General features: G+C 35.6%; 1 protein-coding gene and 1 pseudogene across 4 annotated transcripts; both read right to left on the minus strand.

Annotated features, from left to right (window-relative positions):
- Positions 1-14,142: 14,142 nt before the first annotated feature.
- LOC106879480 (protein bicaudal D) lies at positions 14,143-50,351 on the minus strand. Of its 4 annotated transcripts, none has more exons than XR_008265220.2 (4): positions 49,896-50,351; positions 39,042-41,329; positions 24,971-25,038; positions 14,143-15,823 (listed from the first exon to the last, which is right to left on the minus strand). XR_008265220.2 is itself a non-coding variant. In XM_052971809.2 (4 exons), exons 1-3 carry the CDS (start codon positions 50,151-50,153, stop codon positions 24,982-24,984), a joined length of 2,511 nt encoding a protein of 836 aa, XP_052827769.1. In that variant the 5' UTR covers positions 50,154-50,351; the 3' UTR covers positions 14,143-15,823; positions 24,971-24,981. The 4 variants fall into 4 exon arrangements, 3 of the variants coding, with proteins under 3 accessions (XP_052827769.1, XP_052827770.1, XP_052827767.1); XM_052971809.2 differs by having other exon boundaries at positions 39,134-41,329; XM_052971810.2 differs by lacking the exon at positions 24,971-25,038 and having other exon boundaries at positions 39,134-41,329.
- An 11,092-nt stretch (positions 50,352-61,443) lies between these two features.
- LOC149133343 (uncharacterized) lies at positions 61,444-62,099 on the minus strand (annotated as a pseudogene).
- Positions 62,100-72,089: the final 9,990 nt, after the last annotated feature.

The following is a 72,089-nucleotide window of genomic DNA, read 5'->3' on the forward strand; positions in this document are numbered from 1 at the left end:
ATTTACTTTATCCTGATTACCAAAACAAAAAGAAACTAGTTTAACAGCTATAAAAAAAATGTTAGAGAACGAATATGAAAACTAAAATATGAGTAAACGAACAATGGTGGGGGTGGGGAGAGGACTTTCGGACTTTTCTCTCATAACTTTCCCTCTCAACACATGGCTATGATGTGCCACCACTGCTTCTGCTTGTGATCAGAGATGCACATACTGTCAGCCACCAAAAGACATGCTCAACTGGTTAAGGTCAAGCAAATGAGAAGCAAAGCTGCAGTATTGAACAGAAGATTTGCTGTAGTCCATGTTTTACACTATAACAAAACATGTAATATGTGTGTGTGTATGTATTTGTGCATATATATATATATAGATAGATATACACACACACACACACATATATATATACATCTATATATGATGATATATATGTGTGTGTATCTATCTATCTATCTATCTATCTATCTATCTATCTATCTATCTATCTATATATATATATGTATATATATATATATATATATACATACATACATACAAACAAACATATTCATCAGGAAACGTCAGTTTTCCATGCTGGTATGCATTGGATAGTTCGACAGAAGCTTGTAAGGCTGGAGGAGGGGGCTCACCAATCTCCATTGTCTTGTCTGACATGGTTTCTATGGCTGGATGCTTTTCCTACTGCTAACCATTTTACAAAGTGTACTGGGTGTTTTTTATGTAGCACCAGCACTGGTATCAATTCTGGTGTGATGGATGAGTCCTTTGTCATCTCCCTTCTAAGGCTCAGTGCCTTGAGATTAGCCTTTAATACTTCATCCCATCCCTTCTTGACTCTCCATCTTCCACAAGTTCCATCCACTTTAACTGATTGGCATTTCTGTATGCAACAGTCTACATCCATCTGCATCGCATGACCAAACCAGCACCATCTTCTCTCTTGCACATTGCTTCTAATTTCTCTTAAGTCTACCTTTTCTCTCAATACACCAGCGTTCATGCTTATATATATATATATATATAATGTACAGTATCATAGATCCATTACAGCTGACCTTACTAATTGGTTTCACGCAGGTAATTGAGTATTTAACTGATTCCTTAACACAATGCTTGTCAGAGTGACTTGTATAGGAAAAATGGTGATGGCTCTCTGCTACTGGAGGTCAGCAAGTGTCACATCTGATTTGTGGAAGCTGTAAAAACAATGGGAAGAACCTGTGGGAGACAAGCAGAAGGGTATTCCATCAAGAGTTATCTCCTTTGTTCACCTAAACTCTGAGTGGTAACTACCTGCAAAGTGTGGCTTGAGTGAAGGTAGTGTGGGATTGACATATGTATAGGGAAGTTTTGGAGGGAGATCAGGCAGGTGCCTAAACCTTAAACCTTGCTCTTGCAGTTTAGGTAGGTGTCCAGGTGAAGAGAGTACTTTGGTATAGTTCTTCTCTCACCCACGCATAGCCTGCACCTCCAGTTAAAGTAAGGTTTTCACTTCTTTTTTTGATGTAATCCATGGTGGCTTCCTTCAATGACCATACACACCTAGTAAGGGCTGTGACATTACAGCTCTCCTGAATATTAAAGGAAGACTTATGGTTGTTAAATCTAATTTTGAAAGAACCTTCTGTCATACCTGCAGACTTTGATATTACCTCTGTCTCACTTATGATGATCTCTGTGTTGTACTGGCTGTTAGAGAGACATGTGGTGCTGCCTCTGTCCCGTGTGTGGGGGCCTACCTACTAATACCTTCTTTACACTAAAAGAAACTCCCAAAGTGTATTTATTAAATATTTTACAGTAAATATTCATACAAAGTTTTTACATTTAGAGAGAAGTGATATATGAACCCCAAAACCTTCTAGTGACATTTTCTCTTGCTGATGTTAGAATCAGGCATGTAACTAATCCTATTCTTAAAACTGCCAGCAGCTAGGGCCTTGTTGTAATATGGGGTTGCAGTATCGAAAATCTCTTTACTTGAAGACAGGCTGAAGATTTTTCTGCTGACCTCCTTCATCAGGTTTCTGAATACAGCTTTCTGTCATCCAGCCCACTATGGCTGGATGACAGGAAGTTGTATTAATGTATGTTATCAAATTGGATATATAAGAGGAATTTAATTGTAATGTTCAAGAGAAATAATGATATAGACATGTGAAGTGGATGACAACTGCATATACAAATGCCACGTGCTGAAAATGAATAGTACCTGTTTCTCTCTTAGTTCATTTATACTTTGTTGTTTTCAAGCATTAACATGACACAAGAAGTGAAACATGCTTCTCTCATTTCTTTTTAGTCTTTGCAGGTTCTCATTCAAGGCCCAAATCTTGCTCCCATGCAGCAGCATGTTTGCACACAAGCATCAAACAATCTGTCCTTCCCCTCAAGGGAGGGAGAAGGCTTTTGTTGTACATAAATGTAACAAGTTCCTTGAATCTTCTTCAAATTGTTCTTATTTTGGTTACCACACTTTAGGAACACCTAACCCACTGCTAATTTGTAACAAAAGCTATTGATTCTTGCTAGGGAGCCTTCTGGTTATTTGAGAGATCACTTTTCAACACCTCATCTGATCAAGATGACAGAAGACTATGTCAACTGATGTATGGTTTTGCAGAAGACCAAACTTCCTGTACAAACTTGAAATACTGGGAAAGTGCATGCACCTCTATTACCCTAACATCTCTCCAGCAGCTTTTCTCCTACCAACTATTCTATGTATTTTGTAGCTTTTCATGTCCCCATCATAGAGAGGAAAGCACTTAAACAATCTCCCTTACCTCCTCCATCCATTTCTTGTTACCCAGTCTTTCCATAGAACTTCTGAATCAGGTTGAGTCAGGAGGAGTTCTACAACTTTTACCCACCTTCTCTGATTCTTCTATCACCATTCTCTGTAGGAAGATGTTAACTCTGAGGATACACTCGGTTTTTCATCTTATCTCTCTTTCATGCACCTCTCTCCCCATTCACATGTATATATATAACATGGAGTACGCTGCAGTTTCACCTACTCACATCCCTACCTCTGCCCTTATCACACTTTGACTCTCTCTCTCTCTCTCTCATTAATCCCTTGACACTATGTCCCTTCTGTAATACCAACAGGGTCTCTGTCAGTCTCTCCTCTACTGTTCTCTCTCAACAAATAACTCTCAATAAGAACCAACTTGAAAAGTGGATGTAAAATGATTACTTTATTATGTAGGAGAGCACTGGGTCCTCCCTCCTCACCCAATGCCCACCATCCTTACCACTTTGTTCTACCCCACTCTCTTTCACATTACCCTCCAATACTGTTCTTTCTATTACTCTCTCCACCACCATCCTCTCACAACAGTAAATGTTTCTTCAATCACATGACTTTCCATGGGGGCTCTCTTTTGCCTTGTTAGCTTCATGGCAACCCCAGTTGTGCTGCTGCTGCTATGAAGCACTTGGTACAAACTGTAATAGGTTCGTAAATTAAATCAATTAGTGACATTGCAATGCTTGAGATGGCTCTTTAGTCATGCCCAGGGCAGTTCAACTATTTTATACACACATTATCGCACTGAACACTGTGGTTGGATGACAGGAAGCTGTATCAATGTATGTTAACAAACTGAATATATATATATATATATATATATATATATATATACCGGAGTAAGCACATGGAATGTGCAACAAGGTGGAAAAAAGAGTACTCAAATACCAGAGGTAGAGTAATATGCTTTATTTAAAAGCAGCAGAAATATAACAAAAAAAAACGTTACTCTGAGTTTCACGTTCCCGTTCATCGGACAAAACTGTCCGATGAACGGGAACGTGAAACTCAGAGTAACGGTTTTTTTGTTATATTTCTGCTGCTTTTAAATAAAGTATATATATATATATATACACTAGTATTATAACCCGATTTCATTCGGGTCTACTCGGGCCACATTTTAAAGACAAGGAATTTTGCCCTAGTGGTCACACCTTTCAATTGAGCAAACTCAAAGTTGCCATGCAAACTCCCCAGCACTTTTAACATAGGTGTGCAAATTTTCAGGTCAATCCGACCATATTTACTAACGCTTTTGCCTGCACAACTGCTTGTGAGACAACGTCTGCCCTTTTCACAAATATATAGTAGATAGATAATATATATCATCACCATTATTTTAATGTTTTTCCATACCAGCATGGGTTGGACTTGAGAGTATTTAACAGGTTAGAGGACAACATCTTATTGTAAATCTGTTTTAGTATGGTTTGTATAACAATAACAAGGATGTACTCATTTACTTGTTTCAGTCATTTGACTACAGCCATGCTAGAGCACCGCCTTTATTTGAACAAATCAATCCCAGGACTTGTTCTTTGTAAACCTAGTACTTATTCTATCGGTCTCTCTTGCTGAACCACTAAGCTATGGGGGCATAAACACACCAACAATGGCTGTCAAGTGATGGTGGGGGAACAAACACAGACACACACAAACATATATATATATATATACGACGGGCTTCTTTCAGTTTCTGTCTACCAAATCTACTTACAAGGCTTTGGTTGGCCTGAGGCTATAGTAGAAGACACTTGCCCAAGGTGCCATGCAGTGGGACTGAACCCGGAACCATGTGGTTGATAAGCAAGCTACTTACCACACAGCCACTCCTGTGCCTACATATTAAAAAAATCCTGAAATAATAAACATCTCATTAGATGATGATTTCAGTTTAATGTCTGTTTTCCATGATGGCATGGTTTAGACAGTTTGATGGGAGCTGGTAAGGCTGGGGCCCACACCAGGCTTGATTCTCTGTTGTGGCATGATTTCTCTGGCTGGGTGTCCTTCCTAATGCCAACCACTTTATAGAGTGCACTGGGTGCCATTTATGTGGCATCTGCACCAGTGCTTTTTGTGTGGCACTGGCACAGGTGTCATCTTTTCTTATGAAAAAAGCGAGACTTTACAATTTGATAACCAATAATTTTAGTTTTAATCTACCGTAATTAACCGAATTTATAATATAAACACTGCTATTTCACTGGTCTTGAAGTCAGTGTAGTGTTTTTGACAAAGCCTTAAGATCCAATTTTTTTCTGCTGGTGTTGTTTGATTAAATTAGACGCGTGACATCTGTTATATACAAATGCAAGATTTATCTTAACTTATCCCAAGTGAATTTCACCTGGTTTCCAACAAGAATTTAAAATCAGTTCTTCCTTACCTTTCCACAAACATTCTATAAAACAAATATCTACATACCGGGCAGGTATTTGGTGCAGTTAAACCTCACCAAAGACATTTGCTAAATTCTATTTTGTGAACATGTTCCATTGTAAATGGTAAAAGTAGTAATTTACTTGAGAATGTGCTTGTAATTACAGTTTTCACTATTTGAACAGAAATAAAGAGTTAAATGCAATATAATGGAGACAGAAAGAGAGATAATGTTATCTCATTTTAGTAGCACTTATAGTAGCAGTCTAGTTGAGTAAATTTAATTTACTTAAAGAAAATGATATGAAGAAACGTTTTTATTTTTCATTTAGTCTGAATGGATTATGGTTTAAGTCGTTGCAGTGCTCTACTGGTGTGGAGGCGCAATGGCCCAGTGGTTAGGGCAGCGAACTCGTGGTCGTAGGATTGTGGTTTCGATTGTGAGTGTTTATTGAGTGAAAACACCTAAAGCTCCATGAGGCTCCAGCAGGGGGTAGTGGCAAACCCTGCTGTACTATTTCACCACAACTTTCTCTCACTCTTTCTTCCGGTTTCTGTTGTACCTGTATTTCAAAAGGGCCAGCCTTGTCACACTGTGTTACACTGAATCTCTGAGAACTACATTAAGGGTACATGTGTCTGGAGTGCTCAGCCAACTTGTATGTTAATTTCAAAAGCAGGCTGTTCCGTTGATCGGATCAACTGGAACCTTCGTCATCATAACTGACAGTGCCATGACTCTACTGGTAACTCTATACTGTTGCTTAGCTTGCTAGAAATAGCAGCCAAATCTCCTTCATATAACAGAAAACTTACTTAAAAATTAAAACAATGGATAGTGCAGTCTGGGACATATTACTGTTGAAAAAGAGGAAAAAAAAAAGAGGTAATAATTTAATGCCCTTTGCTCACTCATAAGTCTGCTCAGTTAAATTTGGAAATAAAAATTTTATCAAAATTTGTGTCTATTCTTTTCTACTCTAGGAACAAGGACCGAAATTTTTGGGGAGTGGGGCCAGTCAATGAGATTAACCCCAGTATGCAACTGATACTTAGTTTATTGACCCCAAAAGGATGAAAGGCAAAGTCGACCTCGGTGGAATTTGAACTCAGAACGTAAAGACAGACGGAATACCGCTAAGTATTTTGCTCAGTGTACTAACGTTTCTGCCAGCTCACTGACTTTTGTTTTTTTCATTGTTATTCTAAAGTTTTCATTAATTTCATAGTTGGAGGCAGCATTTTACTGTAATTTTGTTCCATTATTAGTTATAGATTACTGCTAACAATTTTACTTCTTACTAACTGCAACCAGAAAAAAAGCATTCATTTTAAATTATTTATATTTGTTTTGCTGTTCTATATATGCAACGCTTGCATAAATCAATATCCAAGAGTTGTAACAGTAAACAAACACCAGAATGGCTTCTGAAGGTCATATTCACTTGAAACCTGCTGTGTCACATCCCTGGGTCCGTTTATGAAAGCAATGTTGCTCTCAACCATATCTGACAAATTTCCCCTTGAATCTGTCCTCTTATAGGGATTCCTCTGACTAATCGTTAGGACTAATAGCTTCCTATCAGATTACATTACTACAATGTAGTGACGTTACTCTCTCTCGATTCTGGCATGCCAAAGTCTGGTTTTGTCTCCCAACTGTTTTCCTTCTACTCATAAGTAAACCAAGTTGCTGCCAAATAACTCACTTATATGTAAATAATAAGCCTCTTCGTTTTCTCCTAATCTTCCTCAACAAACCATTATCTGTATGCTACCTAGAAGCAATACACCACACCTGCACCCACTTCCTCAAATGGGGGACACACCAACAGCCAGGAGGTGGAGAATTAAAACCAAACAAACAAAAGAAGCACAATACTTTATTTCACATTGCTCCAGTCCACTTATCAACATTTAACATCAGTTTCCCATGCTGGCACGGGTTGGATAGCTTGACAGCAACTGGCAAGGCCAGGGGCTGGCACCAGGTTTTATCAAGAATGAGTTGTACCTGTATTTCAAAGGGACAGCCTTGTCACATTGTGTCATGCTGAATCTCCATGAGGACTACATTAAAATTATGCAACTGTGGAGTACTTAGCCACTTGCACATTAAATTTCATGAGCAGAATGTTTCGTTGATAAGATCAACTGGAACTCATAACTGGAGTGCCAGTTAAGACCTAGTAAGTAGGGGAAAGAGGTAAACAATGTTGCTCTCACTAGTCACAGTCTGCATAAGTCACGATCCCTTCCTTCAGACCAAACCAAAACTGAGAATAGTTCTTCCGATATGCTTAACTAGATTAAAAAATAAATAAGTTGCTGGTTCAGATAAGAAAAGGACCGAAGTTGTAAACCAGTCACATCAGTTATGAATTTTTTAGCATTTATACTGGTCCAAATATTTTGTTTTATGGTCAAGCCAGTCAGATCCAGCGTCTCACACCTACCCAGTAATGTCATTCTAAAAATAATTGCATCATTGAAATATCAGAGCTATGAGATAATGCATGGTGAATTCAAAACAGAATAAATAAGCATTACATTTGACAGAGTAACCTGAATGCTAAAGGGTTAACTGAACCATAACTTTATATAAAAGTAATTCTAAGTAGACAAGCAAGCTCACTTGCTATGCTGGGAAAACTTTATAAGACTGGATTTGCTTCTGGCAAGATGTTGTAGAACATGATTGATGATAGCATTTTCAAAACAATTAAGGATTGAGGTTAATCAAAATTCTATATATATTTGAGAGGGTTAATAAAGTTTGTTGATTAGCCAACTTAAATCATAAAATATATAACCATGCAACAAACTTCTACTCCTTAAAATAACTGGCCATTATTACTATTGTTAAGGCAGTGAGCTGGTAGAATCATTAGCACACCAGGCAAAATGCTTAGTGGCATTTCGTCTGTCTAAGTTCTGAGGTCAACTTCGTCTTTTATTCTTTCGTAGTTGATAAAATAAGTATCAGCTGTGCACTGAAGTTGATGTAATCGACTTATCCCATCCTCTGAAATTGCTGGTCTTGTGCTAGAACCTGAAACCATTATTATTACTATTATTAAGGCAGTGGGCAGCAGAATCACCAGTGTCAGACAAAAATACTCAGCAGTATTTCTGCTGGCTCTTTATGATCAGAGTTCAAATACCTCTGAGGTCAACTTTGCCCTTCATTTTTTTTTTTGAGCGGGGGTGGGGGGTGTCAATAAAATAAGTACCAGTTAAGCACTGAAGTTGATGGAATTGACTAACCCCTCCCGTCAAAATTTTAGGCCTTGTACCTATAGTAGAAAGAATTATCTTAATTTGTGATATCACTATCAGGTCTGCAAGGGTGGTGCAGATGGTTATGTGCTGAGCGATAATTAATTTTGTTAATAATTGAATTCAAATCCTGCCAGTCAGCTTTGACATTGCATTTTATTCCACCGTTGATCTGCAAGAAATATTTACAATATGCAGTTCAATAGACTAGAGCTGCTCCAACATCATGTGCGAGTAGGTACAAATTATGTCATGCAATTGACATGTATACAGGGTTAAGGGGGCCACCAACCAATTAAGTACACCAAAACCCAGGTAACATAGTGAGCAGAGAAAACAAGCTTTATTTGCTTAGCATATAGGATTAACTCAGTACAAGATAATTCTGTAGCAAGTAATATATTTAGGGAAGTCCCCCTCCCTACAGCATACAAGACTTGCCTGAGGTAGAGAAAAAGAAAGTGATACTATGAAGAGGTGATATTGGATAACAGACATTGCAGTAAATTTGTAGACATGAAAATAAGATTAACATTTCTTTTAAAAGAAAAGTAAGAGATTAAAACTGAAACCAGGCAAAAGGAACAGATTAACTGAAATATAAAATTAGAACAATGACTATATGACAATAAACACTTAAGGTTTCTAAATGCTAGACATTGTTGTAATTCATTGTAAGTTTAAATGCAATAAATTTACTTTCCTTCTTCATCATCATCGTTTAACATCCGCTTTCCATGCTAGCATGGGTTGGATGATTTGACTGAGGACTGGTGAACCAGGTTGCTATACCAGGCTCCAATGTGATTTGGCAGAATTTCTACAGCTGGATGCCCTTCCCAACGCCAACCACTCCGAGAGTGTAGTGGGTGCTTTTAAGTGCCACCGGTACGAAGGCCAGTCAGGCGGTACTGTCAACGGCCATGCTTGAAATGGTGTATTTTACGTGCCACCTGCACAGGAGCCAGTCCAGCGGCACTGGCAACGATCTTGCTCGAATGTCTTTTCACGTGCCAGGAAGGCGACATTGGTAACGACCACGCTCAAATGGTGTTATTTACGTGCCACCGGCACGGAAGCCAGTCAGCTGCTCTGGCAACCATCACGCTTGGACGGTGCACTTAGTGCTCCACTGGTACAGGTGCCATCACGATTTTGTTTTCCCCAACAGATCTTCGCAAGCCGAGTTTAGTGTTCAATGAAAGAGACGTTGGCATGGGTAACAGGCAGACATATGTGGTTTAGAAACCTGCTTTCCAACAAAGTGGTTCTGAGTTTGATCCTACTGTGCAACAGTTCAGACATCTACTGTAGGTTTCATCATCATTGAATGTCTATGCTGGTATGGGTTGAATGGTTCAAGCCAGAGGACTGTACAAAACAACTATGTCTGTTTTGATATGGTTTCTACCAATTGATGCCCTTCCTAACCACTTTATAGTGTACTGGGTGCATTTTATGTGGCACCGGCACTAGCGAAACCATCAAGTCACTTGCAAGACAAGACCATACAACTGAGAAGGGAGTAGTAATAGAGTGGGTAGTTTTACACCAGGTGAAAGGTTAAAGTATGATAGGAGTTAAAACAAGTCTTGCAGTCAAGGAGATACATTGCTACCCCAGTTTGAAAAAAAAGGTGGTGAAGATGTGTCAGGGTGAATTTCGAAGGCAGAAACAGTGTAGAAGCCTGTCGCACGTTTGTATGTGTGTGTGTTTCTTTATAGTTTGCATGAAGCATTGTCTGATATAGAGGTTTTAAATTTTCTTTTAAAGCCAAAACAATGCAAGTTATAAGAAATAAGTTGAAGGTTTGTACTTTTGTATTAATATATTTCAGGATTAGGACCCCTTCTTGAAATCTTCGGGAAAATGTGAGCTGACTACTCTGATCGAGTGAGTGAGTGAGTGAGTGAGTTGTGTGTGCATATACGGCCAGCTTTTCATGTGCAGGGTAGCATTGCCATAGTAGCCAATCAGCTGCATGCAACTTGGTTCTCTTAACTCATTACCTACTAGTGATCTCATATGAGATCACTTAAAAATTACAAATTTCATAATTATCTGTCAATATTTACACATATCTAACCTTTTTGCTATATCTACTAGGTATATTTCTCTGATATTCAAATGAGGTTTGCTAATTTTTCACCCAATATCTCGCTTATTTCTATTTAAAATGTTATTTTGATCATTCCAGCGCGTTTCTAAGGCTGTTTTAAGCTAGAAATTTAAGTTTCATAAAAGAATTCCAGTTAATAGAATTATGGGAGGTAATGGATTAATGTGGGTTGATCTTAAGATGGTTTCTTTTATTCTAAGAACCCAATCTTTCATTTTGTGGCTTCCATGAAAACCTGGACCTCTCGGGTGTGACATGAAGCAAATAATTTCAATCTTAATATCCAAACCTTACAAACAGTATTTGATGAGAAACAAGGAAATAACAAGCATCAGAAACAAAGGACTGTGTAATACACCCACACAAATCACTATTGCTCTGCCAAATAGTTTGAAATACTATAATTTTTATAGCTTTATACTGTAGGTTTTGGTTCTTATGTTCACTCACCATTTTTAATAATGGGAAAAATCTCAAGTCAACTCACATTGTAAATGGGTTATATTTTGAAACAAAAATTTCTAAAAAGTGGCAGCCACCTGAGGTAAATAAACAAACTTCTGGAGTATTGAAGAATGAGAATATTCCTATTTTTCCATGATAATTTTGGTAGTTACAGTCCTTTGTTATATGCTTGCATAATAAAGAGAAAACTGTCAGGCTTATGTATGAAATTTTCTTTACTGTTTTTATAGCTGGATACCCATCCTACAACAAATCATTTAGAGAATGAACTTACTGCATTTTCTCATATCCTGACAACACTAGAGAGTTTGTCACGACTGAAATCTACCCTCTTATATATCAGTTTTAATGAGTGTCTTCTAGGCAGGTTGGCTTCACAAGTCCACATGTATGTGTGTACAGATATATATATTCTCAAATTACGAACATAAAGTACTTATTCTATTGACACCTATACATTTAATAGACAATTTCAGGAGATGCAACTTAATGCACTGGTTTATACTTGTGAACAAAATGAAAGGATTTTGCAAATGTGGTAATTCTTTATTAAAGTCCCGAATTCACCTTAGCAAAAGGCAGCAATTATTCTGCCTTGTTACTTTAATGCATTTTCATAGCCAAAATGCACTTTTTGCCCTCAACTCTTTACTCACCAACTTCAAAGAATCATGAACTAGTGTCTGGTACATACATACAATAGATATATATATATATATATATATATACATACACATATATATATATATATATATATATATATACATACATATATATATATGTCATCATTTTAACATCCGCTTTTCCATGCTTGCTTGGGTTTGATGAAGTTTATGAACAGAAGCCCTTCCTGTCACTAATCCTTATTTGTTTCTAAACAAGGTAATATTTCCCTATGGCCAGACATGCTTTTGCAGAAACTTGCAATAAATACCATTCATTTACAACAAAAACACAATCCCTTCTACTATAGGTACAAGACCTAAAATTTTAGAGGAGAGGACTAATCAATTACATCGACCCTAGTACTTGACTGGTACTTATTTTATTGAACCTGAAAGGATGAAAGGCAAAGTTGACTTAGACAGAAGAAATGGACACATACAGGGTAAATTTCTTTCAGTTTCCATCAACCAAATACACTTACAAGGCGTTGGTTGCCCAGTGCTATAAAAGACACTTGCCTAAGGTGTTCTGCAGTGAGACTAAACCTGAAACCATGTGGCTAGGGAGCAAACTTAACTATCATTGTGTGATATAAGCAAACTTATACCAGACAATGAGATTTTTTATTTATTTATATAGATATATATATATATATATATATATATATATGCATACATATACACACACATACATACATGCATGTATGTATGTATGCATACACACCCAGAACCATGCTAATAGCTTAAGAATGAAATTTAAGACTTCTTGGTTTTGTGAATCGATTTTGATAAAACTCTTCCCAGCTGGTTTGCACATTATGGCAACACCATTGGTATCTTTTCATTATTCTATGTAAAGTCCTTTTTTATTTCAGATTCTTCAGTTTTTGGGTGAACCACACTAATAGTGTCTCTCCTCTCTAAGAGCAATGGGGCATGGAAAAGGCCTTAACGATGAAAAGTCTGTCATCATCAAGCAAAAGTGATAAAAGCACCTCTCTTCATGTCATTGCGGAGAAATTAGGTTGCCATGTAGATAGGGTTAGACGATTCCTGAAAGGCCCTCCACCAAGGAAGAAATGATCCGATTCTGGCACCTCCAAGACTGTGACAGCTAGGAATATTGGCCACAAGTTATGTGGGAAACCTGGACAAGCAAGCAAAACCATTTTCACCATCTCTAGACTTCAAAACCACTAGAAATCACATCCATGGTTTCCGAGCAAGAACCTCTGGAACTGCCTCCAACACCCCATCACAAGAGTTTAAGGCTTCAATGGGCCCAAAAGTACATGATGTTAGTTGTGTTTTGTTCACTGATGAAACCAGAGCAACCCTTGACAGACCTGATGGTTGGGTCTATTTTGGAGATGAGTGTCACCAACTTTTACATGAACAGCAGGGTGGAGGAGTCATGTGGGCTGGTTATCATTAGGGACAGACTTGTTGGCCCAGTCAGGGTGCCTGAAGGGGTTAAAGTGACCACAGTTGCCTACTGCAGTCTCCTGAAGGAGATCTTGGATTCCTGGCTAGATGACATACTGCTGTTACTTCTAAGGAATCTCATATTCAAGCATGACAACGCTCCCTCCCCACTCAGCTAGGACCACCTAAACACTACTAGGGTCTTACAGCATATGATGTGAAAGGCTGATGGTGTAATTGCCAGCATCTCCAGATTGCAACCCTATCGAAAATCTTTGGTCCATCATTAAGCAAGACGTTTATGCTGATGGACGCCAATTTATATCAAAAGATGTCTTATGAGCAACCATCAAAGCTGCAGCAGACGCGGTCTAACCAGATACTATTAAGAAATTGACAGATTCCATGACTAATAGGGTTTTTGAAGTTATCCATCGAAATGGCGCTCTTGTGGCTATATAATTCATTATGTCAGTAAATGTTATAATATTATGGTTATCCGTTAAATATATACTCCAACACTACTCCTTATATCCCACCTCCACACGCATGCACACATGCCAATCATAACTCGTACACTGTTCACTTTCCTGTACTATGTACTGTATATGCACTTTTGAGAAGTTGCAGTGCACCTGAGCACTATAAACAATTTCATTATTATTATAAGCTATTTTCATTCAAAAGCTATTAGTGTTGTTCACCCAAAAACTGAAGAATCTGAAAATAAAACTAAAAAAATAAGGACATTACACAGAATAATGAAAACATAATGGTGCTGCCATAGTGTGCAAACCAGCTGGGAAATGTTTTATCAAAATTGATTCACAGAAAACTGAGAAATCCTAAATTTCACTCCTAAGCTATTAGCGTGGTTCTGGGTAGACACACACACACACACAAACATGAAAACCAACAATTTCGTAAATACGAACAATTTACCTGATTTGTCCCCCCCCCCAGTTGACAAACTTAAAGAGAAAATGTAAAGATAAAATTTAAAAACATTTTATTTTGTATACATATAAAGACATTTGAGGTGTTTAAATTTAAAAAAAATTTAAATATAGGGCAAGAGAGAGAATGAGTTTTTGTGTGTGTGTGTGTGTGTGTTAAGGATGGTATGATTGTACATACCAATTACAAAACAATTGCTTAATTAGCATAGGGAAATGAGAAAGTCTAAAAAAATTTTTTTTTTACAATGTTGAACTTTTAGAGGAATTGGTGCATATGCTGAAACGTGAACAATATTATAGTGATAATAGTCATTACCTAAAAACTGTTTTTTAAAAATTTTTATTAAGTACTGCATATTTCCAACCAATCCATCAAGAATTTAATCTTCTGGCAGGAATAAATCAGTTTTTAGTAATCCTAAAATGTAATAATGGATTAGTGGACGTTAACAAAAATGACAATTCACTTGAAAGACTTTAGGTCAGAAGCTTATAAAAAAATAACGGACAGTAATTAAAAGAAAATTTATGTCCAGAAATGATAGGTTGAATTAGAAATTATTTTAGTGGATATTAAATAGAAAGGCAAAAGCAGATATTGTCAGAGAGGCTGTACAATTTGAACAACCAATGGTACATGGGGTGGAGAAAGTATTAAAGAGTAGACAATGATTAAATAGTATTCATGAAATACTTTGTGTGTATATATATTTTATACACACACACAATCATTTAAACACTCTGTCCAACAAAACTTAAACATTATCCATGTACCTTTCTGCAAGTATGATACTCAGGGTTTAAAAAAATTATGCTTGTATGCGTGTATGTGGTTGTGTGTATGTGTGCATATATGCATAAATAATTCAAAGGAGACTAGCTAAGTGTCACAGCATATATTTTTCCATTTTTATATTTTATTTTTTTAAATATTCTGAAACAAGACTTTTTGATTCTTTATTTTAGGGTGTCCAAGGAAATCTTCCTAGAAAGTATGGCAATTACTTAGATTAATCATACTACATCCCAGAATTCGTTTTACCATTATTTTAGAATACCATGCCCTGAGTTTATTCGGTCTGATATATATGTATATATATATATATATATATATATATATATATACAAGGTTTGTAGGTTCCACTAGTTCAGAGAAACACTCTGGAAAGTTTATAAAGCAAAATACTCATAATGAGCAATGTGTTATGTTAATTATTTCGAACATGTTTTCTTTGAGTAGAGATGAACCTGTAGTTGGCATCACACAATTTATTGAAAATCTTCAAACACCAATATAAGTTAAATTCTTTCAGAGAAATAATGATATATAATTGTTCGTCTGGAAGTGTATATAATTTTGTCCTTTACAGTTGTATAATTTACAAGATTCTTTTGTTAACATGATTTCTTTGTTTCATAGTCACAGAATCTAAAAGATTTACCATTATCAAATATAGCATTTGTTCCAGTGTATTCACTGTTATGACTTTTGATTCTCAATAGTTATACAATCCAGTCAACCTTCAAAATATTCAGCAACTGGTAGGTGTTGCTTTGTAATTCATAACAGCCCAATAGTAATGTAGATAACGTTTTAGGTAGGTAATGATGGTAATATACACACATATGTATCTGGGGTGTTTCACTGATGCTTGGTAGAGAAACTGCAGTAAAAGCAACACAGTTGCCGTAAGGACCAACATTAAAAGAAAAACTGAAAGAGAGAAATCAAAGAAAAATGTTAATATTTTACAAAAATATATTTGCAACTGGAAAATAAACCGAGAAAAATTAATTCGTATAGCATTGTTACAGTGTTCAATATATTAGTACACAAACATACAATTTACTACTATTTAATCTCTGCTATATTGAAATCAAATCTTTCGGATTTTAAATCATGTACATAGAAAATATCAGAATGCCTGTTACTAAAATAAGTTAGCATTAGGGGTGTTTTATCATACACTACTGTAGAATATTTGAATTAATCCCTTAAAATTTTAAGTTAAAATACTTTAAACTATATGTTTATATAAGCTCATTTCAATACATTCAAATAGGTATGATATAAAATAATCCAGTCCCCAAAAATATGTCATGTCTCCACATCCTTAGTTCAAATTCAGCCAAGATGAAGTTTGTTTTTTATTCTCCATGCTAACTGAAACAAAATCAAACAAAAACCTAATTCAGTTTATTTGATTATATAAAGTGGGACCAACCTCTGTCAATGTAATTCATACATTTGTTACTTTTGACTGACATAAAATATGAGAATTTATTTCAATCACCCAAGTAGAAGAGGTGCAATTTCTTGAGACATAGCCAAAGATACTGAATTTATTACTGTAAAGGATTGGTACCAGACAGTAAGTATAGCAAGGGTTTTGGCCACCTGCTTTCTTAAACCTAACATACCTTCAATTACATTTAATAAGTGACTGCCCTGTGTAGTCTGCATGCCCCATTAGAGCTATCATATCAAAGACAATGACTCAATAGCAAGTAATCACATGAATAAAAATAGCTCATGACAGAGTGTCACTGAGTTAATCTAATTAGTGCTGAGATGGTATTAGGATAAAATGATGGAAAAAATAGCAAGAGTTGTTTGCACTGCTGCTGGTAAAAATGGTTGATTGTATCACATATGAAGTATACGAGATGAGATGAATGTAATGTTGTATAATGAGATAGGCTTTGAGAGAGAAAGAGGTCTCAAATAGGATTCAACGAAAGTGTTAAATGGTAAGTTGCCCGAAATGGGGAACATACATGATCCAAGAGAGGAATCTCAAATATTCACCAATGTACACATGTTTCTAAGTATGTTCCTGTTATAAGAAGGACTGAAAAATAATGGAGTAAAAAGTTGTATGTTTGCCAACAATGGAAGTATTCATGATGACATGGTATGTTAGACCTTTCCTTTCACTCAGAATGGAGATACTGAAATGGCAAATCAAATATCAAGTTTTTCTACCACTATCTAGGAAATGGTCAACACAATATTCTTCATAATTACTTTTAAATATCTTCTGACAAAAATGTGAAAATAAAATGAACTATGAAAAACCAAATTTATTTCACACTATGCTAATCAACATGTAATTTTAACATTTGTCTCTGAACAGAGACATTGGAAATATCCTGTAATGGAGAAATAATAACCTAATCTTGAAAAACCTCTTTAAAATATTTATAATCGATGACCTTTCAGTTTTACTACATAGCCAAGAATAATCCTGATAAGCTGGATTTCCTCAACACATGCAGTAAATAAATACATTGGTGTTAATGTTGACCATATACTAGACAAAATACTACATTGGTCTATTGCTTATATAGACCAGCAATAACATACTATGCAAAAATAAAATTATTAGCAAAACCTCAAACACAGTACACCCTCTTTGATCTCTAGCATTTGTATAACAGCCTATGCTTTTCTCTACTCACAAATTGCAGCCAACCCAAAGCTGCCTTGAATTTCTCAACCTCAGAAGAGCAGAACTTTTGATACTTTGAGCAAAAACATTTTAAATTCAAAAGATTAGTGAATTACAGCCAATCTTTCATACAGTTTATCAAGCAACAAGTTTGTAAATGAAAATGATCATTTTTCACATGTGATACACATCCATATAACTGTGTGGCCAATACAAAATAGTGCAACTAGGAGAGAAAAGACGATCTAAACCCAAATGAAACATTTCAATTTATCACCTCTCTATTACTTTCACCGTGGAGGTGCAATGGCCCAGTGGTTAGGGTAGCGGACTCATGGTCATAGGATTGCGGTTTCGATTCCCAGACCGGGCGTTGTGAGTGTTTATTGAGCGAAAACACCTAAAGCTCCACGAGGCTCCGGCAGGGGATGGTGGCGAATCCTGCTGTACTCTTTCACCACAACTTTCTCACTCTTACTTCCTGTTTCTGTTGTGCCTGTAATTCAGAGGGTCAGCCTTGTCACACTGTCACGCTGAATATCCCTGAGAACTACGTTAAGGGTACACGTGTCTGTGGAGTGCTCAGCCACTTGCACGTTAATTTCACGAGCAGGCTGTTCCGTTGATCAGATCAATTGGAACCCTCGACGTTGTAAGCGACGGAGTGCAACAACATTACTTTCACCACTGCCCACCCTTTCTGCAACTGAAACTGAACATTTCCTTTAGAGATCCATTCACTTGGATTTCTCATTCCTACTCTACTCCATGTAGAAATTTAGTGAACGAGACTCGTATCATTTCTCATTTTATTTGTAGATTTTCTATAGAATAACACTGCTAACACAAAAGTAGGATGCAGGATTGATTATAAACCTTTAATATATTTAGTAGTATACTATGGTTGCAAAACAAAATACTGTGTCCCTACCAGCAATTAATATTTACGCAACAGTTGCCAGGAATATATTTAATATGTAAATTGGTCTATCCAACAGTGTTGCACCGCTAAACTTAGTGGCTATTTAAGTAATGTATTTGTAGATAATTAAAGGGTTGGATGTGGTGCTGAAGGAGCATAAACTCCTGAAATATGCATATATACCCATTATTTTTCTATCTCTGGTCACATTGCTTACATAGACATATTCACATATGAAATGTAGACAGCATGAACTTATAAATCGTTAATATACATGGTAGTATATTATGGTTGTTAAACAAAATATAGTGTCTCTACCAGCGATTAACATTATTCCTCAATCTTGGAAGGGTTTTAAAAAAAAGCAATGGAAACTGCTCTTGCTGTGAATTAATAGACAAATATACATTTACAAATTATTATGAATAAATAATTAACCAAATGACAAAAAAAAATCTTTGATGGTTTAATGAAATAAGGAATGTTAAAATGTGCTGAAGTCTGAGTTATATCTAACCTCACCCAAACAATCAATTGTCCACACATAAATCACAGATACTCTCTATTGTAAAACAGATTGAGCAAAATGGAACTAGTGTTGCAATGAATCCTGAAGGTTTTCAGGTCTTTAATGAAATTTAAAAAAAACAACAAATAGTAAATCTAATAAGTATGTCTAATAAAACAATTTCAGTTCTGAAACACTTTAATCCTAAAATGTAATCAATTTGTAGAAAGTGGAAGCAGGATTTCATGATGTAAAGATTATAAACTTGCTGTATAGTTTTCTAGAACAAAAGCAAGCAAGCTTATTTAAGATAAATGTTGGAAAACAAATCTAAGTATAGTAACAATATATATACTGAAAACTAAGTCAGTTTGGAATGGAATTATATTCATCACCGATAGGATTGTAGTCTCAGTAGCTGATATATTGGTTATTCACAAGAACATATTAAAACGGTAAAAACTCATGGACCAAGTCATGAAATATGAGGAGAGTAACCAAAAATTTTAATGTGACACCATATAGCTTGGAAGTTTCAACACAAAATATTCTATGCCATTTGCTAAAGAGCTGCAGAAAATGGACTTGAAAAAACAAATACATTTATCTTGTGGAACCGGTTTATGTCTAGCTTTGTGAAAGTTCTTTCTATATGATTTATAGGCACAGGCATAGCTGTGTGGTACGAAATTTGCCTCCCAGTCACATGGTTCTTGGTTCAGTCCCACTGCATGGGACCTTGGGCAGATGTTTTCTATAGCCTTGGGTCAACCACACCCATGAGTGGATTTGATAGAAACTGGAAAAACCTGTATGTGTGTGCGTGTGTGTGTGTGCGTGTGTGTAGTGAACATCCCCCATAACTTAGTGGTTAGGGAAAAGACTGATAGAATAAATACCAGGCTCATAAAATATGATTTATATAACCTCTTACAGAATGGGGTAACAAGAAACACTAATAAAGTATGAAAAACTATTGCCACTGACTGTCTTTTAACAGAAGCCAATTGGTCATAACAATGGAATGGAAAAAAAGTGGACAAAACTACTAAGGAAAAGAAAGCTGTCCAGTACTATGAAAAATGCAGATTATTTGATATATAGGAATTATCGTGACATCTGAATTATGCAGTCCATTCATGTTTAAATGTATTAGGTGCAATGTTTGGTTAACATATTTTAACAAGGAGTATAGACTGCACTGATGATTCATTGGTAGTTTAGCTAAAGTGATTATTTAGGAAATAACCAGTTCAGACAGTGCATGGATTAGTTAACTATAATAATGTACTGGGACATAACTAGTCAAAAATACCAGTTATTTAGTTCCCCAAATCAGCAATGATGATCCTTTTACATTAGGCAGTGTGCATCACAACTACATTATTATTCAACATATCCTTTCAGACAGTAGTAGAGTATAATTAGAGAGTGATTCAATTTATCAGTTGAGACACTTTTGTTGCTTCATTACATTAACAAGTTAACTTGGGTCAAACACTGAAGAAAGTACATCAAAATATTTTATATAAAATTATGTTCTCACAACTAAATTGTATCAATCTAAAAGTGTAGCACTTGGAAGTCGTAATTTCTGAAGTATTACAAACATTTTCAGAATAGAAATATTTTAAAGAGGTAAAATATGCAACCAGTGTAATGCTTAAGTAACAATGTACGAAATCAATAAAATCTGTAGACAATATCATTTACTATCTATCTTTCATGCAGGAGAGCTGTACCAGGCTCCAACTGTCTGTTCTGGCATGGTTTCTACAGTTGAATGTCCTTCCTAACACTAACTGCTTTACAGAGTTTACTGGGTGCCTTTTATGTGGAACTATCACCGGTGCTTAAAGAGAAAATTCATATTTTAAGTGAACTGTTACTCATTTTTATTAGTCAATTTTTTCAATTAAAGTGATTTATTAAAGATAATTGAAATTGTAAATTCATTCTGAAACTAAATTTTGGAAAACAGTCATTGTTATTGAACACTCATATACAAGGTTAATTATTGATAATTACACAGACAAAAACTCCATATATATTTTCTAACTATCATGATTATGTAAACGCTACAATTAAAGTTATATTCCTTGTGTACCTTATTTTACAGGATATCAAACCTTTGATCCAATATTAACTCTCAAATTATTAAATGAAATTCCCTTGAAAGGTTTCACTTACTGAGATGAATTTTTACTTCCCATATCTTCTATCCAAAGGATCACTTCACCCAACTGTCATCCTCCATACATATCACATATCCTAACCACACTAATCCAATTCCCTTTTTTTTTTTTTTTTTACTCAATTCTTCCTGAAGCTCGTTTGTATTTTATCATCCATACATGCTAACATCAACCAACCAACAGAATGTGCTCACCTCATTTTTTTCCAGCTTCAGCACATCTTCCACATTCAACTGTCCACAAGCAACATACAATTTTATTCTTCAGTTGCACAGAGAATTCCTTTTCCCATTACTTTTACTCTGGATACTATGCTTTCAGAACTACAAACACTAATAATTAGGACCCGAAATAACAAACGACTTCGAGGGACCCTTGTGAGAATTTATTTCAAAGGTGCTCTTCTTGCTAACAACTCCTATACAAAGCTTTTTTCAGTTTGTTAGCACACAACACTATACTGGGTGCACCCAAATAGAATTCTTTCAGTAACCAGCACATTTCTGTCGAGTCCTCTTGAATTTTTTCCTGCTAATTAAAAAAGGATTTTCTTTCCTAGGTTTATTTAAACTCTTCAATGTTTGGAATTTGATCTTTAAGTCTTTAATATCTACCATAACAGCAGTCTTCAGACTTTACTGTTATGTATGGCCTGGAGAACTGTAATAACTCCTTACTGATCTCATTGCTAACTCCCACCTTAGTTGATGGAAACTCTATGCAATAGCTTGCATACACTCACAAGCCATACCTCAACACCCAATTTTCACAGTGACCACTAGACTAGAAGGCAAGGTTTTCTCCAGATCAACAGATATTTCTATTTCTTTATCTTTGTAGCAGTCATAGGGTACGTCTCTATACAACCTGTTTGGCAATGCAAATGTCTAGGAAGTGTCCTATATCACTGAATAATTCAGCATTTCAGCGACTATCCTGACTAGCTATTTCCCCCGTCTAATACCGATGTAATTAGAGGTGGAAATTGTGAAAATATTTACAACTAAGTGACTTGCATCTTCACAGAAAATATAAAGAGGTGCCAGACTGTACTCGTCAGACCCATGATTAAAATACTCCATTCATGACCATCCCACTTCAGACACATTGTGTCAAGAACTGCATTAATTCCGTGTGTTAAAATGGCAGTGAGATGGGGTTGCTTTTTCTAGCAGGACTTGCAACCATTTATTGGTTTGTGTAAATACTAGTGATTAAAATAAATATAAACTCAATTTATAACAAATTAAATGAAGGGATCTTCAGTTGGTTTCAATGAGGATATTCCAATGATTTAATTAGTTGAAAGAATTATAATATACGTGACTGAGTATTCCAAGATATGTATATCTTTAAATGTAATCCTCAGGCAGAATTAGTATGCCAGTGTTTGACAAAATTGGTCCTGTGAATTAGATACAAGACATGATAGGCTTTCAGAGTTTTCAATTTTCATTCACAGGGTTTGAATAAGCTTGAGGTTATAGTAAGAAGACACTTGCCTAAGGTACCATGCAGTGGAATCAAACCCAGGACCTCAAGATTGCAATGCCAACTCCTTAACCACTCAGCCATACCAGCATCCAAATATAAGGTTTATCCACTAATGGGAATGTTAGGTGAAAAAGGTAAGATTGAGTGATGGTCTTGTGAAAACTAACATTAAAAGTGATGTTTAATGCAGCAGATTTTAACTATAGTATTGTTAAACAGCAATAAATATAGATGTGAACAAGGTTTTTGGAATTTAAAAAAAAACAAAGAGAAACCTTTTGCAATTAATTGATCACTGAGACCAGGAACCACATTAATAAATCTGATAGAAATGGTGCACAGTTTATAAATAAAGTGAAACTCAAGTAGAATGCTACAACCAACAGATTTTTGAAAAGAACTTCAAGTTAAGGAGAATAAAACATCTTTGAGAATCTGTGGTCCCAGAGAATAAATCAAGAAACCACATAATTGTGCAAAATGTTTTAAGATATTTCAATTCACCTCCACTTAGTCATTCAAGTCTACATTAATTCTGCTATCTGTGTGTGTATACAAAGACACACACACTTTTCCTCACTTATTCTGCCACTCCATACACGCACCTCCCTCCACATTTATTCCGCTACTCCATACACGTACATCACTCCTCATTTATTCCGCTACTCCATATGTACATCCCTCCTCACTCATTACTGCTAAACAACTACACAATCTTCAGGGATATTAATTATATGAAAAGGTAATAGCTTTAACTTTTTATGCTCATATCACAAACCTCACCCATAACAAAGTTGTTCTTTAAAAGATTATGGAAGATCATATGACTTACTGTTGCCTTCTGCAACTAACTAGACGAAGTAGCTAGTGGTTAGGGTGGTGTCGATTCCTGGACCTGACAATGCATTGTGTTGTTGGGCAAAACACTTCATTTCAAATTGTTCTAGTTCACTCAACTGCAACTGAGGAACCCTGCAACAAACTAGCACCTCATTCAGGAGGCAATCTTATGATCTTGGTCACCTATACAACATGGAAACCAGGTAATGGCCTCATGCGTCCAGGTACTCAAGATAGTTATGTTCAGGGGTTGATATTTACAGCAGCTAACCAGCATCTTTGTACAGTAAGTTTTTAAATATTGGAGATCTTCAACCTCCCCCACCACCACCACTCCCACAGACATTTAATTCTGAACACTTGTTACTTGAAAGACTAGAACAAGAGTATTTGCAACAAAATTGGTGGAAGCTCAATTCTTCCACAAATCAAGTTTATCTTGTATTTGGCCTCATTTAAGCTACAATTGTAGATAGTAAAGTTATGTTATTGAAATACCTTTTCCAATGTTAAGAATACAAAAAACTCCAGTACAGACTAAGCTAATTCAAACAAATTTAATCACCATGGCTCAATGTCTTAAAAACCTCAACTAGCTATTTGCAGTAAAATTGTTATATAATGAAGATTAAGGTTGCTCAGCTATTGATAGTTACAGCAACATTCATAGTTTAATTTTTCTTTCATTAGTTATGGAAAGAAATTTAATAGCAAGTCATCAAATCAACCACTTGATAACTGACCTATTTAAAATTTGACAAATTTAGACATGTTTATACTTTGTTTTCTTATAGACTAATATGGGTTGTGCAGGTATTACTGTGTGGTTCTGGATCTGACCCAACCTTCACTGCAGATTACCCGTCACTCAGGTTACACAATCTGTCAACAATTGCGGATGAGCCTTCCAGGCATTTGAAAAAGAAATGGAAAAAATGTTCATATCAAAAATAAAAAGAAAAGTGAAAACAAATCCAAATTTCTTTTTATTTATCATCTAATATAGTTTAGAAATAATATATTTAAGCTGAAGTCACTTAACTTTTATTCCTACTTGTACAATTCTTTTCTACAAATATAAGCCATAGCATTTACACTTAAAAAATGGAGTGGATGGGAAGAAATGAGGAAAAAAGAAAAAAGGAAAAAACGATAAGCAAATAATCCTTGAAAATAATTTTGATATAGAAATTTTGAGCTGTGAGAAAATAGCACAAGTGAAAACTGAAGTACTTACATTGAATAGCAAATAAAATGAAAGCAACAAAAATGTCTACATTGTCTTCATTAAACAGTAAAAATTTTGAATAGTTTTTCATTAATAACTATTTCCATAAAAACAAAAAGGAAAAAAATCTGCGGATAGAAGAGATTCGACTTGAAAAGAGGCAATAAGCAGGTAGCTGACAAAGTGTATTACACGTCACAGCAGACAAGAGACAGTACATACCCAGATATAGTTTACTTTGGATGTTTAAATGCACCTGAACGACGGAAGGAACAGCAGGTTTGAGGCATCTGACAAAAAGTAATTAAGAACCTTCAAGAATGTGAAAAGAGACAAGGGTAGGCAATGATTGCTACAAAATATGCCTCATATTAACCAAAGCCTGTGGTATTGTTTTAATAATACCAGCGTAAAAATAAAAAAAAAAAAAAAAAAAACTAAAAATTGGTAATGATTAAGGATTAGTGGCAGCAAATGAACACAAAATGTGCAGTGGATCCATCAACTTAGAATAAATCTGAAGAACTGATTTTGAAACTTACAATAAAAATTTGAACAGATTTTCAAAACAGCTACAATAAATATATACACAATTTAATGGAAAATATTTATTCCAGCCAATTTAGAAGGTAGTAACAAAAACACTGATGACAGAAATTCTGTATAACATTTAACAGATTTTTAATAAAAACTGATATAACTAAAATACTTGAATTGCTAAGTCATAGCAAGTTATCCAGGCTAACATTTAAGTCATATCAATTTTACTCTACAAACCAAGTAAAAAAAAAAAGTGGTCAGAAGTACAATATTTCCAATTGACAATTGAGTTCTAATTCTCAATTACAAATATTGCAATCATAGAAATAGTCTTTTAAAAACTTGCATTGAGAGAAAGAGATATGCGGGGAAGCAGGTATTGTATTTATATCAACATTTAATATATTTACACACAGACATAATTACATATATAATCATATGTATACATGCATAAATATAATTACATAGAAACATGTACAAATATATACACACACACACACACGTACATATATTCACACACATACAAAAAATACATATACATATGTATATAAAGTATGCATGTAGATATATGAACATAAGTAAATATGTACATACACATTGACGAGTTGGACAAAATAACAGAAACATTTTATTCTATTGGTAATATGACGAATTCAAAACTGTTCTAGTATATGTGTCCATATGCATTATGCATGCCTTGTACTTCATGACATATGTGATATCCAAAGAGGACAAATTGTTGGAACAGAGAAGGCTGGAGCTTCTGTCACTAAAATTGCTGAATTGTTTAACATTTTAAGAGGTACAGTCTCTTAAAATCATCTTGGCATTCCAAAACCAAGATCAAACCAGATCTGACATGCATAAATCTGGACAGAAAGAAAAACTCAGATAGTGGGAATATGGCAGTAAAAATGACAGCAGAGCCAACCCTGTGTTACCCAAAACCGTTTGTTGTGAGTTCCATAAAGATTTCCCGAATGGCTCAATGGAACAATATCTTTTCCAATGAACCATCATTCACCTCTTTCCTCCCATTTTGAAGCAAATTTTTTTTCTGAAGACTACCCAGATAAGCTTGACTGCATAGCTCCTACTGTGAAGCATAAAAATGCCTCTGTGATGATTTGGACAGCCTTATGGAATTCTCTTGGCTCTTTAGTTATTCTACATGGAAGAATTAATGTCAATAATTATCACAGTATTTTTGGTTGAACGTGTCTATCCAATGGTACAAACATTATTCTCTAATGGCAGCACAATCTTTCAAGGTGATAAAACAATTCACATGGCTAATTTGATATGACGAGTTCAAAAGTGAAGCAGACTATATGGATTAGTTCCTACAATCACCAGATCTCAATATAAATGAACATTTATGGGCATTAGGGAGTTGCTTTTCTCCACCATCATCACTGAAAGAGCCAAAGTAGGTTTTACTAGAATTGCTCAAAATTTCCCCCGGCAACCACTCAGAACCTATAAGAGTCAATTCTCCAAGGTGAGGTGGACCAATTTCATATTAACAAAGCACTTTTAAATTGTTTCCATCAGTGTTGACCAACATCTGTTTATGTATACACACACACACAGTTACTTACATATATAGACAGGATACATATATACATATTGCATATGTACATGCACATACAACTATAGATTTACACATATCTATACACACATATACACATGTATACATACATTCATGCATGCACATAAACATACACCAATATATACAAATACATAAACACAAATACACTACATACACATTGATGTGTATGTAACCATCAAGTTCAGTCCCACTTTGTGGCAACTTGAACAAGTTTCTTCCACTACAATACCAAGCTCAGACAAAGTCTTGTGAGTGGATTATGCTCATACATCCAAATATATAGTATACATATACACATCTATTCAGATATAGACACACACATGCAAACCAAAGTTTATGAGTTACTAAGTTTCAGAAATTAATCCTTTAGCAGTTAAACTGGCTAAGTTGGCCTGAATATTCTGATTTATGTTCAAATTGGCCAGATTTAGCCTCTCACACTACCCCTACATCATTGAAATCTCAAAGCTACAAGATATTGCATGATCAATTCAAAGCAATGTGAAATAAGCATTGCATTTGACAGTAATCTGAATGCTAAAGGGTTAAAGCTTAAATACATTGAGATTTTATATTACTGAGAAGAAAAACAAAACCAAAAAAAAAAAACCCTCACTTTTTCTTGTGATTAATTTCATCTTCAGATAATGAAAAGAATGTGTCTGAAATGTTCTTAGGTGATTCAAAATGTAAATTTCTTGCAAATCATTTAATGTTCATTTTCCATGCCGACATGAGTTGGACAGTTTGACAGGAGCTGCAAGCTAGAAGAGCTGCCCAGGCTCCAATTGTCTGTTTCAGCAGACTTTCTATGGCTGGATTGCCTACCTAATGCCAACCATTTTACAGTGTGCACTGGGTAATTTTTATGTGGCACCAAATTAAGATATCGAATTAAAATCAGTCAGGTAAAATGAAAACAAGAGTTAAACCTAGACACCTTAATGTCCAAGATGAGTTTTTGGTGAGATGAAATATTAAAAAAAATCATTTATATCTACAGTTTCCCTCTCTAATTGCTATGAGGTGACATTCCTGGATATATATATATATATGTATATATATATATATATATATATATATATATATACATACATATATATAGTGTGAAGGCACATAGGTGCATGATTTAATGGTTAGGGTGTTATCTTCACACAAAATCATAGTTTTGATTCCCAGACTGCCAATGTATTGTTTGTGAGCAAGATACTTCATTTCACATTGCTTCAGTCTATGCAGCTGTAAATGGGTAACTCTGCAATGGAATAGCATTCCAATCAAGGGAAATGTTGGCCTGCCTACCAAGTCAGCAGGGTGGCATCATTTGAAAGCGACAACAGTGCAAGGAAGCACATTGTGACATGCAGAGATATAATACAAAATAGGGTTTGAACTAGAAGCCTTTACTTCTAAGGATAACAACACTTGCCCATTAAACATATGTAATGTTATATTTTATGGCTACTTAAATTTATCTTTCAGGAAAGGTAGTCACATTGATCTGATATTAACAGTGAGATAACTGACTAGATTACTATTAAACATCATATACAGAAGTTTCCATTTTTTTTTTCATCAATTACAGAAATTTCCTTCCATAGTAGTATATGTTTTCCTTTCTTGCACCATACGCATTCAACCGTTCCTCACTTAGCTGTTTCTCCTCTCATTAAGATTTCCAAAGTTCCTCTATTCTGACCTTTAGATGCCAACTTTACTGAAAGATAAATTTAAATAATGAGAAAATATAACAATTGTATATGCATCAGTTGCCTAGTGAATAAATGTTATTACTCAATTTAAAGATTAAAGTTCCTAGTTCTAATCCAGTTTGGTAATACATACATGCTCAAGAATAAGACACCTGATAACAGCGAAATATTGAAACCTAAATAAATATTCATTCTTTTCAACAATTAACCTTTCTCAAGGTGAGGTTAATAGTTGGAAAAGCTATTTTATAAAAATGTCTTGGACTATTTAAGTCTTATTTAATAAAAGTCCTCATTTTCATATGGCATGCAAGGGATTGATATGTCAACTTAATATTCATATACATTACAGGTGAAGAATGAATCCATGATGATTGTCATTTCTTTCACATGGAACACAAGTGAAATGACTGAGACTTGAGCTGTACAGTTTCTGGGCTAGCATACCTCAAAATATTAACAGAACAAAACATTGAAAATGTCACTTGTACTAATCAACCACCAAGCACATTCTAACATTTGTCAAATATATAAAAAACAAAACAAAAAAAAAAGGTGCTTGGAAAAGCTCAGGATATAAAGATGAAATGAGAAACACTGATTATGGTAGAGAAATCTGCCTAGAAAAAGAAAATTCCTTCAAAGAAAATTCTTATGGTAGATGGTTTGGATATGATCTCAACGACAATAATATTCAGACATTACACAACATAATTTAAATCCTCATAATTAGAATGGAGATAAAGAACAAACAATTGGTAAATAGACTTCAGTAAATTGAGAAAGAAAAAAAAAAAATACTAGTCCTGTGGACACCAATGATATTCAAGGAGAACACACCATTACTATTTGGGGACAGGGGAGGTGCAGCAGGCTTGTGCAGTATCATGCAGAAAATAGATAAGACAAATAGACACACAATTATTACTAAGCATACTAATAATTTATAAACATAACAGTGAAAGAATGAGTCAACAGACTGACAAGTTTATCTTGATAATGAATGGTCCTACAAGAGTGAAATGATTGGTGAAAAAGTATAAAAATATTAAGATATGAAGGGAAAAACATGAAATATTAAAACTACACAACAAATGTAATTTCAGTTTACTTTAATTTAGAAATATTCCTTCCAAGTAGTGATATTTGGCAAATCAAATATTTTCCTACAATGAATTCCTGATAGCTGACTGAGGATGCAATGAATGATCAAAATAATATGGACACCTAGATCCAACCATGCCAATGACTAGAAATACAAAAATAATGTTTTGAAAACAAACCATTGCAGCCTTTAATCACAACTAATGACCCTGTAGTCTATGTTGTAAAGAGGCCCGAAATAAAACAATAACCCTGGTTACTTCAATGAATTATAATTATTAATGTTTCAACTGTAAATCTAAAGAAACTTATGTATATAGACATGGTAGAAAAAGAGTGGCAATGGTGGTGGTGATATCTAAGCAAATTCACATTGGCTTGCTGAAGTTCATTTAACTATGGGATGAGGGCAGGGTAACTTAAAATTAATTGTATTTGATGGCTTAAAAGAAGCAAGAGCATATTAGACATCCCAATTTCAGTAGCACTTACTCAGGAGTAAAATATTTTAGTGCATTAAAGCATGAAGTATAGGCCCAGCTTCTCTATAGGTGGGGGTTTTTTTTTGAGACATTTTCTTTGAGAAAAAGGATCTCAAAAACCATCAAATGCAATACCTACTAGCCAACATGCTTAAGACATTTAGCTGTAATAAATTATGTGACAAATCTGAAAGCATGGATCTAAAATTTATATATCCTGCTGGTAATACATAAAAAGCAACCAATACACTATAAAGTGGCTGGCGTGAGGAAGGGCATCTGGCTGTAGAAACCATGTCAAAACAGACTGTAGAACCTGGTGCAGCTCCTGGACTCACCAGCTCCTGTCAAACCATTCAACCCATGCTAGCATAGAAAACTGAAGTTAAATGAAGATTTCACATTAAACCAAACCTAAAAATATAAGCTTAAATACAACAGGATTTTGTAACATAGTATTCTAAATTAAGCAACTAAGATGTATAAACTAAATATTCTCTCCTGATACATTATAATGTAGGTTGCACAAATTCAAAGCTGAATACAAAATATTTCCAGTGTTTGAAAATCCTAATTTGATTTCTTCAATCAGTCTCATTTCTGAGAAAAATAATTACATTCAATTGTTGTATGACAAGTTCAATGCATTGAAAGAGAGAGAGAGAAAGAGAAGGAACGGCAAAACTTAATTTACATTCAACTAAAAGAATTTTGCTCATTTCCTGTTGACTCCCGGAAGTATGCTATTATAGTTTTATAGTAACAGAACTGATGCAAACCATTGAATCAGAATTGAAAGCTTATAAACATTTGAGCCTGCATTAGATCAACCTCACAATACTATTATTCATAAAAGTTGCTGGCCAGTATTATAGTAGTATACAGTAATAATTTTTAATATGAAACTTCTAGTTTCAAACTCAATCTAGTACTGCCTTAACACATTTCTTAAAAGACTAATTTGGAATCAGTGTCACAATTATTGCACTGTATTTATGATAGAATGTATGGAGGAGATAAATTACCAAATTAATATTTTTTTTAGAGAGAAATCATATGGAAAATATGAAGGTTGTTTAATTTTAAATAAATAAAATATGCCAATATTTTCAATAATTATAGACAATCATAAAAGAAAAAGAAATACAAATAAAAGTTAAAATATTGAAAACAAAAATTCTTTGCAAGATTCTATAATCATCCTAAAATAAATGTTGCCTAAATAACATTCAGCTTATTCAGAAGTCAAATTATATTAGAAACAACTGCATTTAGTTAGTCATGAAAACCAGATAAATTCTTTATTTGGATTTGTTTTATTTTGCAATATTAAATATCATTAAGTCTCTTTTGTCAAACATGATGACCTGATCACTGATATGGCTGTAATAAAACATCAAGTGACCAGGTTACTGATGCAAGATAAAATACAGAAACTTAATACAAATGGTATTACAAAATAAAACAAAAGCCTTTAATATAGGAAGGTGTATGTGTTTTAAAAAGTTTCTCATGACAATACAAGTGCTTCAGTTTGAACACAAACTCTTGGATGAAGTCACTCAAGTGCAATTCCAAAATGTTTTGAAGATTTTATTTCTTTAACTGAAGGGCTGAAATAAAGTGCAATCTTCATTCTGGTGAATACAATATATAAAAAAAATATATAAACATGCAAAAAAAGTAAATGGATGCAAATAGATATACCATATATCTTAATGCTAAAAAAAAAAAAAAAAAAAATCTTCACAAACCGTTACTCAGAATTTCTTGTGACCGTTCATTAGACAGTTGTGATAATACTGAATTCAGTATTATCAGTGAAACTGAGTAATAGTTTGTGAAGATTTTTTTTCAGCTTTATTAAAACAGTTCATTACTCAACCTTTGGTATTCGAGTACTGTTGTCTTCACTTTTGTTTTGCACCTATGTGCTTACTTGTGCGTGTGTTTGAATGTGTGTCTAACTCCAAGCAGCTGCAGATGGTTAATTATATACATGTAATTAAATAAAATTATAATATCACTAGTTGATCAGTTGAATCATTAACGCCTTTAGTTTATTGATTATTCTAATCAGTTTACCTAAAACCTTTCAGATTCTGAAGCCCTAGTAAATATGGTATTTTTATATTCTATCATGAAAATAGATAAAAAAAAATAGGATGTTTTGATTAACAGTTTCTCATGCAAAAAGACTTAGTATCCAAGACTGGGCTTGGTTATTTTGAATCTGTATTTGCAAGCGTTGAACAAGAGGGAGGTAAAGGAAACTAGCTTAGATAATGTAGGAAAGTTGTTAGTGTTAGATGATATAGGAAGAGGAGGATAACATCTGCTCTTGCAGAGGAAAAGGTTGTACTCTATTACATCCATCTACAAGACTAGCAAAAGTATTCTATAAACTGATCTAATGCAGTTGACAACAGACTAGATGAGAGAAGAATGAAGCAAAGAATTAAGGTACAAGTTAAAATGCTCAATTATACAATACTACCAAGTATGATCATAGTTGCATTAAAAAAAAAATGTTAATATAATTTGTGTAAAGAAAGAGTACTTGTGCCACCAATCCTAATAACTAAAATACATTTCAATGAAGACTGCTAACTACCCTATATTAATGACATGCAGTCATCAATATACTCTTCACGCTTCAATTGTGACTACTTAGAACATTTTAGTTGAGATTTTGAGATCCAACTATATATTCACAAATGTTTGTCTGTGCATGTGTATGTATGCGCACATGCATAGAATACAAGATGCACAACATGTTTGTGAACCATAAAAGAAACAGCAGTGTAATTTGACTGTAAATTTAACTAATTAGCATATCTTATACACATGTGTATAAATACATACAGGCACCTGTATCACACACACTGTGTGTGCTCATACATCCACATATATGCATACTTATATGTACATACACCTACTTCCACTTATCAATCCAAACACATCTATACAGATACATACAATTAAATAGAATCCAGGGAGACTGATGCTGGGTGTACATTGGCTAGGCCTATATTATTTACTAAAATTGATAGAAATTCAGTGAATTTGTCCTGCTGAGTGGAAAAATTCAATGTTTCAGACAGTTCTTCGGGGAAACGTTGACAGGACATGTATATATGCATATACACCTGCTTCCACTTATCAATCCAAACACATAAACATCTATACAGATACATACAATCAAGTAGAACCAAAAGAGACTGATGTTGGGTCTACATTGGCAAGACCTATAATTATTTAATAAAATTGATAAAAGTTCGGTGAATTTGTCCTGGTGAATGGAAAAATTCAATATTTCAGACAGTTCTTCTGGGAAACGACAGGATATGTATATATGAGGTGTGTGGGTGGCTAATCCTGTTTTAATGCCTACTTTTCCATGCTTTCATGGCTCAGATCAAGTTTACTGAGGCAAATTTCCTATAGCAGGATGCCCTTCCTGTCACTAACCCTCATTTGTTTCCAGAGAGGTTTTCAAACTACATTGGATATGAACGATAGTTTATGCAACAAAGACACTCATTTACTATCAGGCTATATGAAAACGACAACACACACAAACTCACAAGGATTTGGTTGGTCTGAGGCCAAAGTAAAAGAAAGCCCCATGAAGTAGGACTGATTCTAAAATCATGTGGTTGAGAAGCAAACCACTTAACACCTTAGCCCATGTGTGTGTATACACAAACATGTATATTAACACCGATATGATGTCCAATGAGACGGTTGGTCTTGGTTGGGACATGTTTACCATGTTACTAAACAGTCATTTTCTCCAATAATTTTGTTGGACTGAACCAGGGCCAGTAAAGAAATCATAGTTGAAGCTGACTTCAAAGTTATTTGAAAGGTCTGAATTGTGGCCATTATCTTCCTGTCAGAACTTAACCTATTTGACAATTACATATATAATAATAACCTTTCCTTAATTACTGACAAAAAAAACGTTAATACTTTATGAAAACAATGTACTCTATCAAAACAAATGGTTTTAGCTACAACAAATAAATTGTAAGCGTTGCCAAAACATTGCTGTGTAAAGAGTATTTATGAAATGGAAACCAATAAATTAAAATGAATTCTTTATAAGAATAGAATCCATAAACGCTTGTCCTGTTGCAGTGAACATATTTCTTGGGTGTATGTCAACATTTGATTCCAACTGGAATATCTTTGTCAGGACTACAAACAATAAAATATTTTGCAACCATCACAAGCAGTTGCTGACTATTTCACATCCAGCAATGATTATATTTATCCAATGTAAATCTATTCGTATTTTCAGACAGTATTTACAAGGACTTCAATGATGATACTTATGTCTTAACAACAAATTGTTTATCTTTGTAAACAATTTGCAAGTCTTTTGGTTTTGATATGTTCACCATGAAAAGTGAATATAAAAATTCAAGACCTGTTTTCTTTCACCTTTTCTTCACTGTATGTTATACCAAGAAGAACACAGAAGCAGGGGGCAACAACTCGTGCTAGTTGCCAGACTGTTTATATAGCTCTCCAGCACAAGTAAGCATAAAATGTGCTTAGTACCAATTGGAAGCCATCTTGAAGCATCTCAAGGAGAAACAAGAACTGCATTGACACTCCAGTATGAAACCCCTTAGATTTAAATCCATTGAAGAATATAACTATAGGCCTTCAAGTTAGAGCTCTGCTAATTATATTCCGAATGAGACTGCTGAGCAGGTGATACTCTTTCAGAAAAGCCCCAAAACTTTCAAACCTCAAAACAGCTTGTGTAGCTGTAGAGTTGAAGTAAATGGCCTACAATATTTCAAGGAACTCACAAACTATGCAATGCCTGTGAGATAGCTATCAGAAAAGAATATATATATATATATATATATATATATATATATATATATATATATAAATAAGCTGTCTAAGATAGTGAATTGCAGGTGAGTCTTCTTTTTACATGCCAACATCATTTAACGTCTGCTTTCCATGCTGGCATGGGTTGGACAGTTTGACTGAGGATTAGTAAGCCAGGAGGCTGCACCAGGTTCCAATCCAATGTGACAAAGTTTCTACAGCTGGACACACTTCCTAATGCCATCCACTCCGAGTGTAGTGGTTGCCTTTTAAGTGCCAGTCAGGTGGCACTGGTATCAGTCATGCTTGAATGGCACTCTTTACATGCCACCAGCATGTTCTTCACAAATTTTGCAGAACTTTTTGAACTATCACTCTTCAAAATAACTAGGTCATAAAGCTGTCACACTTACTAGGCATTATGTCTTGCATTCCACACTGTACTCAAAACCACTCCCCAACATCACTCAGTCCTATGTTCACCCAGATACCTAGTATTACATGTCACTATTCCAGCCTAACAATCACCAGAGAGTGTTCCTTCCATTGTCCACAGATTACCAGAGGCGAAGCACATTACAAATGCTGTCCTCATGTACATGATTTATGAAAAGGCTTCTCCAAGACTTAAGAAATAGCATGATCAAATCCAATATTGAGACAATGGCTGTGAAGGTCAAGTGCTGATCTGCTGACCAGATGACCAAATAACTTATAATTACAGGCATTGTAGACCACCCTATAAAAAGATGCAGGAGTCAGTTTAGTCCAGTTGAGTGTCAAAACTATTCACACTTACATGAAGATTGGTGGCTAGGAAAAGGACAAAAGCCATGCCACCAATGCAAGCATAGAAAATTAACAGAAAAGAAATAGAATCGATTCCAATACAAGCTTTATATTGGCCAACCATTAAATTCCAATAATTTACAATATTTTAAGTAGCCTAGTCTATAGATAAGGTGTTTATAGAAGAGAGGTTCACTTTCAAAATGTTTAAATTTTCAATTTTTCTATGTTGGTGAGAGATGAAGTTTGGTCAACACTTAGCACAAGCTCTTTGCAATATCTAAGGTCTTCAAACCTCTCTAATTCTTGTAAATAGTCTGAATTCAGTTCCAGGTTTCAGAATTATAACACTATACTTCAAGTTAATTCATATAGTTTGTCCATCAAATAAGTAAAACCCTTAGAAAAGAAAAGTAGCAGTTAAAGATTCTTCTACAACATATATATCTCACTGCCCCCAAAATCATTAACTGGTATATCACCTGGAAAAAGACTTGCAGTGAACTATCTGAACAGATTAGATTATTCATGTTGGTAACTACTCCATAGCACTTGGTATAGTCTATAATAGTTCCTAAACCAAGGAATATTCAAGAATGGACAAGATTAACACTGTGTAAAGAGTAAACTATCTTTACACACTGAAAATTTAAATTCTTCATTGAATAAAATTCAATAATCATTGTTACTTTCACAAGAAAAATAATTTACCTGGTTTGATTTAAGTACATTTATGCTTTTACTAATAAATTCTTTTTCATATAATGAGCTCGCTTAATGAAAATTCATACATCTAAGTTGTCTTACAATATTCTGGACTTAATCTTCACTAAATAATGCTACCTTTCCTAACAATGCATCTAAGTTTTCCAAAAATTGTCATTTGTTTAATTCTTAACATTCTTAAAACTGCTTCTTTAATCATAAATCTGATCTGAGTTTTATAATATTCTGACTAAATAATACACAAAAAAGCTAGAATCCCACCAATTAACATTCCTCGTAATTAAATGTCAAAGGTCAATAAGATGTAACAAATAGTTGCACATTGAATATTATAGAATATCCCTTGATGAAGTGTGATGTATGGGAGATTAAAACAGATGCATTTAAATTATGGTTCAACTATTAGAAATACTTTGAGCCAAGCCCAATGACTAAACTGTTTTGAAATCCAGTTAAATTTTTGAAGTAAATAAAAGTGATTCTCTCTCATTATATATGTGAGAGAGAACGCAATAGCAATGACTGGCCCAGGTAAGCTGTACATAAGGAAAAAAAGTACACTTGCGAAAACATTAACTGATAGACTGCAGAAGAGGACTTTTAAGCAAATTTAAGACACTGGTTCTTAATTATAAATTCAAAATTGAATGGATTAAGAACTGGAATAAATCAGAAATGAAGTAAATTTTTTGCATTAATAACATATTTGTAATAACTTGAGAGTGGGGAGGTGAAAACATTTGGCAACGTTAGAAGGGAATCCAACTGCAGACCCCTACCACTTTTTTTAATACAAAAGTAATATAACTGTCAATATAATATATGACATTACCTGTTTTTCCATACCAAAAACAAATGAACAAATCTGCCATGAGGCTGGAGTTAATTTGTGAGGATTAATATTTCTATGGCTGACCCCTCTATTGTAAAATTTTGTTACTACACATCTAAACCAAAGCCTACACCAAATTAACATCAACCAATATCTATTGTTAGCATATCATATGTTGATAACCAACTTAGTCCTGCATACATTTTGCTAATAATTTTGATAGTGTTCCTTTTTAAATTCACACAATCTCCCTGCCAAATTAACCACACACACACACACACACACACACACTGAAACATACCCAAAGTGCTATTACTCTCCAATTGCTAATCTCAACTTTCTTAAGTACCTCATATCAGATGATTTAAAAAAAATAATAATTTGAAGTGTCTGGAGGATAAATACCAACTGGACACAATTTAAGTTTTTGGGGAAAAAACCCCCCTCCAAAACATGGAATGTTATAAAAAAAGATTTTTTTTGTTAAAAGGCAAGGAGCATAACAGGAGACTATGTTGGATGCAGTGAGAGGTAGGATGAGATAAATGGACAGAGAAAGCAGCAAACATACAGTTCATTCATATTCAAGTTGTTTTTTAAAGCAGCACATTCAACAGCCAAATTCTTTTTCTAGTTCTTAAATCTATGAGGATCAAGTTGTTAATCTATTTGTATTCAGCTGAGTGCACTTATATGATCTATATAATAAAGTTACACTATCTTGTAGCTTTATTGTAACATTCTTCTCCCTTCATAGCCTGATGAGCAGAGTCTCAAAGTACATTCTAACTCAGATTTATGATTTTAAAAGGTTTTAAAAACATGGTGTTAGACACTGAATAAAAACTGCTGAAGAGCTTGGATGTAAAGTTAGGGAAGACGATATATTCAGTGAAGGATAATGGTTGAATCCCAAAATGTTCTGAAGCAGTTTTGAGACTGATCAATTTTACAATACAATTGTTTATTAAACCACATGAATAAAAGTACGATTGAACTTAAGTTGAGAACCTCTGAAGTCATGTCCAGATACCTCTGAAAAGTTATTCAAGCTGGTATATTAGTCAGTGAGAATAACGTTTCTAAACTGAGGAAATAAATGATTAACTAAGAAACCAATGCACCATTAATCTATTTTAATATTCTGACATCTCAGAAGCTTTCCTTGAAAATCCTGCAACTTTTTAGTGTCTTCAAATTCTCAAGTGTGTTATATCACTGCAGTCAACCTTTTACTGGCTTTTACTATAAGCACACTTTGTTCAGAAACCTTGTTATTCAAGGAAAAATTATCCATGTCTCAGCTACATTTCTCTCACGATATCCAATTTTGGACCAATTTTAATTCTAACATAAAATAATCACCAAAATATCCAAGTACCATTCAAAAAATACCACCGCATAACAGAAATTAGAGGTAAAACTTAAATTGTTGACCAGCTGAATAATGGATTTGTGTAAAAAATAAAGTGACTAGCTTCAAACATTACATATACAAGCATGCATGTATACCCATTCACCCGGAAATATTTAGATATTTTTAAGAAATAGGGAAACACATCAAAGAGAACAAAGCAGGGAAAAATTAATGATAGCAGCTGCATTCCCCATTTAGGTAAGCACATTAGCCCCCCTGACTTACCCGGTTCTCCGGGTCCACAGGACTAGTCACCTAGTTTAATAGTCTCTCTTTTGCCTTCGACCAAATTCTTCATATGGAGCGTAGTAACTTACTTTGGTGGGACCAATCTTGCTACGGCCCTGCCTTCGCATGTTACGGCGCTCTCGGTCAAATTCCAAATCTTCCAACCGCTGTGTTAGTACTAATTTTTGCTGTATAGCCATACGAAGTAAGGAATTTAAAGTCTTTTTCTCCTCCTCTGCAGCAACAAGCTGCCTTTGCATTTCATCAAGCTGAGTCACATACTCATCACAGCGCTGCGCAAACATGGCACGTAAGGAAGCAAATGTTGCAGCATCTTCTTTAAGTGCCTTCAGTTCATTTCTTAACTTCATCATAGTGTCTGTTACTATTACTTTTTCATTCTCATACTTCTGTTTCAAATTAGCTAAGGCAATCTCAGCAGTGGATTTATTTGCTTTTAATACACTACGTAAAGTAGCAATTTGTTCACGTTTGGTAGATAACATAGCTTTCAGTTTCACTATCTGTTCTTGTAGTTCTTTAACATCAGTGTTTTCATTATCTCCACCCTCTCGCTGCCTAGTCACTAGCAGATGGTCAACAGCACGCCTCAAATACTTTATTTGGTCCAAAACAGTTTCAACTAACTTTCCACAAGAAGTAGGATCTCCTGCTCCCTTCAAATCCTGGCTGACAAGGTCTTTTGTTTTCTTTTGAGCTTGTGAACCAGTTTCAGCATTTTCTACATTGTTTACTTCATTAGTCTTTTGAGAGGCTTCAGCTTTCTCCTCACTTCCTTCTCGTACATTATCTGGTCGAGACATCTGTGCTGCACTTTTGGCATGATCAAGCATAACTCTGCTTGGTAGCTCACCATTGACTTCACAAACCAAGTGATAAAGCTGAGCCATCTCCTCTGTAATATGAACCAATTGATCTTGGGTGACACTCAGTTTACCTTGGGCACTGTCTGCCGAGTCAGTCATTCCAGACAGCTCCTTCTGTAAACTTTTTATCGTTTCTTCATATTCCATGACAGTTTCATTAAGGCTAGATAATTTCTCCTTCACCTCAGGATCAATTGATTTGTTACTGTCAGCATTTTGTACTCTTTCTTGAAGACAAGAAATTTCTGCTTGCAAATTACTAATTCGTTTCAAGGCTGCAGTATAATTCTTTTCATTAATTCTGTAGTTATGTTTTAAGAGCAGAAGTTCTTTCTTTTCTTGGTCAGTTTCATTCTGAATCTCAGCAATATCTTCTTCAGTAAGTTCTCCCTCAGATAAAGTAATATCGGCTTCACTAATATTTGCTATTGCACTCATATGTGACTTCAGTTGAGCAGCCCGTTCTTTCTGCTCAACAAGATCTTTCTGAGTATCTTGCATTATCTTTTGAGCTTCATCCAAACCTTTCTGAAGTTCCATTTTCTCACTCTCACTCTGGTCAAGTAGCTGTTGTAATTTCTGTACTTCAGTCATATGGATTTCACTAAGTAAATCATTAACACTGGCCGGGGCAGGCTTAGGAATAATACTTTCTTTTTGAGGTTGTACAAAGTCTGCTTCTAATCGCTTAAGTGCAGGGTGATCTTGAGATTCACTTTCATCATCATTAGTTTCTCGATGACTACTGTTAAGATTAAGATCATGGTTATTGCTAAATTTAAGTCCATCACTCAAGCCACCAATATGAGCCAAATTACTTAAATTGAACATAGACTCACGTGTTAAATGGTGATCAAGCTCCTTCTTTAACATGTGTTTTTGCTCTCTTTCTTGCTGGAGAGAATTCAGAGCCTCTTCAAGATTTCTTTCTATAATTTTTTTAAGATTTTTCGTTTCCTCCAACTCTGTATTTAAGTCATCTGTTTCCTCTTGAAGAGCTCTTTTTTCATGTTTTAAAGCTTCATAGTCCACCTGACTTTGTCGCAACTGAGACAACTGTTTCTGAAGGTTTATATTTTCATCCTCCAGTTCAGCATAATCAGCAAGGTTACGATTTTCTCGAACCTTATATTCTTTTATTTCATTTCTCAGTTGTTTACGTTGAAGTTCTAAAGCTTCCATTTGTTGTTGACTCTCATTAACCAATGCATTGAGCCGCTCATTTTCACATGTGATGCGATCATAAGCAGCTTTGATAGATTTAAGCTCAGTTTCAAGCTCACCAATGGTACCCCGGTACTGGTCTTCCAAAGAAAGGGTCTCTTGAAGAAATCGTTCTTCATGTCGTATACCCACTTCATGTTGCTTTCTGTAAGTGGATTGATGTTTACTCAGAGCCTAAAGAGAAAAAAAAAAGTTAAATGAAAGTCATTTTGTATATAAAAATGGGAATTAACAGTTCAAAGTTTAAAATTAACAAATGCTCCTGAAACCCAGTCAAAGGTGACAATTTTAATATCTGATTTGTGTTGGGCCCAATGCCCTCACATATCTAACAATAACCCTTCCATTTACTTAATTTTCCCCTATCTCCACCACCAGTCCAATCCTCTACCACTGTTCTTTGAGGCTATATCCTAATACATATACACCATGACTTCTCTCATCTATCTTTCTACATCTCCCTTATTCAACTGTTTCTCTACAGCAAGAAACGCATCTTTATCTCATTGTTTTGACCTCATCAACTGGCAAAGCCACCTCCCTCAATACTACTCCTCATATTTGAGGGGACCATTACTTAGTGACACTGTTGGTGCCACAAAAAAATTCACCCAGTACACATTGTAAAGTGGTTGTGTTAGGAAGGGCATCCAGCCATAGAAACCATGCCAAAGCAGACAATAGAACTTGGCACAGCCCTCTGGCTTGTGCCAGCTCGACAAACCATCCAACCCACGCCAGCATGGAGAATTGATGTTAAATGATGACTACATCAGCAACTAAGTACGTTCAATTGATATTTATGTGCTAACATTTTCTTTTGATGCTTTACTATACTTTTGCATTTTACAAGCAAAGCAATTTATTCAATTTATTTAAGCTCTTACGTATAACGGGTTTATAGATTGTGCCTTCATTGAGTCACAGTGGGTATGTGGTTGCTTATGAAATCTCAATGGAGGACTGAAGTTCAGCTGATACTTATTCTTCCATGAAAGCAAAACAAGGTCTATACATAGTGTTGGCTAAAACCAGTAGATATAGTCCATGAAACAATATAAAATTCATGAAGTGTCAAAGACTAGTTAACTGAAAATGGGACAGATTAAAATAGTGATGACTATTTGACTATTTAGATGTTTAACTTGAGTGCTAGTGGTTTTTGTTATCCATAGACAAAAAGATTAAATATATTGGTTTTATGCTTTGGCACAAAGCCAGTAGTTTCAGGGGTGGGGTAAGTTGATTATATCGACCCCAGTGTTCAAATTATTTATCGACCCTGAAAGGATGAAAGGCAAAGTCAATCTTGACGGAATTTGAATGCAGAATGTAAAGATAGATGAAATACCACTAAGCATTTTGCTCAGCGTGCTAATGGTTCTGCCAGCTCATTGCCTTAAGAAAATGAAACATTGAAAACTATTTACATTAGAAAGAAACTGCATGCAACATTGCAATCTTGACATTGCTTTTTCTACTTTAAATGTTTCCAAATTGCAATCATCTTTGAGTGTCCATATTCCATGCTTGGTATGGGTTGGAAGGTTTGACAAGATTCATTCAAAAGACTGTCAAGCTTCAATGCTGGTTTTCATAGTTTCTGTAACTAGCTGGATGCCCCTCCTAACACCAAACACTTTACAGCGTACGGAGTACTGTACTAAGTACTTTTTCATGTCACTGTCACCAGTGAGGTAACCAAGTAGTTTGCAAGACAAGACCCCTTAGTAGCACTGAATGTATTTTACATGCTGATTAAAACAGATTTTGGCTATGCAGCTGGGTAAAGCTTTTGAATGTAAAGAACTATGTGCAGCAACTATGGTTTGGATAAATACAATATGACAATAATAATGGTGCCTGATGTAAACACTCACTTGATGATCAATATGATACCAACTGATAATACTTTGCTACAGCAATATGAAGAAACTTCGGACATAAATGGTAAAAACATAGAACATCTGTTTTTATATCAATATCAGGAATTATGACTACACAAAAAATTTTGGTAATGGCAAAACTTGAACTGGAAATATATTTTATCAGCATAAGATCTGTGATAATGTCATTAGCTACTCATCAAAAGGTATTGCTTCTTGTTGAAAGCATTAAACTGTTATCACAACATAAAAATCTGGATTCAAAGGTATTCTCATAAGTTACACAAGACAGCTAATTTTTATGAATTTGAAACAATTAAATAGAGTTAAGGAGACTAATGTCGTTTAGAGAAGGTTCTTGTCAGGAGTAAACAGCTCTCTCCTTTGAGCCATAGACCGTGAAGGAAGTGCAAATAAAAAAATTTGTTCAGATTCTGACTTAACACAAAATACTGAATATATTTCACTCTTTCAGATATGTATAATTTAACTAAATTAGATTTAAGGCTGTCATATCATCAAATAGAAATGTGTTGAAGTTACAATAAACACATCAATGGTTTTGTTAAGGTGGTTATGTCTTCCACACTGGATTTCAGAGAGCAACTGTACATGTTGGAAATGACATTGATAAATGGTATTATCAAGATATATGTATTGGCACTATAATTGTTGAAAGTAAATAAAAATCATTAAAAAATTTGGAATTATCAAGAATGGGAATCAAACCAAGTGTGCTAGAGACTAATGAATTGTCTTGGGGTGGGTTAGGGTAGACAAAGAGTATATCATCAGTTCATTTAGTAGCCGAGACTGTTTTCCTGGCCTTGGCAATCACAATTGGGAAATATATTGATCAGTAAATTACGTGTTGCCACATGTCTCACATGCATCTCAGTTGCACAGGGAGTCAAAAAAAAAAAAAGAGGGGGGGGGGAATAAATCGGATTAGTTTAAAAGTCACCAGTTAAAATTTATGAGGTTATAAAATACTAGTCAAGAATAGCTTCACAAAAAAAAAAAAAAAACCCATCTTGTACTATATTTTCTAAGAGAATTAACCTTAAATGAAACAAGATACTTGAAAAATATACTTTCTGCTTGGTTGGAAACTGAAACTGGTCTCAGATCTTAGACCATTAGGATTTTTAAGACAAAAATTATGTTTTACTGAAAGTAACATCTGTATATATTTTAAGATGAGCCTTAAGACATTCGAGCGAGTTTGTTGCCAGTACCGCTGGACTGGCTCCTGTGCAGGTGGCACGTAAAATACACCATTTCGAGCATGGCCGTTGCCAGTACCTTCCAACTGGCCTTTGTGCCGGTGGCACGTAAAAGCACCCACTACACTCTCGGAGTGGTTGGCGTTAGGAAGGGCATCCAGCTGTAGAAACTCTGCCAAGTCAGATTGGAGCCTGGTGTAGCCATCTGGTTCACCAGTCCTGAGTCAAATCGTCCAACCCATGCTAGCATGGAAAGCGGACAAACGATGATGATGATAAAGTGATCTCAAATATCATGTTGGTGCATTCTCACAATTGGAATTTATGAATGTTGTTTTGGATAACACAGTCATGTAGACAATGTAATAAAATGTGAAGATCAGTAAACTTACAAGTGACAACAGTTTACTTGGTACATCAAGAGGGATTTTTAATAATTAGAAAATTCATTCAAGTCATTAAAAAAATAAGTCAATCAAATATTATATTTGGGTGTCATAGAGAACTGGTTGGAATGAGAAGTTACAGAATGTAAACAATATACAAGATACCTGACATGTTAGAATAAAACCAAAACTTGTACAGTGTACACATGACCTAAACAAAGAATGGCTACCTGTACATGGATAATGATTGTTCTCATTGTTTAACATCCTCCTTCCATGCTGGCATGGGTTTTAACAGTTTGATAGGAGCTGGCTGAGCAGGAGCCTGTACCATGCTTCTGTGTATTGACATGGTTTTAACAGCTGGATGCCCTTCATAACACCAATAACAGATTTAGCACTATACTTTATACCTGCTGTTGTATATTCTGGGTGTCCAGTAGAAATAAGAGTTAAGAATAAATAAGACTTGTATCAAGAACTGTGTTTGCTAAAAATGATGTTCCAGAAACATGACAATGTGTGAATGTTTTGAAAATGACTTGTTCATATAGCTTGATAAGATGAAATGCAAGCCAATAAAAACACCATATTATTCAGAATCAAAGGGAACTGCTGAAAAAACAAAATCATCACAAGTGTAAAGATTGGGTTTAAAAGAAGGCATATTCATGCAACCCTTAAATGGCAGGAAAGGGCTGCATGAATGTGTGTGCTGAATGGGTAAAAGATAGAAAAACTGTTTTTTATTAAGAGTCATTTTTATATCATCACTAAATACAAAAACTATCATTGTTAGTTTCTTGCATAATAAAATTTACAATTTCATTGAAAAGTGCCATAAAATATTCACTTTCCTTTGATGATGCCCACTGTTTAAAAGGTTAGTGCATATTTGAATAACCTGCTTTGGAGTGATCAGACAGAAAACGTCTTGAATGGCCAGACATTTAGAAGACGTCTTCATAGTCCACCTTTGATGTGCAGACAAATACAAACATCAATAAAATGTGCAATGAATGAGGTTCCAGTTTGGTATGTTGAAAAAAAAAAAAAAAAAATGGACAGCAACAACTGAAATTTATATCTTAAGCAGGAAATAATACAATGGCAATTCTTCAGGGTTAACGGAATATACTGACCCATTGCAGATGAATGATAGAAACTGATAGAAACAAAATAGAGAATCAAATCCATGAAGCTTTGAATTATATTCCAAAATATAACACTGCAAATAGTGTTTGATGCAGTGACCAAATAATGAAAAGAATTAAACCAATTCTATAATTCAAACAGATTTTGTTATATGCTTCACCTGCATTAAGGTAGATACCAGAGTTTGGTTATTCAATGAAATAAAGCTTTTAAACAAAGAATCACATACAAGAACAGTTTTATTCAGATAAATACAGTTTGACAACACAACCATTTGCCAAAATAAATGGAGAAAGCATTTAAGATTTATAATTTCAAGTCCTAAGATATTCAGGTCAAAGTGATAAAATTAAAAAAAAAACCTAACTCTTAAGGGAACCTTTAACTAGGAGCTAAAAATTTCAGCTGATGACAATGACACACTGGATAAAGTTGCTTAGACATTAAAAATGAAACTAAATGGTTTTCTTACGCAAAAATTTAATAATTTAGGGACCAGATAAAATGAATGCTTTTTTTTTTTTCATGGACATACTTAAAGCTGTATTTCAGAGAAAGTTATGTCTGAAAATGCTGGTCAAGGCAATTTAAAGGTGTTAAAGGTTGATTCTGTTTGCAAGGAGTATTAACTTTCTAAAACGTTTTAAATGGTTCTTCAAGAAAATTTGAACCCATGTCATTTTTGATAATACCTAAATATTCTGAAACTTTACAGTACTTTTAGTTAATTTCTTTTTAAATGCTTTATTTCATAATCTTAAAATTGAAGTAAATTTATCACTAATTAGCTGAAAATTACGCCAGGTTTGAAAATAACGACTTTTCCCCCCTATTAATAGTTGCAAAATTTAAAAAATAAAGTTAAAAATTCTGGACACTAATGACATAAGAAAAAAAAGCGACTTATTCAGGTCTAACTAGTTTCACCGGTAATGTAGAGAATGGGTCACAAAGCAAACAATGAATAATTACATGCTAAAAAAGAATGCAAATAAAATGTATAAACATAAATGGTCCATATTTAAAACAGCTGTCATATCTTTCCAGAAATCCAAATTTTATTTTTAATTAAAATATGTCAATAAGATAAACATAACACCACTGTTGTTTTTTTAATTGCTATTAATATCAAACTAAATTTACTTTCAAGGTCTCATTTTAGTTGGGAGTTGTTATAGTAAAAATTAGGTATGAAATGTGAGGATTTGATTAAAACAGTGCTCGGACACTTCAACGGGTGCAGAGACCGATAGCTGTGTATTGGCAAAATAAATATGTCGGGATAATTCTATCAACTACACTGTACCTCTACAAATGTGCGGATTTGTACCAATATGAAAAACTGTTTTTACAGTGTGAGAATAATACAATTTTGAAGTTGCAAATGCCTTTCGGAAAGCGAGGCACATCCTATTTACACACCTATGTAATAAACACAGAACGTTTGAATGGCTGACAATAGAACTATACGTTATTTCAATTTTGTCTAAATCAGTGATTAAAATGGAGATACCTATCAGATATGGTTGAGACCTCGGGAAAAAAGGATCACCTCTTTTAGTTAATTCCAGATTAAATATATTTTAGGCACTTAATATTAATTTTTTTTTCAACTGTGCAATTTTCTATTTCAGATGACATTTTAAAAAGAAGGCCTTTTTATACTCCTAGAAAAGCCACTTACCCAAATTATACTTTTTCGATTTCTAAAAGATCTCAATAGTGTGTCATCAATGTGGGCTTTCAGTTTGAAGAAGAATGGTACATACCTTAAAGGTGCACCCACGCCTTATATAGATTGTCATTAATAGAAAATGGTAGCAAGAGAATATTTTAATAACCATTAGTTTACAGAATATTCAGAGCTAAGGGATTTGGGTATTTGAACCATCAAATATTAAATCAGTTCTACTTCTCAGTAGTTCAAAGCATTAGTAAGAATCTCGGTTAAGAGAGTAGTATGAGAATTCTTCGTGAGGAGGGAGGGGACAGAGGGAAAACACTAAACCTATTTCTATCAGTGGCTGTCATTTTAAATGGACATGAAAACAGTTATTTAAAGAAAAATAAAAAATAACATTTGTCATGTTTTTACATTCAAAGACCTTTAAATTATAATCTTTAGCATTAATAAATATTTAGCAAGTGAAAATGTTCTATCCGTCAGCAGAAACTTCAAAGAATACAGTTTTGTTTGTTTGACAAGGAAAATTTCTTAAAAACAAACATCATTCTAATATCTATTTACACTGAAATAAATAGGATGCTACACACCTTACGGACATTTCATATCTGATATTCTGACATTTGATACCAACATTTAATTTTAGGGGAAAACATTCAAGATGTCCGCAAATAATATAATTACCGATGGACAGTTAAATACACACGCACAGTAAAAAATGTTAAGCTAAGTCAATTGTTCTTGCATCACCAAAAAAAGTGAGTGACATTCGACAGTAATGAAAGTCTGTTTGCATGTGTCAAGCATGCAGGTACAAATCGCAACATTTCGTTTTTAATTATAGACTTGAGAGATGAAAATAACCTCTCTTTATAGTACTGTAAGCAAGCAGTGAATAATTCTTAGTGCAACCAGCTTTATACGAAGTTATCTAAATATATATACTATTACTCTACCGGCCCACTTTCCGTTGAGTAATATTAAAGACACCATGATTAGAGAAATACAATGATGAAGTTTAGAGAGGAATCGACATAACTTACACCAAAGTTTATATAGAATAACAAATGCAGTTAAGGAAGTGCGATCATTCGAACCGTTATTTTTTACAGTATTAAATTAGGTCTTGAAAAAAATTCTCAAATGAGAAAGAAATTAGATGAAGTAAAAATAGGGCATCTCCAAAAGAACAAAAACAGTAAAAGCTGACGAATAATATTAAGTAGCAAAAAGAAACTATGACGAAAAATTGGAACAACTGAGATATAACTAGAAGAAATAATTCTTATGAAAACAGCCACACACACACACACATATATACATATGTGTATATATATATATATATATATATATATATATATATATATATATATATATATATATATATGTATATATATTGTACTGATGAGTGGCGATATAGACGACCGCACCCCTGAGAAGAGCAGAGGATAAAAATAGAATACTTTTAATATGTACCTGTATCGGGCCCAGGAACTAAAATAAAAATCAGCACTACAAAACATTCTCTCAAAAAGATTCGCTACACAAGTTTAGAGGAACCATTTTTATTTTACCATAGTCATTATTTCACTACACGCCTACTATGGACACGTCAGGCCTTGATGGTCTGGCACCGAAAATAAAGTTAGAATAGTTACTCATCAGATTAGTGTCTGCTGGTACTAATACCGTAAAAAGAAAAAAACCTGATTTAATTTTTTTTTTCCTAAATCAAAATAACGCATATAAATAAATATTAATTAAATATTCGGTATATGAATCAAGTACCCTCGTTGCTAACTCATAACTGACACCCCCAGTTCTAATACTAAAAAAAAAAACCCTAAAAAAAACAAGGCACTATATTGGATACTGTGAACTGAATTTAGGAGGAGTTCCACCCCCACATTTTAACGGGGTAGAATTTTTTCTTTACTTATTCATATAAACGCACGTGTTAGATTATCAAATTTATATCACTTTCAAATTAACTCAAATGTTTGTTACATAGATTGACTGCTAATTATTTAATGAGACGTGTTAAAAATATAAAAACAGAAATAAATATTTAAGCGCAGCTACATTAAACGAGTCCATCCAAAAGGGGTGAAGGATAACTATTATTAATGGGACAAGAATATTAAAGGTTTGAGTTTATAGTAAAATATATCGTTAATCTATTGCAATGGCAGTCGTTATTTAATTAGTATCTGTTTCTTTCTTTCTATAATTCTTTTTTATAGCTGTAACAAATACGCATAGTAGTAGCTACTAAAAATAACTAATACCGAGAAGCTGTAGAAAAATTTCTATGAACAGACAAAAACAATTGAAATAATGATAAGACAATTAAGTGTTGTTAACATTGAAGACAAATTAGGAAAATTCGTAGATAATACATACTGCCTTAGCACACTCCAACTCGTTTTTAGTGGCATCATAAAGAGATTCTAAATCTTCGTATTGATGCTGTAAACTCTGTTTTTCTTCTAAGACATCGAGACCGTATTGGGCTGCTTGTAATTTCTGCTGGGTCGTTTCGGCAAGCTCGGCATGTAGCCTCTCGACTTCGCCCTTCAGCTCATCTTTGCTCAATGCGGACAAATTGAGGGGCTGTTGAGCAGGACAGCAACTAGTATCACTAGCTTCAGTCTCAGACATTCTCTAAGAAAAAGGGCCCCCGCCGCAAATGAAACAACTTTAACAAAAAAGTTGATGCGAAATGAGCTTTTTAATCCCCAAAGGTTAAAGCTCAAATACCCGAGCAGATTTAACCATCCATCACCATGCTATGTGCCATATTTAATTTATGCAGAATTCACCGGAGATGATCACGTGACAGAGATTCGGAAGCCGTGTAGGAGGAGGAAAGAAGAGAGGCAAGTGGGTGATAGTGAGAGGAATAACGCAATTAAGAGGAAACTTTGACAAAGTCTTCTGTCTTGTCTGAAGAACAACAAGAAACGAAGTTATTTTATTTTATAGAAGAGATTCCGGCCAAATCTTTTAGCATTTACCCACTTAAATTTACAATAGTTCATACCAAAATATATTTTCCTTCCCCCACAGGGAATATTAATTTACTTTAATATATACAAAACGTAATATATACTTTATTTTTTATCTGTGAAATTGCATTTATGAGCTTTTTTATTCATATTAGATTGCGTATAAAAAGTGACAGTTTATCAACGTATAATTATCTCTTGATTGTAATTTGAGGAAGATTTAGTCAATTATATCAATATTTATGAAATTATAAGTTTATTTCTGTTACATTTTATTTTCACTTATATGACGCATGTTGGCTAATTCTGTAGCATTCCTCTAAGTTATGTGTTAGAAGCATACTAACTAAAAATATTTCGGTCCCGACATGTTTCAATTTCTCGTGAGAGACGATTGCCCTGTCACAGAAGTTCACTCTTCATCATCATCTATCCTACTGCACAATATTCTCTACTTTACGATCCTTGATTATTGTAAGTTAGCTAATTAATGAGTTTGCTACTGATTCTATGTGGACTGCTGTTTGCAGCAAATATATATTTCAAGGTTTCTAAAACATTAAAGTGTGGGAGGAGGGGCATGGAAATTATTATTCTAAGTGTATTTCTCGATATCTCCCATGCAACTGAAATCTAATCCTGTAATCTTTGAAGTGGTTTATACACAGCTGAACTGCAGCTGTACAAGCAATAAATAAAATAAATCAATAAAAAAATATTATTAATGGCGTTCTTGAGCCCCCTTGAAAAAAAAATTATTACCAATTTGTATATGTCCATCTGCCATTGAATATCCACAGCAAAAGAAGGGTAATTTAAAAAAAAAAAACTTCTTTGGCCTCTTTGCTTAAGATTGTAATTATGCTTTCTGATCATTAGCAAAACATTGAAACTAACTTCGTAGATACCCTGTAGTTATGTCCGTTCTATATCATGTTCCTTGACTCAAATAACCCAGTAAACTTAAGTCACTACCGTTTTCATTTCACACACAATCAATGAATCTTTCCTAGATTCACATCATTAAGCCAACTTCTCTCACTACTACTTATGCACTGTCTCCAAGCAGACAAATGTTTTTGATTTCATAAGTACATCAAAGCAATCTGTTTAAATTTTGTGGCTCCAGCTCATTAAAACATTACAATTACTACCTCACTTTCAAAACCTGTGCTTTTTCTCTCAACTAATGATTCTTTAAAAACAATAAACTAGCTGTAGATTGCTCTGCCTAACTCCTCCTGTTTTAATCAACCCTTCCATTTCTGTGGATCATAGCTATTACTCTTCTTCTTTAGAACTGCATCTCTGCTCATCTTTTTTCACCAAACATTCAAGACTTGCTAAGAAACAGCAACTTTGGTTTAACTCTCCTGGGTAAACCTATCAGATCATGGGTCTGATGAATTAGAGCTGACCTACACTACACAACAACAACAATAACTGTTATAAGTACTAAAGATGTGCAAAGAAGAGACAGGACACTAGTGACTGTTTCTATAGAAGTGAAATTCACGGTGAATGTAATGAAGCAGACCATATGAAGATGACTTATTTACAAATAGAGAATCTTGAAAGAAGTAAATTCAGGAATATTAGGCTTTTATAAGAATCAAACTATCTTGATGACAATAACATTGTTTATGAAGCGTCATTAAAAGAGATCAACAGTTATTAACAAAAATAGACTGAATAATAATTCTTAAAACGAAGGCAGACTAATTTTATAATAGTGTCATGAGAAATAAAAATAAAACAGTAAAAGAGAACAGTGTGATCCTAAAAACTTTTTCAGGTGAGAACTTATTAGCATTAGTTGTGTTGAAGGGAAAAATTAATGCACAGTGATAGTTAAAGTTAATATAATGAGGAAGATCATCTTTCAAGTGTGAAGATTTTGTTAGAATGTTAAAAAGTCAGAATCAATAAAATTTCTGCTGCCAAGCTTCCAGATGGTGAAAAGATACTAAAATGATAGGGAAATATGCTTCATGATAACTGGGAAATAGTGAAGTAGATCAAAATGAAGGTACATTTTAAGTGAGACACAGTATTAATGTTTTGGCAAAACAAGTAGAGTACCCTTAGTGATCAGACTTTGAGTTAAGGAATAAATTAAGGGACGAAAGTATCTCGTGAATACTGAAGTACTTTGAGTTGGTAGTTATTGTGTGTGTGTGAAGATTTTGGATTATCATATCAGGAGAGATTTTTCAATTGAAAAGTTTTTACAAATTGTAAGGAAAATCCAATTTTCCTTACAATTAATGAACTGTAGCAAATATATCGAATTTATGATTTTTCTTTTATCATTCCAACTACTATCTCTTTAATTTTTATCTTTTACTTATTTTGGTCATAGGACTGCGACTATGGTGGGACACTGCCTTCAGAGGTTTTTAGGCAAACAAATCACACCATATTGAGATATAAGCATAAATATATGCATACATACATACACACACACACACACACACACACACACACACACACACACATATATATATATATATATATATATATACATATACATATATATATATACACACACACACACATATATATATATATATATATGAGGGAAAATAAGGTACTCAGAGATCTGGATGGTTGTACATTTACAGATTTTTATTAATATGTCACATGTTTTTATAAATCATATATTAGCACTTACATCTACTCTAGTAGATTCTTCAGATTTAAATTTTTTGAGGAGATTCGTCTCTTTTTATAGTATTATTGAGTGTGTGGGGTGGAGAGAGATATAGGATAGTAAAAGAAGGTGAGAAATTGAGAGAGAGTGTGTGTGTGTGCCTGTGTATCTGAAAGGAGTGTCAATGGAAAAGAGAAGAAAAAAAAGTGTTTACATCTATACAGCTGGTCAGTTCTTTCAAAAGAAGATAACAAGTTGATTCTTGGCCTTTAAAAATGGCAAAACCAGGTGGCTATTCTAAGAGGATGGAGTCTTGTTTTGATAAAAGTTATTTTTAAAAAATTGTCTGGATTTATTATCATCACCATCATCATTGTCCAGTGAGAGAGAGAGTGTGTGTGTGTGTTTAATACAAAATTATAGTTTACAAAATTGGTCCTTCATCCAGTAAAAATCATTACAGAAATAGTGATATTTCACCAGTCACAGCTATATATATATATATGCCCAGAATTAGACAGGCTTGGAGGAGAAGGGTGTGGAAGCTTAAAGACCCTGCAAACGGACAGAGACTTAGAGACAAGTTACTTGAAGCATTTAACGAAATAGAAGGGGATATAGCATCATACAACGTGGAAGACAATTGGAGATTTCTGCGGGACAACCTGTTGAAAGCCACCAACCAGATTTGTGGGTGGTGTAAGGTCCCCTCCCGACCCAGAGTAACGTGGTGGTGGAACAAGGAGGTAGACAGGGCTATTAGACAAAAGAAACAGGCTTGGAAGGACTGGAAGAACGGTGGTAGCAGGGAATTGTACCAATGTGCCAGAAGGGAGGCTAGGCGACAGGTTTATTTAGCCAGAGGGGAAGCAGATAAGGAAAGATTTGCCAATGTTCTGCGCCGTGAGGACCAAAGACTCGAGGTATTTCGTGTTGCAAGACAGTGTAGGAGAGAGAATAGTGATGTAGGAGAGAAATGTGTTCGCATGGATGATGGTACGCTTGCACTAAATGAGGCTGCAAAGAAAGAGGTCTGGAGATGCCACTACGATAGATTGCTTAATAAAGAGAACGAATGGGAGGAAGAGAGCCTGCCGTATGTCGACCCAATAGAGGGACCAGCTATCCGAGTTGATAGTACCAGGGTAGATAAAGCAATTAAGAGTATGAAGACTGGGAAAGCCCCCGGCCCATCAGGAATCACTGCAGAGATGCTCAAAATATCTGGCAGTGTTGACTATAGCCTAGTCACCCGTATTACGAACCAGGTGATACACGAAGGAGTCATACCCAATGACTGGTGTAGCAGCATCATAGTCAACTGCTACAAAGGTAAAGGTGACGCTTTAGATACAAATAATTACAGAGGCATCAAGCTGTTAGATCAGGTTATGAAAGTTACAGAGAGGGTCATAGCCCAACTAATTAGGGAGCAAATCAATTTAGATGAGATGCAGTTTGGGTTCATGCCAGGTAAAAGAAATACTGATGCCTTATTTCTAGTGAGACAACTGCAGGAGAAATACCTAGCTAAGGATAAACCTCTGTACCTGGCTTTCGTTGACATGGAGAAAGCCTTTGACAGGGTCCCCCGATCCCTTATCTGGTGGTCAATGAGGAAACTTGGGATAGAAGAATGGTTAGTGAGAGCTGTGCGAGCCATGTACAGAGATGCTGCCAGTAAGGTGAGGGTTGGAAATGAGTACAGCAATGAATTCCGGGTAGAGGTAGGGGTCCACCAAGGTTCCGTCCTCAGCCCCCTCCTATTTATCATAGTCCTCCAGGCAATCACAGAGGAGTTCAAGACAGGTTGCCCCTGGGAGCTCCTCTATGCTGATGACCTTGCACTAATTGCGGAGTCACTATCAGAACTAGAGGAGAAGTTTCAGGTGTGGAAGCAAGGTCTAGAATTGAAGGGCCTTAGAGTCAACCTAGCTAAAACCAAAATCCTAATAAGTAGGAAGGTAGATAAAACACAAACCCCTTCAGGTAGATGGCCCTGCTCAGTATGTAGAAAAGGAGTAGGTAGTAACTCTATAAGATGTACCCGGTGCAAGCTATGGACACATAAGAGGTGCAGCAACATCAAAGGCAGGTTAACTAGCAAGTTAATTTTTGTTTGTGGCAGATGTTCAGGTGCAATAAAGACTGTAAACAAACAGGAAACAACTTCTATCTCATTCCAGGGTGAAAAACTAGAGGTAGTCGATAGCTTCCGCTATCTGGGCGACCAAGTTAGTAGTGGGGGTGGGTGCGCTGAAAGTGTAGCTGCTAGAATAAGAATAGCCTGGGCAAAGTTTAGAGAGCTCTTACCCCTGCTGGCGACAAAGGGACTCTCACTCAGAGTAAAAGGCAGACTGTATGACGCATGCGTACGAACAGCCATGCTACATGGCAGTGAAACATGGGCTGTAACTGCTGAGGACATACGTAAGCTCGCAAGGAATGAAGCCAGTATGCTCCGTTGGATGTGTAATGTCAATGTGAATACCCGTCAGAGTGTAAGTATCTTGAGAGAAAAGCTGAACATTAGAAGCATCAGTTGTGGTGTGCAAGAGAGACGATTGCGCTGGTATGGACATGTGGTGAGAATGGATGAGGATAGCTGCGTGAAAAAGTGCCACACCCTAACAGTTGAGGGAACCCGTGGAAGAGGTAGGCCCAGGAAGACCTGGGCTGAGGTGGTGAGGCAAGACCTTCGTACATTTGGCCTCACCGAGGCGATGACTACTGACCGAGACCTTTGGAAATGTGCTGTGCATGAGAAGACCCGGCAAGCCAAGTAAGATCGTTGCCAGTGCCCCTGGACTGGTTCTTGTGCGGGTGGCACATGAGATGCACCATTTTGAGCGTGGCCGTTGCCAGTACCGCCTGACTGGCTCCCATAGGATTTTCGAGCGAGATCGTTGCCAGTGCCCCTGGACTGGCTTGTGCGGGTGGCACATAAAAGACACCATTTCGAGCGTGGCCGTTTTCGTGCGGGTGACACGTAAAAGCACCCACTACACTCTCTGAGTGGTTGGCGTTAGGAAGGGCATCCAGCTGTAGAAACTCTGCCAAATTAGATTGGAGCCTGGTGTTGCCATCCGGTTTCACCAGTCCTCAGTCAAATCGTCCAACCCATGCTAGCATGGAAAGTGGACGTTAAACGATGATGATGATGATGATGATATATATATATATATTTCAAGAAGAATGAAGATAAAGAAAAATTCGTTACAAAAATTAAGATATTAGGATGGGCAATAATGTACAAGGGAAAGTGTCTTGTGAAGGAGCTCAATGAAACAGATATGCATACAATTTCTTCAGGACATTATTATTCAGACTAAGCTAATAGTTCTAGATGAGTTTATTGGGAAGTTAATGTGATTTTCATATTTTCAGCCATTCAGTTTGGGGCAGAACTTCGTTATGAAGTATTGTTCCATATTTTTTCTGAAGAAGGTGTCATTCCTTGGGCATTTATAGAAGGAAAAGATCTTAAATTTTCCTTCTCCACATGTTTCTAAGTGTTTACCCAGTGGAATCTTTTTCAGTTCCTCCTGTCAGACATGTTGTCGGGGAATTCTGGCTTGTTGGCATAAAGAATTTCCAGTTTTGCCTATATAATTCTCCTTGCATGTGGGACAAGTTATGCAGTATATTACGTTCTGTGTCTTGCAATTCATATATATATATATATATATATATATATATATATATATATATACACACACATACATATATATACACATACATATATATATATATATATATATATATACACACGTACATATATATATATATATATATATACATCATCATCATCATCATCATTTAACGTCCACTTTCCATGCTAGCATGGGTTGGACAATTTGACTGAGGACTGGCGAACCAGATGGCTGCACCAGGCTCCAGTCTGATCTGACAGAGTTTCTACAGCTGGATGCCCTTCCTAACGCCAAACACTCTGAGAGTGTAGTGGGTGCTTTTACGTGTCACTGGCACGAGGGCCAGTCAGGTGGTACTGGCAACGACCACACTCAAATAGTGTTTTTTACGTGCCACCTGCACAGGAGCCAGTCCAATGGCACTGGCAACGACCACGCTCAAATGTTTTACCATGTGCCACCGGCACAAGTGCCAGTAAGGTGATGCTGGTAACAATCACGCTCAAATGGTCCTATTTACATGCCACCGGCATGGAAGCCAGACAGCTGCTCTGGCAATGATCACGCTCGGACAGTACTGTTAGCGCTCCACTGGCATGGGTGCCAATCATCAAATTTGGTTCAATTACAATTTCGATTTCACGTGCCCCTACAGGTCTTTGCAAGCAGAGTTTAGTGTCCAATGAAGGAAAGGTTGGCATGGGTGCCAGTCGTCGAATTTTGTTCGATTTCGATTTCACTTGCATCAACAGGTCTTCGCAAGCAGAGTTTAGAGTCCAATGAAGGAAAGGTACGCATAAGTGGGCTGGCTACACCCATGGCAAAGGCCACAGATTATGGTCTCACTTGGCTTGCGGGGTCTTCTCACGCACAACATATTTCCAAAGGTCTCGGTCACTAGTCATTGCCTCGGTGAGGCCTAATGTTCGAAGGTCATGCTTCACTACCTCATCCCAGGTCTTCCTGTGTCTACCTCTTCCACAGATTACCTCAACCGCTAGGGTGTGGCACTTTTTCACACAGCTATCCTCATCCGTTCTCGCCACATGACCATACCAGCGCAATCGTCTCTCTTGCACACCACAACTGATGCTTCTTAGGTTCAACTTTTCTCTCAATGTACTTACACTCTGTCTAATATGCACACTGACATTACACATCCATCGGAGCATGCTGGCTTCATTTCTTGGGAGCTTACGCATGTCCTCAGCAGCCACGGCCCATGTTTCACTGCCATGTAGCAAGGCTGTTCGTACACATGTATCATACAGTCTACCTTTTACTCTGAGCAAGAGGCCCTTTGTCACCAGCTATCTGAACTTTGCCCAGCTTCTGTTTCTGTAAAATAAGATTGTACTAATTTTGGTTTCATTAGTACTAATATTGGTTTCATATTTTGGCACAAGGCCAGCAATTTGTAGGGAGGGGTAAGTGAATTACATCAATCCCAACCCTCAACTGGTATTTATTTTATTGACCCCCACAAAAGGATGAAAGTTAAGCTGACCTCAGAATTTGAACACAGAATGTGATGTTGGAAGAAATGTCACTAAGCATTTTGTCCGGTGTGTTAACAATTCTGCCAACTCACTGCTTTACTATATTTTGTAATATTATTTTTTGGCACGACAAGACCAGCAATTTTGCTGCTTAGCATTTCATCAGATGCGCTAACGATTCTGCTAGCTCACTGTCATCATCATCATTACTGTCATCATTGTTTAACATCTGCTTTCCATGCTGGCATTGGTAGGTCCTTTCTACTATAATCACAAGGCTTGAAATTTGTGAGGAGGCTTTCATATGCGTATCTGTTTGATGTAACTGAAGGTAAATTTTATTGTTGATTACCAAATAATCTTAGTTTCTATAACCTGATCAATGACTTCTTAAATAAAAAGCAGAATATTCCATCAAATATTTTGTTTTCCAACGCTATTTTGCATTTCAACTTTGTAGTCCCTATTTACTTCACAATATCATTCTATACTGACGCCAATATCTTCGGGTCATTCTGATCTCTACTTACCAAGGTCCTGTAAAATGCTAGGTATAACTATTAATTAGATTTATCACGATATAATAACTGGTACCTATTTTATAGAAAGGCAAAGTCAACCTTGACCAAATTTGAACTCAGAATGCAGAGATGGACGAAATGCCACTAAGCATTTTGTCCAGCATGCTAATGATTCTGCTAGCTCGCTACCTTTTTGACATGTAGCATATCGTTTTTGTTTAGTCCAGTTTAAATCTAACTGAGCTGACATACAATGAAAGGTATTCCAGTCATCTTTTTTCGTTTTTGTAAATCAGGAGGCTATGCTTATATATTATGTTGTATTACTTGAATATTACTTTAGGACGGTAAGACATTTTTTTAGGGAAATGTCATTGCAATTTCTTGCAAGTTGTGTAACTACAAAGAGGATAATTTATGATTAAAGAGAAAAGTGTAGAACACTTAGTTAAACAGAGTGTATTCCCACCCGGTATGATTGTATGAAAGTGTAATGAAGTGCTACAACCAGTCCATAAAGTAGACTGATGACTCAACTGCCTTCTGATATCAGGTTTACTTAGGGAGGTAGTCATTATTGAAAATGAAATTGGCTTGAAAGGTAGTCACAGGTAAAATTTGACAATGGGAAATAGGGCGTGATCTTTATGTACTTTGTAACTATTTTTTGTTGCAGGCTTAGTGATTCTGGTGGTGGAGGTGGTGGTGGTGGCGGTGGTGGTGGTGGGGGAGTGGTGGTGGTAGTGGTGGCGGTGGCAGTGGAAGTGGTGGTATTTCAGTTAAATATTCAATAATATTAAAATGGCTGAGACCATTTCATGTATTGTGGTATCTTCAAAACTTCAACAGTAACTTTCCCTGAAACTCCAGCAATTTTCCCATGTCCTTAATTCATTGTTAAATAACCCACTCACTGTTATTCTCTTTGGTTTCTGCTGCTGGCCCTTCTGTTGACCTCATTACTAAACAGACTCTCTTTACTTTCTACCTCTCTATCCCATACATACAACTTTTTTAACAAGGTTGTCATATGCTTATCTGTTTGATGTAACTGAAAGTAAATTTTATTGTTGATTACCAAATAATCTTAGTTTCCATAACCTGATCAATGATTTCCTGAATAAAAAGCAGGATATTCCATCAAATATTTTGTTTTCCAACGCTATTTTGCATTTCAACTTTGTAGTCCCAATTTACTTCATGATATCATTCTATACTGACGCCAATATCTTCAGGTCATTCTGATCTCTACTTACCAAAGTCCTCTAAAATGCTAGGTATAACTATTAATTAGATTTATCACGATATATATTTTATAAAACACTGAAGTTGTTAATCTGTTGCACCTGTTGACTGAATTCTTCTCAAAATACTCTTGTCACTTCTCAGAAACTGTTATTAACTTAGGTGACAACTGACTCAGTTTGACAGAATTAATGTTTGTAGTCATCATAGATTGAGGTGATCTAGACTGTATACAACATAAATGATCACCATTTATATCTATGTAGCATACTTAATACATTAGCAGTGTTGAGTATTGTCTCAGAAAAGACTTTTTCTCTACTACGATGACTGCTGTGGTTTTAAATTATTACAGAAAAAAATGTAGAAAGAGGATCATGATCAAATTTTTATTTAACCACTGTCCAGGTGAAAAGAATGGTGTATAATCTCCTGCACTTTTGATTTATTTGATGAGAAATTATATAAAATTCTTTTATCTTTTATCTTCTTCTCATTTCAGTCATTAAACTACAGCCATACCAGGATTTTTAATCAAATGAATCAACCCCACTACATATTTTTTGTTTTTTAAGCCTGGTATTTATTCTATCAGCCTTTTTTGCTGAACTGCTAAGTTATAGGGATATGAACACACCAACAGTGGTTGTCAAGCAGTGTTCAGGGACAAACACAGCCATAAAGACAGACAGACAGACACACATGCACGCACACACACACACACACACACACACACACACACACACACACACACACACACACACACACACACACACTGGGCCTCCATTTTCTGTCTACAAAATCTACTCACAAGGCTTTGGTCAGCCTAAGGTTATAATATAAGGCACTTGCCCAAGGCGTCACACAGTGGGACTGAACCCAGAACCATATGGTTGGGAAGCAAGCTTCTTACCACCCAACCATGCCTGTGCCTATAAATAGATTATGGTAAATAATGGTTTCAAATTTTGGAACAGGGCCAACAGTTTTTTGAGAGGAAGTGGAAGTCATGTACATTGGCATCTGTTCTTGACTGGTACTTATTTTATTGAGTCTGAAAGGACAAAAGGCAAAGTCATCTTCAGTGAAAATTGAACTCAGAATGCAGAGAAATACATCAAGCAGAGCACGCTCTTTGTCCGGTATGCTAACGATTCTGCAATGTTCAGTTCATAAATAAAATGTTCAGTTTATTTAAGTCAGATAGAATGCAAGCAGAATCAATTTCAATTTAATATGAGAAACAGGAATTTGAATTAATACAATGTAAGTGTTACAGGTATAGTCCTTGTGGAGTTCAGCGGAAAGAAAAATATAAATAAATAAGTTTTGTAGCTGTTCATGTAGAAATTAAGGCATTGGTGCCTGCAAATCACTCACCTGGAATTTTTTTGAAATAGAAAACTTGTATGTATTTGACCAACCAGCGAACTCTTCACCCACTTCTTGTTCGAGTTTGCTGTGGAGACGGTGGGGAACTTGTGGGAGGTGTTGATGAGACTGTGTCAGTTTGGTGCAGAGTCGACGAAGGTGATGACGAATCTGGTCTGACGATAGCTTTGTTAAATTGATTGATACTAATAGTATTTGGCTTGCCATTCATGTCGACAATGAAGTATTTTTTCCTTCTCTGTAGTACTCTGTAGGGTCCAGAATACGGTGGACAGATTGTGATGGTATTGCATCGTTCCAAATAAAAACGTGCTTCCATTTGTTAATGTCCAAGGGGACATATGTGTCAGTTTTCTGCGAACGGGGTGTGTTAGGTGAGAGATGGGACATATGTGCATGGGGATGATGTACATGAAATGTGGGATCAAGAATATCCCTTGGAGGAACTGGAGCGATCGTTTGCCCAGGCAGGGCCAGTGTGGTGTTGTAAACTAACTCAGCCAGTGAGTGACCGATGTCGTCCTTAATAGATACACGGATACCGAGCAGAATAAGAGGAAGAAATTCCATCCAGTTGGTTAGGTCTGGACATGCTTGTATGGCTGATTTCAGTTGCCTGTGGGATCGCTCTATCATGCCATTTGCCACTGGATGATACGCGGTTGTGCAGCAGTGTTTGGAACTGATCGGGCATGTGAGTTCGCTGTAAAGGCACGAATCAAGTTGCCGTCCTCTGTCTGTTGTGATGGTTGCAAGGGCACTAAAACACAATACCCAGTGTGATATCAGTGCTTTAGCAATGGTTTCTGCAGAAGTATCAGACAGAGGGAAAGCTTCAGGCCATCGAGAAAAGCGGTTGATGCAGGTCAACAGATGTGTATAGTTGTTAGACGGTGGTAGAGGTCCGACTATATCTATGTGGATGTGTTGAAAACTCGCGTCAGATGTTGTGAAAGTGTCAAGAGGCGATTTTGACAGGCAGCGCAACTCTTAACCCAAGCATGGCTGTCCTTGTTAATGTTTGTCCACACAAAACGAGTTGTTATCATCTTCTGTGTGGGACAAATGCTGGGGTGTGATAGACAGTGAAGGGCAGTGAAAATACATCGTCGGTGTTGTTCGAGGACATAAGGATGTTCATGGCCAGTGGAGGTATCACACCTTTTCTGACAGGTAGAAGAAGATAATGGGAACAGCTAGAACTTGAGGGACGACAAATTCCGTAGCCTATTAAGCTCTTCGTCGTTTTCCTGATCTGCCACGATCAGCTGAAGATCATTAGTCTCTGGAGCATGCAGAGCATTAAGATGGACATATGAAAGTGCGTCTGCTGCTGTGTTGTCTGAGCCTTTGATATGCCGAATATCTGTGGAATATTGGGCAATGAAGTCAAGGTGACGGACTTCTCTGGGAGAATGGTAGTCAGGTCTCTTCCCAAAGGTGTATATTAGCGATTTATGGTCCGTGTAGATGCTGAAAATGGACCCTTCTAACATATGGTGGAAGTGTTTTATGGACAGATAACAGCCAGTAGCTCACATCCAAAAGTACTGTATTTCTTCTCCGCAGGTTGAAATCACTTGGAGAAAAATGACAATGGTTGCCAAATGCCATCAACCAACTACTGAAGGACACCACCGACTCCGGACATGGATGCGTCAACCAGCAAACTGAGTGGAACACCAGGTTTCGGGTAGACTAGCATCATGGCCCTAGCTAGCATATCCTTTAGTTTATTGAAGGAGGCCAGCTCTTTGTCGCCTAGCATTATAGCCTGTCTCTTCTTTGTTTTGTCACGCAGGACATCTGTAAGTGGTTGAGCTACTTTGGCGCAGTGTGGTAGAAAACACTGGTAGAAGTTAATTAATCCCCAAAATTCGCGGAGTTTCTGAAGGGACATAAGAATAAGGAATTCAACTATTGCCTCCAGCTTTTTGGGTAGGGGTCAGATTCCATCCTTGTCAACAATATGGCTGAGGAAAGGTAGAGACGAGACACCAAAAATACATTTACTGGTGTTGATTACGATGCCGTAGTCAGCTAACCGCTGGAATAGTTGATCTAAATGCTTTTCATGTTCAGCTTCAGATTTTCTTGCTACCAGTATATCATTGATGTACGCATACACGAATGGTAAGCCCCTTGTAACAGTATCTATAAAGTACTGGAATGTCTGCACTGCATTACAGAGACCGAAGGGCATCCACAAAAACTCGAATAGGCCAAAGGGCGTGGCAGTTGCCATTTTTGGAACATCGTCAGGTTCAATGGGTATCTGGTTATAGGCCCGTACTAGGTCGATTTTAGAAAAAAATCTGTGCTCCGTTCAGTGAACCAGAAAAATCCTGCAAGTATGGTATGGGATAGGTGTCAGCCACTGTAGCTCATATCTCCACATTCAAGATTTTAAATGCTCAACCATACAATAGTGCACTTTATATACCAGTGCGATTTAACCCATCCTTCACTCACAGAGAGAATCCCTTTGTTGGCTGCAGAGTTCGTAGCTTTCTAAACTTTTACCACTCCTGTTCTTATTCTGTCTGCTATGCTTTTTGAGCATGTGCCTCGTCTTCTAATAAAGTCACCTAAGTAAGGGAAGCTATCAATTATGTCTATGGAACCTTCTGAGCATTTGAAACAACAATTTATCTGATGAGTGCTCTGACTGTTAATTACTCTTTGACATCTGCTACAATGGTATTACCCACCCAGCCACCACTCTACTTCTAACCCACTCAGTGGTAAGGTAAGACTGTCTTTTTAGTGGTGGTGCCATGTAAAATGTACCCAGTACACACCATAAGGTGGTTTCATTTGAGCAGAGAAACTATTACAGTGAGGTCTCATTAGTCCTGTTTTGTTTAGGACTATTCAATCTCTCTCATGTTGGGAGTCATGAGAAAATACAACCAGTACATTTTGTAAAGTAGTTGGTGACAGGACGAGCATCCAGCTGTAGAAACAAAGTCAAAATGTGTGTAGAAACATCAGTCAAGAAGAGTAGAGGCTAAAGGCAGCAGGCTGGCAGAATAGTTAGCACACTAGGCAAACTGCTGAGCAGCATTTCATTTGTCTTTACATTCTGAGTTCAAATTCCACCAAGGTTGACTTTGTCTTTCATCCTTTCAGAGTCGATAAAGTAAGTACCAGTTGAGCACTGGGATCAATGTAATCAACTTGGCCTAAAACTGCTGGCTTTATGCCAAAATTTCAAACCAACAGTGGTTCACATTTAGAAATAACTTGAGAACCCATCTAACTCATGCTGGCATGTAAAGTGGATGTATGATTATGATGCTGCTGCTGCTGATGGTATATATAATTATATAATTAAGTTACTACTCATACATAATTAAGTACTACTGCTATCACAGCCTTAAGTGGACTTCACAAATTTAGTACTTTGTTGTTGTGGTAGTAGCAGATGTAGTAGTAGTAGCAGCAGCAGCAACAGACAGTAATAGTATTGGTGTTGGTGGTTATGATGGTGGTGGTGGTGGTGGTGGTGGTGGTAGTGGTGGTGGTGGTGGTATTGGCACTGGTGATAGTAAGAGTACTACCACCACCATCATGACCACCACCACCACCACCACTGCGCTACTGCCTCCACACTGGACAATAACAATCTTTGATATACAAAAAAACAGATGGTCATGACTGGATTGTCTTCCATCATAAACAGTGGGACATGGATCATGTACATAATTATATACATGCATGAGCATGTACACACACACACATACACACATGCACACACACACACATGTACACAGGCACACGCACGCACACACACACACACACACACACACACACACACACACACACACACACACACAGTGAAGCAAAACACTTCATTTCATGTTGCTCCAATCCACTAAGCTGGCAAAAATGAGTAATCCCGCAATGGACCAGTGTCCCGTCTGGGTGGGAAACGTATATGCCATGAAATCAGGAAACTAGCCCTTATGAGTCAATATAACTCGAGAAGGTTACTACTAAGGTTATTTTTACTCATGCACACACACATAGACAAACACAAACACATACATACATACTAGACGGTTTCTGTTACCTAGGTGACCTATTCAGCCATGGAGGAGGATATTCTGAAAGTTTTCTATGAGAATATGTCTGGCCATAGGCAAATATTACCTTGTATAGAAACAGATGGCAGTTGGTGACAGGAAGTGCATCCAGTTGCAAAAAAAAATCTGTCTCATTTAATTCCATCCAACCCATGCAAGTGTGTTGAAGGGGGACATTAAATTAATCATACAAGAGTTTGAAACTTGTTCCAATCTACAACAACAATCTTTTGAACAACAAATAATCCTTATTGTTGAAGCAGTTGTTTGGCTGTCATGTGGTTAGAGATATTTTTGAATTTTGTTCCAGTAATTTTTTACTCATTTTATGTAGCTGATAGAGATTTTAACCTGTGATTATAGGAAGAGCAAAATTTTTGTATATTTTGTAGTTTGTTGTGAAAATATTAGGCCCATATGGTAGGCCAGACACTGTGGTGGTGTAATCTAAAATTCATATGTAAGTAGTGCCACACTACAAGTGTTCCCTGCTACTTCTTTCTGTAAAAAACTTGTCCACAAAAGTTGCCTGTACTAGTGCCACATAAAAAGTACACTATGTAAAAAAACACCCATGCTGACACGACATAAAAAGCTACCAGTACACAGTAGATACCATATCAAAACAGACAACTGGAGCCTGGTGCAGCTTTCCAACTTGCTAGCTTCTGTCAAAGTCAGCATGGAAAACTGACATTAAATGATAGTGTATGTGTGTGTGTGTGTGCGTGCATGCGTGTGTGTGTGTGTGTGTGTGTGTGTGTGTGTGTGTGTGTGTGTGTGTGATTTACTTATATTCAAATATATGTATCCACAGTATACACTTCAAATAGCAGGATTATTAAGGTAATTTAATTTATAAAATACTAGGCTAAGAAGGCTTTCTGTCACTGATCTAGTTTATTATTTGTATATAACAAGTGTTTTTGTGTTGACCAAATTATTTTCTTGATAATATATTTTATGTGTGAAGTGAATGTTATAGAGATGGCTATACAACTCCTACTAAGTGGAATTTTAATGTATTTTTATGCATTGTATTCCATGTATTTTATGTGTTATGGGAATGTTATAGAGGTGTGTATACAACTCATAATATGTAATATATCTATGTATATTTTATATTGTATTTTATGAGTGACAGAGATGTTGATAGGATCGTTATGTAAAGATGTGTATGTTGTACAGAGGTATATTTGCCACTCCTGTGTGTGGTACAATATAATTCCGTTGTTGAGTGGGATGGTTAGTTTTATTTGGTATTACTTTGTGTTGTTGGTAAGAAAGGGAGTGGTTATTCTTGACTACCCTCAGGCAAAGCCTGATCAGACACACCTATGACCAAAGATATTACATTGTTTGAGGGGCATATAGGAATACATTATCCAATATGTGCTTTCCTTATAACAGGTTTTGGTTTAAGAAAAAATTGCTGCAATTTCTAATATATCGTGGAACAATGTAGAGGCTTCCTCGTTAACTCAACATGGTTCAGCAGATGCTATTTATAGTCTAGGGCAAATATGAGGAAGTGGTGATGGTCTTGTGTTGATAATGACTGGTCGGTAGAAGAGAATGATGAATTCATTTACCTCAAGAAATGTAGAATTAATGTTTCAAGCCTTGCTCTATGTATGAGATAAATAAAACACGAGTGACAGGTTAGTAAATGAGGAAGAAATTACATTTAAAAGAGTGATGTGGAGATGAGGAGTATAATCAAAAAAGAAGTGGTATCAGAGAGTCAGGCATCAAGGGTGGTAAATGAACAAAACTGAGATTGAAGAGGAAGTTAAAAGATCCAAGGCTCCAACCAAAACAAAAAGAAAGAAAGTGGACTGTAAAAGAGAAAGGGAAAAGAGTAAATTAAGGAAGTAGAAGAGGACAAAGAGCAATTCCACCTGAAAATAATTATTCACAAATCTGGACACACCCATGCACTCACATTCACAAACATTCAGTTTAGGCGTACATTTTGAAATTTTGAATGAATAGAAAGAAAAAAAAAAGAGGAAATTGTTTATCTTCAGTAGTAAGTATGATTATTTATAAACATAACTCATAAGAACAGATTCCTGCATATGCATATACATATACATATATACACAATCAACATACCTCAAAAGAATGTACTCATGAATACACATAAATACACACCTGTATATGCATTTATATATATACACATTCAAGATACCTCAAAAGAACACACCAACCATCATCATCATCATCATCATCATCTTCATCATAATCATCAATTAACGTCCGTTTTCCATGCTGGCATGGGTTGGACGGTTTGACTGAGGTCTGGTATGCCAGCGGCTGCATCAGGCTCCAATCTGGTCTGGCTCAGTTTCTACAGCTGGATGCCCTTCCTAACGCCAGCCACTCTGAGAGTGTATTGGGTGCTTTTTTATGTGCCACCGGCACAGGAGCCAGTCAGTGGGTATTGGCATTGGTCACGATTGGTTGGTGCTTTTTACGTGCCACCAGCATCGGAGACAATGCATATGTACATATATACTCTAATTTTCAGGTACAAATACAATACTCATATAAAAGTATACTCATAGACACACATATACATATAGAGAATATAGGCAGACCTGCCTATATTTTATATTTTCTAGAATAATTAATTCAGGTATTTTATAATTTAAGATTTTCCCTTTAAGGACATTGTTCTAGAAACTTCTGAAATGTTCCCTTGTTCAATTGAGTTATATCTCTTCTGTCAGACGACAACATCATCATCATCATCATCATCATCATCATCATCATCATCATCATCATCATCATCATCATCATCATCATCATCATCATTTATGTTTGTTCTTCACTGCAGGCATGATTAAAAGTCCCTTTCAAGCCACATAGCTCTGGGTGCATTCTCACCATGTGGCTCCTTGGGGAAGTCTTGGGTTGACCAATATCATGTGAGTAGGAATTTGATAAACAGAAACTGAGTGGAAGCCAGCCATATATCCTCCTCCGTCATCTCTGCCTGTATATATTGAAGTCTGTAAATGTTTTATAATTTTCATACAATACATTTCTCTATTATTATCTATATTAGTGTCTGTAATTAGATATTCTAAATAAATTTGTAAAATAGTTACGTAATATTTAAATACCTTTTAACAACTTTTATTGTCAGGAAAGGAGGCATTACAATAGATACCAATATGTGCCTTATGAACACATTTCAACAGTGTACGGACTGGGCCAAAGGCTGGAAGGCCCACTAGTATATATATATATATATATGTATCATAGGCATGCAGTCCATGGAAGCAAGCGAAGCATTGCTTTCCTTAAAAATTATAGAAACAAAATTGAAACTATATTACTTATTTTCATAAGATTGTTCGTCTAATGTTATGTAAAATTAATATAAACTACATGACATGGGCTTCAGACTTTTATTGTCGGAATTAGCATGAGACAATAAGCAGTGGTAGACAACACAAAAAGTCTGTGCAAGGGAAGCAACAAAAGCTGTTGCATCCTTTTCAATGTAATATTTTCCGATAAAAATGCCACAAAGACAACTTTTTTCTAGTAAGAGCTCATAATGAATAGTTTTAGATGCTAATAAATACTTGTACACTTAGATTAAGTTTCTGTCAATTCACAATACCTATGATATATATAATCTTATGTTGTTTTGTAACACTTACATAGGAAAAGGGAAGCAAGTTGACATTCTGCTTCCATCAGAAAAACGGTGAAAAAATATTTTTAAAATAGCTGTATAATATGAACATGTCAATTTGATTCAAATATCTATGAGAGAAAATTTTGGTCATTGCTTCCCCAGCTAGAAAGATCACCGCATGCCCCTGATATATATATGTATGTATATATATATATATATGTGTGTGTGTGTATAGAGTGTTAGGTGGAAATATGCAGTGACAGAAAATTCAAAGTGTTTCCCTTTTACAAATGTGCATGGGACGGTCTGCAATGCTGAAAAGCAATGGAACTACATTTCATCAAAAAATTCTCACCAAAATTGAACGCTTAAAAGAAAAGTGGAGACAGTATATTTTGTATTCTAAAATATAGCTTAAATATTGGAAACATAATGCTCATCTCTGAAAATATTCAGAACTACATTTCATCAAAAAATTCTCTCCAAAATTGAATGTTTGAAAAAAAAGCAGAAACAGTACATTTTGTATTCTAAATATAACTATACGAGGAGAAAGAGAGAAAAGGAGGAAAGAGGACAAAAAAGGAAAAAAAGGAAGAAAAGGAAAAAGAAAGAAGGGAAGAAGGGGTAAAAAAGAGAGAAAGAAAGCAAAAAGACTTTCAGTGATGACCATGGACATATAGCGTAGTAGTTAAGAACGCAGGCTACTAACCCCAAAATTCTGAGTTCGATTCCAGGCAGTGACCTGAATAATAATAATAATAATAATAATAATAATAATAATAATAATAATAATGATAATAACAACAACAACATTGAAGAATACTTTCGGAATGAGAACCCAGGTTCGAAATTTCCCCAAGACACCTGATGAAAGCTGGAGGTTATATCAGCCGAAACGTGTTAATAATAAACAAGATGAGAACAAATATCTGTCAAATGTAAATAATGTAAATAATGTACATAATTCGTCATCTCTTAAATATAGAACTGTAATATATATATAATCAGTAAGAAAATGTAAGAAACCAAAACTCAATGTAACTAGTCTTATGCAAAGCCATGTTCACTTCCTCTGCCTTCAGAACAAGTTAATAAAATGAAATTTAAAAAATTGTTTGCACTCTGTGTATTAGTGGAACATCACTGAGACAAGTGGAGAAGTTTCAGTATCTTAGGGCCATATTCATGAATGATGGGAAGCCAGAGGCTAAATTGAATGTGAGAATTGCAACTGATGACACAGTACTGCACCAGTTCTAGCATTCAATACACAGAAGAGAGATTGATAAGAAATCCAAACTTGCTATCTCCATTTCAATTTGCATGCCTATCCTCACCTGTTGTCATAAATGTTGGGTAATGACTGTAAGAGCATGAATGTGAATAGAAGCAGCTGAAATGGTGTTTCTGCAAAGGGTCTCTGGAATAACGTTACTTGACGGATTGTATAATTTGGGAATTAGTGGGCCTCTCCAAGTCAAGCTGCTACTTCTCCATTTTGACAGGTCACAATTCAAGTACTAAGGATATGTGATTAGAATATCCCAGGAAAGAAACACAAGATGTCTTCTTCAAGCCAAATCAAATGGTAATAGACGTAGGGGTAGACTAAGAATGAAATGGTTGGATAATATCCAGTCTCAGTTGGTCACATTTGGGAATCCAGGTGGAAAGTCTAATGATAACTGCTTCTGATAGGAGATACTCAATGGAGGAGGGACCCCTACAACCCTCCCAGGAACAGAAGACAATTGGATAAATGGTTTGATTATACTCTTCTTAAACTAATTGAATTAAAATTACTAAACTAGAAATTTAATTGTGCAAATGTTAATCAGTCAGCCTTTCCTTTATTTAAAGAGCTCAATGTTCATTTAAATATTTATGTAATCAAATATATTGGTTATATTTTGTAATGTTTAACAGTATTAGCATAATTTGTCACACAAAAATTACTTTTACGTATCAAGATCTGAATGTTGGCAAACAGTTTATTGTAAACAAATTTTGTTGTTTGAAAATTTACATTATAAACTGTCAAAACTAAATAATAATACCACCAACCACCTCTATTGCTACTGCAGCTGTTATGTTCTTTATACACACTACTTGGGGAGATCATATTTGTGGTTCATACCCTAAGGCTATTTTTTTTTTTTTTTTGTTTAGACTTCCTAGGCTAGATTTACAGAGCTGCTTATTTTATATGTGATTAACTTTATATTTGAAAAACATTATCGTGTTCCACCCATAAGGAATTGGTCAGAGATTATTCCATGCAACATTTTTTAGTGAAAAATGTGACAAAAATAAGCTGAGAAATGTTAGTTTTTCCAGTGTTTCTCCTAAAATTTGATTGATTGCAACAAATATTTGGGTCTATATATTCACCTCTAATCATGCACAGTAATTAGTCCCACTATCATTACTTTCTGATTAGCTACTCTGATTGATTTGTATAAGCATTTATAATGAGAATCAACCAACAACAATGATATTATCATCATTATTTACCATCCATTTTCCATGCTGGCATGAGTAGGATGGTTTGACCAGAGCTGGTAAGGCAAGGGGCTGCACCAAGCTCTATTGTCTGTTCTTACATGATTTCTACAGCTGGATGTCCTTCCTAATGCCCCAGAAACTGCAGTGTGTACTTGGAGCTTTTTTTATGTGGCACCAGCACCGTTATCAATTCTGCTGTGGTGGCTGGGTCTTCTTGAGTACAGCAATATGCCAGATATCTCTATCTTTAGTCATCTTCTTTGTAAGCGTCAGTATCTTGAGATCGGTCTTCAATATTCAACCATAAATGAGATAAGGTCAATTATTGACATAGGCGCAATTTTAGAGGTGAATATAGTTGATTAGATCAACTTT

Source organism: Octopus bimaculoides, chromosome 11 (assembly GCF_046866305.1).
Source record: "Octopus bimaculoides isolate indiv1 chromosome 11, ASM4686630v1, whole genome shotgun sequence".
Classification (NCBI taxonomy): domain Eukaryota; kingdom Metazoa; phylum Mollusca; class Cephalopoda; order Octopoda; family Octopodidae; genus Octopus; species Octopus bimaculoides.

Excerpts from the sequence above, each read along its gene's own strand:
- LOC106879480 (XM_052971809.2), bottom strand. The coding sequence starts at position 50,153 with ATGTCTGAGACTGAAGCTAGTGATACTAGTTGCTGTCCTGCTCAACAG. Across the intron at positions 41,330-49,895 it reads AGTTGGAGTGTGCTAAGGCA|GCTCTGAGTAAACATCAATC; the intron begins GTATGTATTATC and ends TTTTCTCTTTAG. Across the intron at positions 25,039-39,133 it reads GCAAGATTGGTCCCACCAAA|ATGCCTCAAACCTGCTGTTC; the intron begins GTAAGTTACTAC and ends ACTTTTTGTCAG.